Genomic DNA, 72,089 nt, shown 5'->3' on the forward strand with positions numbered 1-72,089 from the left:
TGAACAATTGAAGGTTAGAATACTAGGGCTTTTGAAAAGGAATGGCCGATGAGTGGAATGGCGGCAACGGCGTCGATTTTTTATGAGTGAATCGACCGCAAATTGCAAAACAATGTCACTGGAAAAAACCTTTTGTCGCCGACGATTGGGGAGACGAACGGGGGAGGGATGAGATGTATTTTGGTTAGGAGGCTGAGGAGAGTGTTTTCATGGTAATGGGGAGTGTTATTGTCACCGGAAATAGGCCCTATTTGACGATGTTGACTTTGGTGTTTGGGGTATTTTTACAAGATTTCAAACTTATGGGGACTTATATGTAATTTTGAGGGGTGTTTTGTTAGATTTTAAACATTTAAACACGGATTTGACCCACAGTTCACAGTGGTTAAATCGCTCGACCCATGACCCGGTGGCCTAACCAAGTCACTACACGAGTCGGGTTTCTAATCAATGATATATTTATCTCTGTCTTTATAAATTCTATGTATAAAAATAAGATTTATTTTTCCGTGTACCCTTAATGGTCCTTAAAAAATTAAAAAATATATATTTCATCATTCGCTACATTCTTCACTCATTCTGCAAATAAAATGTATTGTTTTACAAATTACAAATAAATGTAATGTTTATTGATTATTGGATCCTCACAGAAAAAATAATAATAAATAATAATACTTAATTTGCAGTCCAATGTTCACATATGGGACTATAATATAATAATAATAATTTCAAATATAAATTAGAAATAAATCATATACCTAAATCTAATATAAGAAGTACGATTCATTGATAAAATTAGTGAAAAATCATCATCTTAAAGATATGGTGGAGTTCCGAGTAAATTAGACGCCGCCAATAAAGTTAATTAAATTTAGCTTTTGACTGTTAATTACTGTTTAATCAACAGGTAAATGTGCTGCAATTTTATCAATTAACAAGCATTGATTTAACCTGTCCTCATTTGCCACCTTGATTTTACCTGTGACGTAACGTTAAATTCCTTTTTGATTAGTGAAGTAATAATCAAAACTTTCACAAAGAGGTTTTGTTTTCTTTGTGAAATAAAGTCATAAAGATCGCGTGAGTTTCTTCTTATTCGACAAGGTTGGATCTGGCTGCGAATAATAGTTTTCTTTTTTTTTTTTTTAATATTTTGGTAGACTAAAACATTTTATTAAGTTACATATGTACAAGATATCAAAAGATAGTAAGATATCTTTTCTACAGTAAATTCTAATTGTTAATTTTTTTTGCTTTAAGAAATTATTAGGATATTGTGGCCCACTTTCTTATTTGTTTGCATGTCAATTTGTAATTTTAAGGAAAAACTATATATAAAGAGTAATGCTATCCTTACTCACTCCCTTTACTCACTTCTCTTACTCACTTTGTAAATATACGCATAGTACGGGTATTATACGCATAGTACGGGTACCATTGTCATTTTAACAAAGTGAGTAGAGAAGTAAGTAAAGGGAGTGAGTAAGGATACATTTTTCATAATAAAATACAATTGTAAAGGAATAGAATTAAGAGTCTTATTAGGAATTGAAATATGAATCCTATAGAATAAAATTTTCATATCCAGTGGAGAGCGTCTTAGAATTGAGATCGTTTCCGCTCTGTTTTATGTATCAGGTTTATGGTCATGTGTACTCTTGTATATCATATTCATGAAACTATAGTGAATTTTCCTCATCCATGGATGTGAGCGGGTTATGTCAAACAACGTAATATCGTGTCTTTGTGTGATGTGATTTTATTCATATATTATTAATCTCGAATGTATGTTTCCATTGTACAATCTCCTACAGAAATTACTGCAACGACAAGCGTTATACAATGACACACCAATATTTTTGTGACATTGTTGCTAAGTTATAGTAGATACACATTTTCAGTTCGAACAACGCTCATATGCGTTGGAATAGGTCTTTTTTTGTTATGGTGATTGTCGACATTATTATTTAGAATGTAAATTTGTAAAATTAATTTTTTTATAATGTAATAAAATATACATGTATTGATAATGTTAAACTTTATTATTCATTTATGAAATTAAAGATAATTTCTATATTTACTGTTGATTATATGCATGTGTTTTACTAATTTAAACTTTATAATTACTTTAAACACGTGCAATCTTTGTCCGATGATCATTAAAAATCTTGGATCAATCTCCGATTCTTCATATAAACTCAACATGTAGACTAAAAGTAACAACGTTTAATTGGTGGCCCACGATGCAAAAGTTTAGGTCAATAGCATACCAATCTCGTTATTAGTTTTTTCTTGAAAAAAATAAATTATAGATATCTACACTGTCTTTAATTATTAAAGTTATTCAAATCATATGAATATCACCCTCGATAATATTCAATATGTATATGTTTGGAAATTTCTATAATTTAGTTTTCTAACTAGACCTGTTAAGATCATATTGTTCCTCCCCCATTCTGGTTATGAATTGTTAAAAATTTAATATCAAATTTCTTTGAGGATATTAATAAAAATTAACACTACTTCTAATCTGAGCCTCCTCATCTTTATTTTATTTTTTTTATAATCAGATATTGAGTCAGCCTACGCACATCTCAACTAATTATCGGAATCATTAACACATCTTACAAACCCAAAGAATCAAAAGCCACAATTATTACGATAGGTATCCCAAGGTTTGAACCTAAAAACTTAAGAAAGAAACAAACCTCTTTGACCATTACTAACCTCTTAGGTTTGGCGTAAGCTTTACTATTGTCTAAACTATTTGCAATCTGCCCAGTTGGGGGGTCTCTTTCAAATATTTTTTTTTTTTTTTTTTTGAAAAAAGAGAAATATATAGATACCAATAACGACTGCATTTTCCTAAAGGTGGCGCCAATAATTTTCTTCTTAGGGGATTGTGAATGACAAAGAAAGACATAAATTTAACCTAAGAATTGAACCTAAACAAATTGTGTAGCGGACCCCAATGGTGCTCCCCTTCTGATTGTACTAAATTCGATGTCCATATCAATATCTTTCATTGGCTATAAAAGTAACAACAAAAATTCTTAAAGATCAATATGTGTTGAATGAGTACAAGTCATTATCCTTACCAATTCAAGTCTTTTCTTGGTTATTTGTGGTTAGGTTTTTTTTTTTGGTCGTCTTTATCTAATTACTTAAGTTAAACATTCGGTATTTTTCTAAGAGTATTAGTTTGGGATTCTGGTTTGATTTAAGCCGAACATAAGGTAAAGGGGTCGCTTTGAGTTTACTACTATTGCTTGTGTTAAGCGTTTGTTTTCTGTTGTCTTACTGATAACTTAAGCTTTTAAGTCAGACATTTGGTTTTTTCAAGTGTATTATTTTGGGATTCCAGTTGGTTTTTAAACATAAAGGTAAAGGGTCAGTTCGAGTTTAATATTATTGCTGGAGTTGTGTTAAAATTCTGAACTAGGTCCACAAAATGATTCCACTGGGTTTAGATTCATCCCACCGATGAAGAGCTCATTGATATACTGAAAAAAAGTATGTGGACAAGAGATGCCTCTCCATGATCGTTTATTGTTAAAAAAACATATATGAGCTTGATCCTCAAGACTTTCATTGTGCGTTAAGCTACATTTTGTCTTTCTTCTCTCTTCATTTATTTGATTTCTTCTGTTTAACACTTATGATGTCCCTATGCTTGGGCTTTCTTTCACATTCTCACTGTGTGCTTGGATTTTTTTTTTTTTTTTTTTTTTTTTTTTTTTTTTTAATTCCTTTCAACTAGATTTTGCATTAGCATCATGGGATATTGTAAAGTAATTTTAATATATTTATTAAATGCTTCTAGTGTCGATTAGCAGTTAGGTGTCATCCTCAACTTCTTGTTTCTTTTCAAAACTTGTCTCTGCTACAATGAAGTCTTGACTTAACATTTGCCTATAGTTCTCTCATTCCAACCTTGCACAGAGACTTACATTTACATAAACTGAAAAACTTTCTTTTTCTTTTTTTGTTTTTGATTTTGTATAGTTTCTCAATTTGGATTGGGCATCATCTTTTCTACCAGGATGCTCAGACGATTTTCCGATGCATTGTATTGCGTCGGAGTAGAGTGACATCGACATAGGAAATAACTAGTCTGGCGTTGGTCCTACGCCAGTGTTGCCCTTTTTACTAGTGGTGTCATATCAGAGCTATACAGAAGCTTTAAGTGTGTGCAGATTAACATATATAATAGAGAATGATTCATATAATATAGTGTATGCAATTTCATTAAGAGATCATTATTAGACAAATGAGTCATATTTAATTTCTTGTGGGTTTAGTCAACATAGTAATGTTACCAATTAACAATGCAATGATATTTTTAAACTATATATATATTTTTTTTTTTTCTGATTTATCTATTTTCTATGTTGATATAGGGGATCACACCGTTGTCTTACCCAGTAATGAGAGATATTGTTACTATATGAGGGAGACTGATTCCAGAGAAGTACCAGAACGAGGATGGTGGAGAGCTACAGGTCACGTTAAGAAAATCAATGCCAACGACAAAAATGTGGTGGGTTACAAGAGACCCCTAACATTTATTAGGTTTAGAGATAGTGAAAGAAAGCGTAAAAATGCCTTCAAGACCAATTGGATTATGCATGAATACAGTCTCAACTCAAACACAACGGTTAGTCCTAATTTGTTTTTGTTTTCTTAATTTATATATCAATATCCATCCTTTTTTTTGCAAGTATATATTAGGAATCAATCTCTAGTTAGAATGTCCAAATATTTATTATGTCAGAGCTATACTTAATCAATCACTATTGGATTTTTATCTACAAAATATTATTTCAATCCAACAAGTGAATCCAATGGTATTTAAGTATAGTTCAGATGTAATTAATATCAGGACATCTTAGCTAGAGAATATCCGTGTATATAATGCTATATGAACCTATCCTAGTATGTTGTAAGTCATTACTGTTATGATTATTCATGGTATATCTTTCTTGTAAATCCTTAGGCTTAATTTCATTATATAATAATATATGTCGTGTTTCTTTTGAATCTCAATCATAAAGACTTCACAAAATCATATATGGGATTTTAAGTTAAATATGAAAGCCCAATTTAGAATAGTTTTATCTTTCACTTTCTTTTACAAAATCCTTTTCCAATATCTTTCTTATTAGATAATGGTAAAAAAATTTGTACTAATTCATGGTTCAGGCTGAGACCTTTATTAAGAAGAATAGAAAGGAATAAACGAATTGACTTTAGGGATTTAAAAAAACTAATAGGAAGAAGAAATAAGATAAAGTATATTTAACATGCATTAATACTCAAAAAAAGAACTTTTTTTTTAGTGGCTTTTTGACCAGAATTGATCGCTAGCATGCATGCTTCTAAAGTGACTAGAAATCACTACTATCAACTCTACTTTGTAATGTCCTTTTCATTTCTTCTTCTTTTCCCAGCAATTCCTTTTGGTGATCCTGAATATACTCAGTTTCTGTTGCGAACATCTAAATTTTCTTCTTTTTCTTTTTCTTTTTTTCAGGAATGGAGGCTTTGTAAGATCAAGTACAAGGGCAAGGCAAGTGTAAAAGAAGAGATGGAGAATATTAGAAAAGGTTACTTTAAATTAACGAATAGTTTTGAATCGAGCAGCCCTTCAATAATGGTGATGGAGCCTGATTTTGTTGACGAAGAACAACAACAACGACAACAACGACAGCTCTTAAACCTAGAAAATAATTTGCAGGAAACATATGATTCAATGGGCATGGAGCTTCATTTTTTTAGTGAAGCACAGGAGAAAATATTACAAGTGCCAGAGGCTTTACAACTTGATGATGAAGTGATGAATATGCAAATTATGGATCACCAACAACAAGATCAACAGCAATCAAATGCTTCATATGATCCAATTTTAACTCACATTTCGAATTCAGACTATTATTTTGATGATCAAATGGAGCAGCCGGATTCATCAGAGGAATTATTTCCCAGCCTTTGGTCTTGGTAAAATTAGAATAAGGTAGCTTTCATGAATGTTTGATTATATATATTTATTTCAGAGTTCTCCAGTTTTGTATGGTTAAGAATTATATTTTACATATATGTGTTCGTTTTGATTCATGCAATAGTTTCATTTACTTAATTTTTATATTTTTGAAGTGGTTTGAGAGAATGATTTGTTGACAGAATTATAAAAGAAAAGATCTTGGAGAGTATTTCAGTTTAAAAAATTAGATTTATTAACTATTAATAGAGATAAAAGAAAAAAAGAAAAAAAAAGTCAATCTCCTGGGCTCTTTAACTTTCATTTTTTAACGATGGCCAAAATGTAATTAGATTTTGATAATCTACAAAAAATTAATCAATCAAATTTACTATACAGGGGGATAAAATTTACTATACGAGGGGATAAGAGGCAAACCAAAAAAAAAAAAGGGATCAATCAAATGCAACATCTCTTTTGCTTAAAAGATGTTTATTTCTTAGGCAATATTACACTTACAACCCAATCTCAAAAATTTTCTCTCATAATCTCAATGCGATAGCTTGTAATTAGTCAGCTCATAATTGATCTCGTCTATCCAATTTTGTGCTGACTAATTATGAACTGTCACACCGAGGTAGTGAGAGAAAGTTCGTAAGATTAAGTTGTGAGTCAATCTTTATTATTATTTCCTTGCAATCGCTACAATACATTTCTCTTGTATAGTCGAATGTAGAGTTGTTGAAAATTTCATCCCGGGAGTTTGGAAAAAGTACTTACTTTGGGTCAATAAAATCTAAAAAAATTATTATAATCCCTATCAAATTACTGCGGTCAAAGAAAATTAAACGGTATAAGGGTATAATTGTCATTTTACACTTTTAAGAATTGTAAAATCAAATTAAAAAAGCAAAAAGAAACATTTTAATTATAAAAGTATAAAATTATCTTTATTAAGAAAAAGAAAAAAAATTAATACAATAAAATTACAAATAACATTTGACATGAGAATTTTTTTTTTTAATTTTTTAATTTTAAATCTTTAATTTTAGTTTTGAAAATGTTTTCAATTTTTTTATAAATTCTATTTATTTTTATTTTTATTTTTTATTTCATTTTAGTTTTATTATATTGATCTCTAAAGTCCTAATTTTTCATTCTTCCTAATAAGATAAATGGGTGTATAATATACATTTCAGTTTCACACTCAACAGTCAACAGGGACTATAATGATATTTTCAAATTTTACCGGATGAAAGGGTATTTTCTCCAAACCTCAGGATGAAAATGTTACGAACTCTCCTCTGCATGATAAGTGTCACCCAAACGTGGAACAAGAGTAATAAAGTAAACCTTATTTGTAAATGTACCCGAATAATTGATGATATCTCACTTCTTCCACCAAAAACTTGATATAGTAACAGTTGTGTATCACAAGTTAAAAGTTAAAGATCATCATTGATAAATCCTTGGATTCTTCTATATACGGCAACACTAACATGATCGAATCTTTGGGGACGACTTTTGAGAACCTTGTCAATCACTTTTTATCTTCGATAACATTTCCACTATATTTTTTATTTGATTCATGATTTCTTATGATATCATGTCACTTCTATTTTGAAACTTAAATTTTGTTCTTAGAGGCTTGTGTCACTTCGATCATCTTCTATCATATCCCACGGATCTCGAGAGATGAAGAGTTATGTTAACAACTAAAATATCTGAAAAATATATTAGAATTTAATAAAATGATGAATAGTTATTTAGTACATTTTTTAAAAAAAAAAATTTAAGATAGGATAATTATTTGATATATTTTCTGAAAATATTTAGATTATTTTTTTAATCTCCTATATTTGTTAATTTAGTTAAACACCTCCACAATGAGAGTTTAAAAATTAACTAAAGCACTTCAGTCACCCAAAAGGAAAGCCGGTCGTTAGCCACCACAGCCAGACGGCAATCGGTAGTCATCAGAACGCCACACGATCGGTTAGATCTGGCTGATCATGCATTGACATTGCCGTTTTCGACCAAATCTATGACCAGAATATAGCCGTTGATAGCCAGATTCTGGCTATTGCTAATAGCTAGAGATTTGGCTGTCATCAACGACCAAATCTCGACCAGAATTGTTAGTGCATGCCCTAGGAATCAATCGTGTTATCGGTTCCAGAACATTATATCTTGTAAATATTTATTATTAAAAGAAAGAATTCTGATTCCACATGTTGTTTACTGCTTCTTCTATATATTTAATATTGCATGTGAAGTATCCACATGACACGGATCTAAAAAAGGTCAAGTCATGGAAGCATTCCCAACGTAAGTACTGCTAATTAAATAATAACATTGCATAGTAGGTATATTGAATGTCTCCATTAAATATCATATAATGGTGAATATCATGTCTCTATTAAATATCATCTGATGTAAATGGTTGCATCCGAATTAATGTATTGGTGAGAAATAATTATCCATGAATAGCTAGCACTAATTAAAGGTAATAAGGATTTATTATATATTATTATTGAACCGTATTCAATAATGGGGGCAATAGTGCATTAGTTTTATTCTAAAGAGTTTTAATATTTAATGAGATTAAAATTTAGGCTAATTATGAATTGACCATAAAACCAAGGGCTTGAAATAAATGCTCTTTCCAAGATTAATTTTAAATTATTTGAGCCTTTCCCAAAACAATTTAAAATTGCACTTTGTGCCTAGGGTATATAAATAAAGTGTTATACCATTTTTTTCAAAATGAAAAACAAAAACACTCTCACTTTCTCTCTCACTCATATTCGGCTCTCTTTTCCTTGGCCTAGGTGGATCACATTTTGAGGTTCTTCAAGTTCATTTGAAGAATTAAGACTCCAAAAAAGAAGATTCAAGAGTTAAATAGCAAATGAGTAGGTAATATTTCATCCTTACCTTGTAATATTTTTGACTCATGTGTTATGTTTGTGTTCTACCTTGGATCCATCACTTTGGTCATCATTTTCACTCCATTTCCATGTCCTAAATGAATGAATCGCAATAGGAATCTGGCCCTCAACAGCCAGATCTCTGGCCATAAATTTGGTCGAAAATGACCAAGTCATGCACCGTTCCGGCCACGTCGACCTGCAGTGGCTGTCGGCGGTAGCCGCCAACGATGGTTGCTGGTAGGCGATGGTGATCTTGGGTGGATTAATTTTTAGATTGGAATAAGAGAAAATTGAGAGAGAGAAAGAGAGAGAACGGTAGAGGAAGGAAAGAAAGAAAAAAATTTTTAAGTTGAAAAGAGTTGGAAAAATGTTTTAAGTTGAATAGAGTTGGATAATCTGAAAACAAGTCCAACCCTCTTTTTATTTTTAGATAAAAAATCTTATTTGAGTTGAATTGATTTTCATATTGGATTGGCCCAATAAGTAAATAAACGCATATCCTATTTTTTATTCCAAATAGGTTAACAGAATAATGATCCAGGATAGTGTAACAAACAAAGGCTTAGTCTATGTATACTTTCTTGTAATCATTTTTATTGTAAATGCATGAGTCTTGATTAGAAATGCCATTTACTTATGAAAGCTCCAAGAAAACATGGTTTTTTTTTTTTTTTTTGTTTGGGACCAAAATATCACTTTTCAATATGTGGGGATTAAATAGATTTGTCAAGTTTTACATCTTTATAATTTAACCCATCCGGTCAATCAAATTACATATCTAGATTTTATTTAAATTTTAGGCTAAATTGGCATTTTTTTTTTTAAATGACGGAGGTTTTCGGGCCCCCACTTTCCTCAAGGTCCACTATAAGCCAAACCCAGGACATGCCAGGCTAAATTGGCGTATTTTAGAGTTTGAGGGTTAAATCTTGAACTTTGACCCATCCAGTCCACCGAATTTGCTTCTGAATTGGCCATAATCACTCTAAAAAAATGCTCTACCAAGTCGATCGACCGGTGTTGTTTTTGAGGGTTATAAAGGCCAGAGCCTCTTAGACAAATTTATTGTAGTGGTGGATGAATTTTAAGTAATTCAAGATTTATTCTCCATAAAATTATTATTTATTAGCAAGTTTAAAATTGATATTTTAACCATCAAAGTTGGTCAAATGCAAATTCATACCGACGGAGACTGAGGTTTTTATTACTGGCCCCCCTGAAGGGTTGTTAATTCCGGCGGCACAGCCCTAATTGGAAAGTATGAAAAACTCCCTTGCCGTTAAGACTGCATCCAAAAAAGTCAACCAAAGTCAAGGGATTTCCACCAAGATCAAGATTATAACATAAATTTGGGAAATTACTCACCATTGCTCTCATTCTCTTCTTGGCATTTCCACCAAGATCAAGATATGTTCTTATATTGTGTCCCAATTTCTTACAGTTGGAACATCTACAAGTGATTGTCTTAGATCATTTTTTTTTCTTCTCATCGAGCTCTTTTCTTCTATTGCGGCTTGGTCTACCATGCTTTCTCTTAACCTTTGGAGCTATGAGGATGTGAGCATCAGGAGTTTTTGGCCAGATGCTGACATATGGAATTCGCTAAATAAAGTGACTCTATGTCTGCACATACTGATCAGTCTTGTACATTTCATTGGTGTAGTTAGCAACCTTGAACCTTTCGTGATTCAGGTAGATAATGATCCATGTTTGCCAGGTATGCTACTTACCTGCTAAACCCCCACAGTCACAGTCCCACGTCTAAAGGTTTACAACATAATTCCTGGCATCAGTATCTCTTGTTTCATATTTAAGGTCTCCCCCCATTAAGATGTCAACATCCCTAGATGCCAATGTAGCTTCATCAATCAACTTACTAATTTTAGGAGGTACAGCTACTGTTCAGGTTAGTGAATCCTAGTGCCTTTCTTTCATTCCACCAAATACCTTATAAATAGTTTCAAGCGAAGTGACAATTGGTTTATTTTTGTCTACATCTATCCATGCATTGAAACTTTCGGACGTATTGTCTGCTATACTGTCACAACATACTTGCTGATGGAATGCATGTTCAGGCCAGTGCCCAGCCCTTATGCTTTCAAGGTAATGCCATGCCTCCTCATTTATAGCCCTCGATGCCTCCCAGAACATTCTTTTGTACTGAATTTCAGGCCAAGTGCACCTAAAGTTGGCATATATATGCCTGGCACAGAATCTAAGATGAGCTTTTGGCCAAACTGCATTCAGAGCTTGAATAAGGTCATTCTGCCTATTAAAAATAAATGTCATCTTCTTTTCTATAAATCCCATCATCAGGTACTACACCCTCATCCCTAACTTCTTCATCCTCATTGTCATCACTATCATCCCCACCTTCCACTACTACATTATCACCATCAGTAACCTCAGCCTGCCCATCCCAGATGTCATTTGTGGCACAATCTACATCAATTTTTTGTCTAGATGGGTGGCTTGTGTTTCAGATAGGTTTAATACAGGTTGGATTCGGCTAGGATGTGTTTCAGTTTCTGGTGGCTCATGTTCTATTTTACTTTGAGGGCTAATTTGTTGATCATCTATTGGCCTAACAGGATCTAAAGTTTGTCAACTGCTTTATTCAGGTCAATCCCACTGTTAGTTGAATTGGGTATATCAGGCAGTGCAAGAAAAGGTTCTTGTATCTCTATTGATTGAACCTCAGCATAACAATGTACCTCCTGGACATCATACATGTAAAACTCCCCAAACATTTCCTGCAACACTTCATCATTCTCTCTCCTATACATATCATCCAGCTAGAGCAACCACAACAACAATATCACCTCCTCTCTAGGTGTAATAGACTTCCCATAAGCCATCGTCACCGCCTCTTTCTTAAGAGATACCACACTAATATAATTATAATTTCTAAACCCAAGGTTGTAAGCATCCCCAAATATATGAACCCATTTATCAAAACAAGCCATTTTCACATCCTAATACCTTATAAGAAAACAACATAAAAAAAAAAACCCAAGGTTGTAAGCATCCCCAAATATATGAACCCATTTATCAAAACAAGCCATTTTCACATCCTGATACCTTATCAGAAAACAACATAAATCAGAAAAAAAAAAAAAAAAATCTCTTTTAACAGTAATCATACTCCTACAAACATGCAACCCTGCGTTCATATACAGTAACCACCACCAGTTCATGATTTTTACACTCAAACAAGCATCATAAGTGATAAAAGAGTGAACTTTTTAAGTAGAAAAATATCAGCTTCTTTCTAGGGTTTTCCACTGATTAAATGATCAAGCGACTAACGAAAATGAAATCAAACCAAACATGCATGATACATTACTGAAACAAAGACATAAAAACACAACTTTGCACCATTAGCCTTTTTGCTTTAAAAAAAAAAAAAAAAAAAGCGCCATTGAAAATAGAGAAGAAAACCAGAAGAAAGAATGAAAATTTAACACATATCATCACAATACTTAAGCAACGAGTAACGATAACCAAAATTTCTTAACTCTAATGTGTTTATTATGCAAAAACTTAAAAAAAAAAAATTATTAACTTTTAAAAAACCCATCAACTAACCTCTCCTTAACTCCTTCGTCTACTGTAACACAGTGCTTTCAGCTTCGAAACGGAGTCCACAGATCCTCTCAAACCTCCATCACTTCAAGGGAATGTCAAAAGTCGCCTTATTCAAAGGTGTTTAGGGTTGTTTTCCTGCGCAGCTGCAGTTTTTTTTTTTTTTTTTTTTGGTCCAAGGACCTTTTCTCTGTGTAAAACTGTAAATGCAGCCAAGTGTGCAAATTGGGTCCACATGTCTTTAAGGTTTGACAATGAAAAAGCAATAAGATATTTTAACCTACAAAATACTGTTTCTTCAAGCCTTGGTTGACTTTTTTGAATGTTGTCTCAACTTTGATGGCACTGGGGCAGGGGTTTTTTTCATACTTTCCAATGAGCCATTAGGGGTGTGCCGCTGTAATTAACAATTGTTTTGGGGGGTGGGGTAGTAAAAACCTCTAATATTAGGGCTACTGTTGTTAATTTCTGAACTGAAGGGACGAAAGATGATTGAGACAAAGATAGGAACCCGAAGTGTCAGTCGCACACTCACACTTTTAGTGTAGGCTATTAGCGACAGAATTTGCCTTGGCGCGTTTTCGCAAGACCAAAACACTCACACAAGTTACGTTGCATTCCATCATATTACTTCTCGCTTTCACGGTGAACTCAAGAGCGCTTTGAAGAAAAGTACTCAATTGGTAGACATTCACAATCACTCTCTTCCAATTTCCTTGTTAGCATTGTTGTAACACCCTAAAAACCCTGATTAAATTTATTATTCACAACCGATTTTTATCCTTTCTTTTTTTTTTTTGCTTGCATTTGTCTAGGGTTTCTGGGTTTTCTTGAATTGTATTGTGAAAACTTGCATTATAGTGTGTATTTTAGTTCATTTGATTTGATTTTTGGTTTTTCTGGATATGGTAAATTGAGACTTAAAGCTTATGTTTTTTAAGTTAATGTTAGTGAAGTAATTTGTTCTTGTGTGTTTGAACTGTATTATCAAATGTTGAATTTGTTATCCTCGATTTATTGTTGCTCATTTCATTTGTTTTATATTGTTTATGTGAATGTGGTGAATTGGGCAAGTTTATTTTTATTTTATGGGTTTTGTGTGAATATATTTTAAAGGAAAATAACTAAAAGGTTTGGTTTTTATGTGAGTTTAGCTGGCAGTATATGTAACATTTTAATTTGTTGTTTGAAAGTAAGAAATGTGAGGTTTACTTGGAAATAAAGTTAATGTTTTTGTTGTAAATGCTAGGAAAATTACCATCTATGTTAGTGTTGTAGTTTGTTCTTGAGTGTTATGTGAGTTTAATCATACAATCTTGAGTTTTCTTTATTATTAATAAGGATTGGTTTGAGACTGGATATGAGGTTTTGGCCCTAAGTTGGTTGCTTATAAAATTGAAGAAAAGGCAAGAAATTGGAGTTTGAGATTTCATATCTGACGTTATAACGGTTTTTGAAAAGGAAGAATGTAGAAACTAAAAACCATCATAATTAAGATTGGTGGTTTTTTCAATCTAGGCTGAGTATTTATTTATTTATTTACTTTGTTGGTGCAATAAAATGAGTATATGGTAGGAACTGATGTTGTAATTTGGGAAGCTATTTGCAACTTCGGGCTCTATGTGAATATCGCTGTTAGTGTAATATTCTTGTTGGACTATTTTTTACATGCATATTGGTAGTTTTAGGCTTATTTAATGAACCTATTAAGTCTTAACCTGAATCTTAATGTTTTCTTTATTTAGATATAATAATTTGGGACCAGTGTGCTTGAAAAGAACTGAAGCAATGGTTGCTTCAGATGTATATCCAACCGAAGATGCCGTGGATGTATGTTTAACTAAAGATGATATGGATGTATGTCCTACTGAAGATGCCATTCATGCATTCTTGGAATACTTGGTAGATCCAATGCTACCAGCAAAATCTTCAATGCGGGATACTTTATCACAATCTCAAAAACAATCAATGGCAAAACAGGTTTTCTTTTCTTACTTTCTTGAACGCACATTTGATATTCTCCCGTTCTAAATCCTTCACTGTGAGTTTCATCTTGACCTTTTGCTTGTTTAGTGCTGAACCAGAATGTTTTATTTGCTTATTTGTTGCATGCTATTCTTATATCAAGGATTTTATATTTCAAATATCTTAACTTTAATAATCTACATTTACAAACTACTTAAAAGAAGTAAAACTTCTCCATAAACTAGTAAAAGTATTTTTTTTTTTTTCCAGTTTTAATTTGCATTTTTGTGTAAATCATGTGATCTACATCTTGTTTGGTTATCTTGGGGCAAAGGATATGATAGCTGCAGTTTAGAATCTTTGATAGTTAGAATTTAATGGTTTTACTTGGATGTATGTCAAGTATTGTTATGTTGTGAGAGGCCCAAAACATATCTGTTGGTTTCCATATGAAACATTACAGATTTATGTGTGTTTGTTAATGGGAAAGACATTTATTTTTTCAGCTAATTTAGCTGTTGTGAATTCTGTGGCATTTTCTTTCTTTGGATTGCATCAAAAGAAAGAAAAGTAGGGAGGACATATGATTTTTTTTGCTTGAAGAAATTTTCCTCCAAGAAAGCTGTAATCAAAAGTTGGTTAGGCTGGTATTTGGTAACCTTATGCCTGGCCAGCTCGGTTAGGAAATCCGTAAAGGAATTTAAAAAGATTTATGTGAGGCAGCCTGACCAAATTGGTGGAACTCTGAGCAAAGTAGACACTTGGTATGATTAACTGTTATGTTATCAACTGTATCTATAATTTTACATTTACATGCTTGTGAGCTCTGGATAACTACAAACAGGATTACATGGATCTTTAACAACAACTCTGTTGATTACATTTCTATGTAGTGTTAACACCTTACATTATAAAATTACTTAAACGAATATTATCTAGTGAAAAATGAAAACATTTCACTTAGTTGTATAATCTTGGTTGTCATAGTTATACCTCTGTTTTATTGGATACTTGTTTTACTCTTTAAAGTTTTTCTTTAATTTTTGTTTTTGGGTGAATTCATATTGTTTAGGTTCATGCGGTGGTGTTACTGTACAACTACTACCATAGGAAACAACACCAGCATCTAACATTTGAAGGTTTTGAGTCATTTTGCAAGTTAGCTGTAGTTCTGAGACCAGCTTTACTAACACATTTGAAGCTCTTGCTAAGATCTGATGATTCTGAATTAGATGACCTGGAAAAACAGATTTCATTGACAGAGAAGGCAGTTATGGATGCATGTGATATAGCCAAGACTTTAGATGCATCAAAAGATGTTCCAATCATAGAAAAATGGCCAATTTCAAAAATTGTGATTTTTCTAATTGACATATGGAAGGAGAAATGTTTTCTGCAATTCAGTTCCATTACTCAAGGGGTTTGGTCAATGATTGAAAAAGATTTTAATCCCTCTAGTTGCATTTCAGAAAGTGTGATGGAGGGAAAAGGTAAAGCAAAGAAGATAAAATTAACTAAAAGACCTGTGAGAGGTGAATTGGGTGCTGATGAACTTTCCTTTCAGCAACTTGCATTTTCAGCTGTTAAGGAAGTAACTGGTATGTCATCTTCCCAATAAATCATCTAGTTCGATCTATATATCAATTTAGGTCGGGAAGTATAAGATCTTCTAATTTCTTTTATATTTGTTTATATGCTTTAAAACTAACTCTTTTTTTTCTTATAAGAAATGTTGAACAGATTTCATTTTTTTCTTTTTATAGGACTGAACTATTTTATTTACTCATTAATAAAAGAAAGTTTCAGGATATTATAAATAAGGCAGCTGTGAACCCAGCAGTGTGCTGTGCAGAACTGAAAACTAAGAATAAACTGAAGAAGCTGAACAAAAATATTAGACTAGAACTCTATACCAATTTCTAAAAATGAAGAAAAGGATTTTCTGAAATGGTTTAGCCATCGATACCCACAGAGAAGCTAAAGATCGAACTTTGTCCAGTGAAAGCCCTAATCTTGCCACTGCTAACATTCTCAAAAATCATTCTAATCCAGTCAAGCCAACAATAGTCTTGTAGCCAGTAGCTTTCCAATTTACAATGAATTAGAAAATTGAATATCTGGTAGCTGTTTCAGGTAAAGTCCCAATAAATCTCTATTTGGTACTGTTGAACCAATTTTTAATAATCTGATCTATGCTGCAAAACTCTAATATGGACTATGCTCCTGTGTTGAATTGAATTACTGACTTGGATATATCAATATAAACTATTTTTTATTTAGAAACTTCTTTTATTTCCCAGCATGACTTTTAAGCATCCGACATGAAACATTTGAACTGGCTTTACACTGTGACAGGTCCTTTCTACATCATACATGATAATTTGTCTTCCTAAAATGTTAAATTTTGTTGATCAAATGTTGGGAACAATTTTTTTAGGTTTTTTGTGTAATCCTTGTTTCCAAAGCAGCAACTTAAGGAGTATCATTGATAAAAAGAATTTCTATAGTAGCAAAAGGAAATGAATAACAGAAGAAAAACTTTATTGATCTCCTTGAGGTTTAGTTAAAATACAGGCACAACCTTTGGAGAAGTCCTTAAAGTTCTATAAAATCTGTCAGGAGCTTTACTTGCAAGAGCTGTCTATGCCTATTTTTTAACCTAAATAGGTCCGCATGTAATTAGGTTAAGATAAGATACCAAAAAGATACATGCTATGAAGCTTTAATCTGAATTGAGCCAATGAGTTCAGAGCTGCCAAGGTGGATCAAATTTCGGGTTTTTGATACATGTCAAAGCCAACAGAGCGTTACATCAAGCCAAAGAAAAGGCTAGCCCTTGTCAAAAGCTAGATTAATGGTTATTATGGAGCTTGCAACTCAACATGATATCTTAGACACATCTTAGATTTAGATATGCATCACTTTCTCTATACAGATTTGTATTTTTGTCATTTTTTGTTTACGTTATTAAGCTTATACACCAATGTTTAACTTACAAATTCATAGAATAATTTATCTTTAAAAGCTATCAGCTTTTTTTCATTTATTTCATGTGTGCTTGTATTCAACCAAGTGATCGATTTTTTAATATTATAAACTTAATGGCTGCTTCATGACCTCTGCATGCTTGTAATATCTTGCCCCATCTACCAAATAATGTGCACTTCCTGGATGAAGTATAGTTTCTAAGTAAATTATTATATCTTTTTGCCTTTAATTTGTTAAAGTTTTAAAGGACTTGATAATCTTTGTACATGGAACAGGATTTAATGAAAGTGATCTCACAATTTTGGGAAGTGATGTTGTATACTCTCTAAGTAAAGAAAAGACAGCTGCTCGTTTCTATATGATGCAATTCACCCAACCAAAGAAGGATGATAAAATCGAAATTCCTATTGAAGATGTTATTGACAGGTTTGGTCTAGTCTGACTTTTTCTAGCTAATCATGCAACAACTTGTTCCTGATTCTAGTCTATTTTGGTTCCATCTGGGAAATTTTCTGCAATTCTTAACCCAAAGAAATTCTATTTCTCTATTTACTTTTCTGTTTGATCTCTTGCTTATTCTTAAACATGTTAATACATTTTATAGGTACTTATTTTAGGCCCCCCCACCCCCAACCCTACAACCAAGGTTTATGAAATTATTCTGCACCCATGTTGTTCGGTAGACATTAACACTTTTTCATTAATCTAAACAGAGTAGGGTAAAAGAGTAAAGCAAGTAAAAGGAGACAAATTGATAGTATATTGGGTTTGTTACGTTAAACCCATGAGGTTTCCTAGAAATAAATGAACCCCATCAAGTTTTTGATATAACTCTGAAACACGATTACTATATTTAAATAATTGGAGAAACTTCCATTATTAAAGATTAAATGTTTGGATAATATAATTTTTTGTTTGTTTTGATTTAATTTGTTTGAATTGTTGAATGATATAATGATTTTCGATATATTCTTTGTTTGTTTCTTTTTCTTATTTAGGTTTCTTGATTTCTAGATTATATATTGTAAATTGGGTCAAGTTTTTTATGCATTTATGTATGGTTAATTTTGCATTTTATTGTTTAGTAAAATGATTGAATTATTTTTGTGTTGGATAAGGGTATATATGACATTTCTTTAGTTGGTTGACGTCAAATCTCTATTAGCAACTAACTACAAGGGGTGTAGGTAAATTCAAAAACCCAGGGGGTTTATATATTCAAGGATAGTTGGGGGCTTAAAGTGATTTTCCCTATATTTGATTGTGTTTCAGAGTTAGTTCAAAAACTTGAGTGGTCAGTTTTTTTCAAGGAAACCCCAAAGGGTTAATAGTTTAACATGATAACCAAAATACATTATCAATTTTGTCTTTTTTTTTTTTTAATTTGTTTTTACTCTTTTACCCCTGATCCATTGAAACTAATGAAAAAGTGTTAACGTTTGACTGATGATAGAGGGTGCAGTATAATTTCAAAAACCTCATTTAAAACTAATGATAGAGGGTGCACTATAATTTCAAAAACCTTAGTGGTTTATCATCCTCTTAAGGAAAACTCAGAGGGATAAAATGTTATTACCCCTACATTTATATTATCCTTTAGTGCTTATATATAACTCTGAAAAATGTTGTATGTTGGCTTTGACTTATTGTGTGCCAGCTTTAAATATGCTACTTCAAAATGGTAGTCAATTATGATGTAGTTACTTGGTACGGAAAAGTGCGCACTTGAAAATGACTGCATTTGACACCTTATAGTATGTATGTGTGCTTGCCATTTGTGGATGAACGATTGAGAGGGATGAAAACTAATTCAATTGTGGGCGTTTGGATTCACCTCATTGCTTTAAACAGTAAATCTTTCTGGCCATTAGTGCACCAGTTTTAAAATCTATAAACAACTACATATCTTTGGTAGTTCTTTGATGAGATTTTTAAACACTATTGATATCACTATGAAAAGTTGTGTTTGTCTCTTATTTGATAATAGTTGATAACATGGGAGAGCATAAATATTGATTTTCCCTACCTTGTGGACTATCTACTACATAGCTTTCAGGCGTAGTGATTTTTTTTACTGCCAAGCTTTTAAATTTTTCTAGTGCTCTTCAAATTTCATGAGAATGATTGATGTTATTGTTAATATAACTAAAAGAACATAGATGAGTTGATTATGGTCTTTGCGAGAATACTTTTGTGTTAGACCATGAGTGATTAATCCTCCCATTGCTAACTAATTATATTGGTTATTGCGTAGGCCCTCTAAATAGTTGTCTTATCTCATCGAGACTGTGTTTGCATTAATGCGTTACAAAACCCATTATCAAGGGTTTTGGATAGTTTTCCTAGGGGGTTTTTGATTATTAAATTGATCTGTTAGAGAGATTTGTAATCTAGAAACATTAGGTGTCTTTAAAATTAAGCAATCTCTTAAAGAGGTGTGATACCAACCCTTTGTTTTATAAATGACTTCTTAATAACAATTTTTTTTTTTTTTTAATTCTTAATTATTTGGACTATTGTTTTGTGTTAGACTGGTGATTTCTTTGTTCTGCTTTTACTGTTTTTCTAATGGGTTATGTGGTGGACTATTGGTTTACTTTCTGTTTCCTCTATTTGTTAAAATTGCTAAAGCTTATGTATTATTGTCGGACCATCATCGACTAACTTAAGCTTTTGGGTCGAGTAGTTACTTACAACAATATCGAAGACAAGTTGACCAAGTAGATTTCTTGTTATGGTTGTGTTTGTGTTTGTGCTTGTGCTTTTTGTTTTTCCATTTGTAAGTTCATGTGGTTGGATGTGTTAAGAGCTTAAATAATATTGTCGGACTCTTTTTTCTTAAGTGTTTGAGTCAAATGATTACTTAACGAAAAGTCTTTGCTATTTCTTATTTTTCTTCTTCATCGTCACTGCAATTTTTTTTTAGTAAATTTCCCAATGAAAGATTTTGTCCCTGCAATTTGATAGCCTGCAGGGCCCTTTAGTGACAACGAATTCGCAACAATGGAAAGTTACCCCAGTTGTCAAATATTTTCATCTGCTTCCTTATGCTGGGACTATGTCAGAATGGTTTTCTAGGTGTGTGAATCTTTTTTTTTTTTTTTTTTTTAGATTATCATCATCCCTGTGTTATTAATATAAAATGAATGAGTTATCTGCTTCAAGTGGATTTTCCAGAAAATTTTCCATTGAAATGCACATGTGCTTCAGTGTGCACAAGAAGACCACTTCTCAAGATTCAGTGCCATAGAGTTCTTAGTTTTCGGATTTTTGATTTAGAGATTATGCAGGATCTGATAAAGTGAAAATGCTATTGTCTTTCTCAGGGGAGTGCTTTCTAATGAATTATGAGATCGAAAGTCGGGATCGGAAGGCATAAAATTTTAGCAGTTCTGAGATGAAAGAACCTCATGAACCAGAAATTTGTAATAACCAAGATGGACCAACCTCCTACAGACATTGATGGAGTGAAGTCTCCCGGAAGCAGCTCAGATTTTGATACTTGAAACCACGACAGGCAGACAGGAATGGAAGTTCCAGGGATCATTTATCTGGTGATTGTGGTGAGCCCCATAGTATGAAAAGGAAACGAATTTAAGGAAATAATCATTAAGGGTTTATTTTGTTTTAATTTATTTTTCTCTGTGAGATCCTTTAAAATGATTTGTTATGGAAGTATTAATCCTTATCAGTGCGTTGGTTTTAATATTTCATACCCTATTCCCTATTCTATTCCTAAAATACTTGTTTGTTTAATCAATAATGCTTTGCTTACTCACGAACTTACTAATCGTCTTACTCACCTTTGTAAATATAAAGCATAGTATGGGTACCATAAGCATAGTATGGATACTATATGTTATTTTAACAAAGGTGAGTAAGACGGTTAGTAAGTTCATGAGTAAGCACAATATTATTGTTGTTTAACAAAGGTGAGTAAGACGGTTAGTAAGTTCATGAGTAAGCTCCAACTATTCAAGTTAAGCTAAGCTCGATCACACCCCTAGTATGTGAGTATTAGTTTGAGCAATCTCACGGGAGAAACAAAAAGACTCAGCAATCTAAGAAATAAACCAACTATATATTTCCCCTTTATATTTATTTTGTAACGAGCTTTATTATGATAAGAGTTATAATTAATATTTGATTCCAAAGTATCAATCAGTTGATTCATATTCTATTTAAGAAGAATTTAAAGGAAATGTTCTTTTATTAATTAGTTTTTTGTTCTTTGAATTATTGAAAATATGGAAAAATGGATCTTCATTTGATCTTTATAAGCCGTAAGGAGATGAAATGGAATGTTGTGTAGATCGAATGAAAAAATCATATGTGAGAGAGCCATCGAGGTTAAAGTTTTATGTAAATTTTGTTTAGAAAAGAGAAAATGTTTACTCAATTTCATAATTTTATGATAACAGAAAGAAAAACATAAAGAAATAAGTATTTTCCAAAAAACACATGATCTTGTATTTATATTTCTCATTCCAGAGCATATTATACCAAAGAGATATAAAAAATGCAAAAAATGAAAATATAAAAAATATGAAATTTATCACTTCCAAACCAATAAATTCTTTTCAAATTACTACTTATTTTATTCGTCTCAAAGTGTTAAAAGGAAATGTTTTTGTAGAAGACAGAGAAAAGAAAAAACATAATAAATTATTCAAATATTAATTTTATATAAAAAAAAAAAATATTGTGGGGCTTAAAATGTTTAAATGTTGATTTTATAAATTTAAAACACGCGGGAAATAGAATATATAATGAAAATACTCAAATATAATTTTATATAAAAAAGTGGGGCCTAAATTCAATTTCATTCCTTCACTTTTCAACGTTTCTACTTTTTACTGTCGGTAAAATGGGAAAATCATAAATGAACCGAGTTTTTTAACTCTTTTTTTACAACAAAATGAAAAAACGAAAAGGATTGGGGATAAAGGTAAACGAACAGACCCTCAGACACTCAGAGTTCCTTAGAATATAAGATGACATTTTTACCCTTTAATCAAATCCTAATAATCACCCAAAATTATTAATTTCACACTCATAAGTTTTTTGTTTTTGTTTTTTTATAGAATTTTAATTATTTACCGAACAAACTTTATAAGAATTTCACATTCACACCAAACAAAATTTCATCAACTTTTCTATGAATTACCCTTTTTTTGAATTTGTTTATAGTTTTGTGTATCATATTATAAAAAGGGTTCCAGATTTATTCTTTGTATAATAAATAACAAGATTAGAATTGTTTTTTTTTTTCAACGGTCAAAGTTAATCAAATGTAAAACAATAAAACTACACTTATAACTTTTTATACAATTTTAAGGTGATAGTTTATGATTGGTCAGTTTACACTTGGATAGAAAGAATTTACTGTGAGTTGATCAATCGCGAACTGCCGCATTAAAGTTATATAAAAAAGTTGTAAATGTAATACTATTCTTCCTAAAATAAAAGGTAAAAAAATGATTTAAGACAAAGATAGGGGCCCAAAATAATTCACACTTCTTGAGTAGAAAAGCAAAAATTACAGCCTGTAAATGTAATTTACAGGAATGCGATTGGGTGAAAGGTGATTTTAAATTTCACTTTTTTCCACCCAAGTTTGGCCGAATGACCCTTTCGCATCTATGATGTTTCAAAATACAACTTTACCCCCTATGTCAAAACCCATCCGTCAAGTTTATCTAAAAAAGGACATAATAGTAAATTCAAAAAGGGGTGATTACGTTAATTTATTCCCTGTATATTAACTTCAAAAAAAAAAGGGGCCCAAATTTTACTTTCTTCTACACACTACCGTCTTCGGTCGATTTGGCCGGAATTCGCCGTCGTTGGCTTTCCCCGTCACCACCACAAGTTTCCCCGATCTTCTCTGACCAAAACCCCCTTGATCCCCGCATATTTCAACCCACCGTTGCCGGCCACCGCAAGTTAGGTTTCGCTGTTTCTAAGCCGATTTCCCCCTGATTCCGGCGGCCAAAACCCAATCTTCTACCACCACTACAACCTCCGACCTCCACTCTACAAAAACTCTCAAACCCCAGGACCTGGTTACTCGCCGTTCGTGGCCGTGAACCGTCACCTTTCACCGCGGCTGGGTTTTGCGATTTGATTGTTTTGGAACTTTTTTGAAGCATTTTGATTGTTGTTCTGGTTGTTTTGGTCCTGTGGGTGTGTTGAGTTGCGTTTGTTGGCTTGATTTGGGTGTTTTTCCTGGTTTTTCCACCTTCCCCAGCCATTGCCACTTCTTCTCCTCTCGGGCGCACAGCAGGTGCTCGATGAAAAGCCCAACCAGCGAATGGGCCGGAATTGCAACCGGAACCAGAGGCGACGAAGAGAAGAATAAGAGAAAAGGTATTTTCGTCTTTACACCGTTTATACCATTTCAGTTAACGGATTTTCTTAACAGAACATAACGGTGGGTGGGAAAAGTGTCGTTTTAAAACTTGATGGGTGGGATAATGTTATTTTGAAACTTGACGGGTGGGAAATGTTATTCGGCCAAACCTTGGGTGGGAAAAAGTTGTTTACTCTTTAACAAAAACCAAAACACTGACAAATATTACATGGCATTGCACTATATAATGCTTCTCTTTTTCAAGAGAGCTTTGAAGAAAATTACTTAATCGGTAAAAATATACAATCAGTCTCTTTCAGTTTCCTTCTTTGCATTGGTGTAAAACCCTGATAAAATTTTATATTTACTGCTCATTTTGATCAATTTTTATTTTTTTATTTTTTTGGCTTTCATTTGTCTAGTGTGTCTGGATTTTGCTTGAATTTTATTATAAAATCTTCAATTAAATTGTATCGTTTGATTTGATTTTTGGTTTCTCTGAATGGGTAAATTGAGACTTAAAGCTTGGTGGTTAGTGAAGTANACCAAAACACTGACAAATATTACATGGCATTGCTCTATATAATGCTTCTCGTTTTCAAGAGAGCTTTGAAGAAAATTACTTAATCGGTAAAAATATACAATCAGTCTCTTTCAATTTCCTTCTTTGCATTAGTGTAAAACCCTGATAAAATTTTATATTTACTGCTCATTTTGATCAATTTTTATTTTTTATTTTTTTGGCTTTCATTTGTCTAGTGTGTCTGGATTTTGCTTGAATTTTATTATAAAATCTTCAATTAAAGTGTACTGTAGTTCGTTTGATTTGATTTTTGGTTTCTCTGAATGGGTAAATTGAGACTTAAAGCTTGGTGGTTAGTGAAGTAGTTTGCTTTGTGTGTTGGAATTGTGTTATCCAATGTTGAATGTGGTGAATTGGTTGAGCTTATGTTTGTTTTATGGGTTTTGTTTTAATATTCTTGAAAGGAGAATAACTAAAAGGTTTGATTTTTATGTGAGTTTAACTGGCAGCAAATGGAACATGTTTTTTGGTTGTTTGAAAAGTAAGAAATGTGAGGTTTATTTGGAAATAAAGTTAATGTTTTTGTTGTAAAGAAAATCCAACATTGCATGACTAAATAAAAACAACATTCAAAAACAAACTACAACACTGACAGTTGTAAGTAAGGATTGGTTTGAAAATGGATATGGGGTGTCAGCCTTGTCTTGGTTGCTTATAAAATTGAAGAAAAGGCAAGAAATTGGAGTTTGAGATTTCATATTTGATGTTATAACGGTTTTCGAAAAAGAAGAATATAGAAACTAAAGGCATCATAATTAAGCTTGGTGGTCTTTTCAATCTAGGCTGAGGATTTTTTTTTTTTTTTTGGGTGCAATATAATAGGTGTATGGGGTAGCAACTGATGTTGTAATTTGGGAAGGTATTTGCAACTTTGGGCTACTTGTAATTATGGCTGTTAGGCTTATTTAATGAACCTGTTAAGTCTTAACCTGAATCTCAGTGTATTCTTTGTATAGATATAATAATTTCGGGACAAGTTGTGCTTAACTGAAGCAATGGTTGGTTCTAATGTATGTCCAACTGAAGGTGCCATGGTTATATGTCCGACTGAAGAGGCCAAGGATGTGTGTCCAACTGAAGATGCCATTCATGCGTTCTTGGAATACTTGGTAGATCCAATGCTACCAGCAAAATCTTCTATGCGGGATACTTTATCACAATCTCAACAACAATCAGTTGCAAAACAGGTTTTCTTTTCTTACTTTCTTGAACGTACATTTGATGTTCTGACTTTTTAAATCCTTCACTGTGGCTTTCATCTTGACCTTTCACTTGTAATGCGGAGCTAGAATGTTTTATTTGCTTATTTGTTTCATACTCTTCTTATTTCAAAGAATTTATATCATCAATTATGTTAACTTTAACAATCTTCATCTACAAAGAACAAAATTTCTCAATAAACTACTAAAAGCATATTTCTTTGTTTTCCAGTTGTGATTTTCAATTTTGTTTAAGTCATTTGATCTGCCTCTTGTTTGGTTATCTGGGGGCAAAGGATATGATATCTGCAGTTAGAAACTTTGGTAGTTAGAATTTAATGGCATTACTTGGATGTATGTCAAGTATTGTTATGTTGTGAGAGGCTCCAAAAAATGTATGTTCCGTTTCCCCATGAAATATTATATATTTATGTGTGTTTGTTTATGGGAAAGAGATTTATTTGTTTTAGCTAATTTAGTTGTTGAGAACTCTGTGGCATGTTCTTTCTTTGAGTTGCATCAAAAGAAAGAAAAGTGGGAGGTCATTAATTTTTTTTTTTCTTCAAGAAATTTTCCTCCAAGAAAGCTTTAATCAAAACTTGGTTAGGCTTGTATACTAGTAACCTGAACCGTGGCCGGCTTGGTTATAGAATCTTTGAAAAAATATAAAAAGATTTATGTGAGGCAGCCTGACCAAATTGGGGGAACTCTGAGCAAAGTAGACATCTGGTATGATTAAATTGTTTTGTTATCAGCTGTATCTTCAATTTTCCATTTACATGCTTGTGAGATCTGGATAACTACAAACAGGATTACGTGTATCTTTAACAACCACTCTGTTGAATTGTATTTCTATGTAACTTTAACAAGTTACATTATAAAATTAATTTTAGTAATAATATCTAGTATAATCTTGGTTCTCATAGTTATAACTCTATAATATATTTGATACTTGTTCACTCTTTAAATTTTTTCTTTATTTCTTTATTTATTTTTTGTGTGAATTCATCTTATTTAGGTTCATGCTGTGGTGTTACTGTACAACTACTACCATAGGAAACAACAACAGCATCTAACATTTGAAGGTTTTGAGTCTTTTTGCAAGTTAGCTGTGGTTATGAGACCAGCTCTGCTAACACATTTGAAGCTCATGCAAAGATCTGATGATTCTGAATCGAATGACCTGGAAAAACAGATTTCATTGACAGAGAAGGCAGTTATGGATGCATGTGATATAGCCAAGACTTTAGATGCATCAAAAGATGTTCCAATCACAGAAGGATGGCCAATTTCAAAAATTGTGATTTTTCTAATTGATGCAAGGAAGGAGAACTGTTTTCTGCAATTCAGTTCCATTACTCAAGGGGTTTGGTCAATGATTGAAAAAGATGTTAATGCCTCTAGTTGCATTTCAGAAGGTGTGATGGGGGGAAAACATAAAGCAAAAAAGATAAAAGTAACTAAAAGACCTCTGAGAGGTGAATTGGGTGCTGATGAACTTTCCTTTCAGCAACTTGCGTTTTCAGCTGTTAAGGAAGTAACAGGTATGCCATCTTCCAAATGCACCACCTAGTTAGTTATATGTATTAATTAAGGCTTGGGAGTATAAGTTCTTCAAATTTCTTCTAAACTTGTTTATATGCTTTAAAAATAACTTCTTTTTTTTCATAAGAAATGTTGAACAGATTTCATTATGCTTGATAAGTATTTCCTTCTTCTAATTTCTTCTACACCGTGACAGGTATTTCCTTTCTACATCATCCACGATAAGTTGTCTTCCTAAATTGTTAAATTTTGTGGCTCAAATGTTGGGAACAAATTTTTTAGTTTTTTTATGTAATCCTCGTTCCAAAGGAGCAACTTAAGTAGTGTCATTGATAAAAGAATTACTAGAGTAGCAAATGCTAATGAAAAACTTAAGGAAAAACTCCATTGAGCTTATTGAGGTTTAGTTAAAATACAGGCACAACCTTTGGAAACATCCTTACAGTTTATAAAATCTATCAGGAACCTTTCTTGCAAGAGCGGTCTATGCCTATTTCTTAAGCTAAATAGGTCTGCATGTAATTAGGTCAAATCTTTGGGGTAATGAATTAAATTTTCCTATGGGCCATGACAGCAGATAAAATAAAGCCCCCAAAAGTGATAAAAGATCAAGAGAATACAAAATCCTAATAGGAATTAAAAATAACAATATTTTGGAATCCCTAACAAATGTTGAAGAAGTAATCTCTGAATCCTTAGGAGTTGTCAGCAGAAGAGTTTTAGATAGGTAATTGCCAGAAGAGTTTTAGATAGGTAATTGCCGTGTTTGCTAAGGCATGGGCTGCAAAGCTTCTTATATATGATATCAAAAAGATGCATGCAATGAAGCTTTAATTTGCATTCAGCCACTGAGTCCAGAGCTTCCAAGGTGGATCAAATGTGGGGTTTTGGATACATGTCAAAGCCAAAGAAATGGCTAGTTCCTGTCAAAAGCTAGTCAATGGTCATTAATGGAGCTTGCAACTCAACATGATATCTTAGAAACATCTTAGATTAAGTTATGCACTACTTTCTCTACACAAATTTGTATTTTTGTCATTATTTGTTTACGTTAATAAGCTATAAACCAATGTTTAACTTACAAATTGATATAACAATTTATCTTCAAACGCTATCAGCTTTTTTCCGTTTATTTCATGTGTGCTTGCATTCAACCAAGTGATCCATTTTTTAATATTATGAACTTAATTGCTGCCTCATGCCCACTGGATGCTTGCAATATCTGGCCCTATCTTCCAAAATCTAAATATTATGAACTTCATGCTTCTTCGATAAAGTGTAGTTTCTATGTAATTTATTATATCTTTTCGCCTTCTATTTGTTAAAATTTCAAGGACTTGATAATCTTTGCATATGATCTTTGTATATGGAACAGGATTTACTAAATGTGATCTTAAAATTTTGGGGAGTAATGTTGTGTACTCTCTAAGTAAAGAAAAGGCAGCTGCTCGTTTCTATATGATGCAATCGACCCAACCAAAAAAGGATGATAAAATCGAAATTCCTATTAAAGATGTTATTGACAGGTTTGATCTAGTCTTGCCTTTTCTAACTAAATCATGTAGTTTGATCTAGTCTGACTTTTTCTAACTAAATCATGTGGTAACTTGTTCCTGATTCTAGTTCTATTTTGGTCCCATGTTGGAAATATTTTACGATTCCAACCCCGAAAAAAAATTCTATTTCTTCTTTTAGTTTTTTGTTTGATTTATGGCTTATTCTTAAACATATTAATTCATTTTATGGGTAATTATTTTAAAACACACCAAGTTTTCCTTAGAATAATATACTTCCCGAGGTTTATGAAATTATTCTGCACCCGTGTTGTTAGTTAGACATAACTCTTTTTCATTAGTTTAAACAGAGTGCTGTAAAAGAGTAAAGCAAGTAAAAAGAGGCAAAATTGAAATATATTGGGTTTATTACGTTAAACCCCCTGGAGTTTCCTTGGATTAAATGAACGCTGTCAGGTTTTTTATATAACTCTAAAACACCGAATTGTTGAATGATTAAAAATGTTTGGGTAATTGATTTTTTTTTTTTTTTTTTTGTCTGTGTGTGTTGAATGATATAACAATTTTGGATATATTCTTTGTTTGTTTCTCTTTCTTATTTGGGTTTCTTGATTTGTAGATTATATATTGTAAATTGGCTTTCAAGTTATTAATTGCATTTTATTATTTGGTAAAATGATTGAATTAATTTTGCCTTAGATAAGGGTATATATGACATTTTGGCTGACATCAAATCTCTCTATGTATTAATGGAAACTACGTACAGGGGGTGTAGAATAATTTCAGAAACCTGGGGAGTTTATATATGAAGGATTGTTGGGGGGCTTAAAGTAATTTTCCTTCTAGTTAACTTTGTTTCAGAGTTAGTTCAAAACCTCGAGCAGTTAATTTTTTTTCAAGGAAATTAACAGTTTAGCGTAATAACCTATATTCATTATCAATTTGGTCTTTTCTTTTTCCTTTTTCCTTTTTTATAACTCTTTTACCCCCAATCTATTCAAACTAATGAAAATTGTGTTAACGGTTGAGTAATGATAGAGGGTATAGTATAATTTCAAAAACCTCAGTGGGTTATCATAGTCTGAGGAAACCTCAGAGGGCTGAAAGTAATTACCCTTATATTATATTATCCTTTAGTTATACATGGCTCTGAAAAAATTGTATGTTGGCTTTGACTTCATGTGTGCCAACTTTAAAGCTGCTACTCCAAAATGGTAATCAATTATGATGTAGTTTCTTGGTACAGAGAAGTGCATACTTGAAAATGACTGCATTTACACCTTATAGCATGTATTTGTTTGCCATCAAGTTGTGGATGGACTGAGATGGATGAAAGCTAATACAACTGTGGGCGTTTGGATTCACCTTATTGCTTTAAACAATAAATCTTTCTGGCCATTAGTGTACCGCATTTAGAATTGGGTTTATAACAAAAATCCCCTCAGGTATAATCAAATAACGCCCCTGTATTTGTAGTAATAACAGGAATCCCCCTACCGTCTAGTTTTTGGTGTTAAAATAAAAGGCAGAGGGGCAAATTCGTAAATATATTAATGACGCATTATGTTATAAATTCTAATGGCACATTAACAGCTCACTATCAATGGGGGGTTTCTGTTATTTCTGAAATCTCAGGGGACTTTGTTACTTGATTAAACCTTAGGGGGGCAAGAGAAGCTCTTTAAAATTTATGAACAACTGTATATCTTAGTTAGTTCTTTGATTAGACTGTTAAACACTATCGATGCCACTGTGACAAGTTGTCTGTTTGTCTTTTTTAATAATAGTTGATAACATTAGAGAACATAAATATTGATTTTCATACCTTGTGGACTATCTACTACATAGCTTTCAGGTGTAGTCACTTTTTCTACTTCCAAGCTTTAAAATTTTTCTAATGCTCTTCAGATTAATCATGCAATCTTCAGATTTAATATAACTAAAAGAACATAGATGGGTCTATTATGGTTTTTCCAAGAATACTTTGTGTTGAACCTTAATTAGGCACCATAAGTGATCAACCCTCACATTACTAACTAGTAATATTGGTTATTACATAGGCCCCATAAATAGTCGTCTAATTTAATCGAGACACAGTGTTTAGATAAAGCGTTACACACCTCATTATCAATGGTTTTTGATACTTTTCCCTGGGGGTTTTTCATAATTAAATTGATCTCTTTAGAGAGATTTGTAATACTTTCTTGAAACATTAGGTTTCGAAAAAATTAAGCAATCTCTTAAGGTGGTGTTATAACAATCCTTTGTTATGTAAATGGCTTCCGTGATGCAAAAGTTTCAGGAAATTATTATATTATATTATATTTTTAATTCTTAATTATTTGGACTATTGTTTTGTTTTAGCTTGGTGGTTTCATTGTTTTGCTTTACTGCTTTTCTAATGGGTTATGTGGTGGACTATTGGTTCACTTTCTTTTTCTTTTATTTGTTAAAATTGCTAAAGCTTTTGTATTATTGTCGGACCGTCATCTATTAGCTTAAGCCATCAGGTTGAGTAGTTACTTACAATAACATCAAAGACAAGTGACCAAGTAGATTGGTGGTTATCGTTATGGTTGTGCTTGTGCTTGTTGTGTTCCACGTGCAAATTCATATGATTGGATGTCTTTGTTATTTCTGCTCAATTATCACTGCAATTTTTATTTTTTATTATTTTTTTTTCTAATGAAACATTTTGTACCTGCAATTTGATAGCTTACAAGGCCCTTTATTGGTGAAGAATTCGCACCAATGGATGGTTACCCCGGTTGTCGAATACTTTCCTCTGCTTCCTTATGCTGGGATTGTGTCAGAATGGTTTTTTAGGTGTGTGAATCTTTTTTCAGATTATCAACATCCCTGTGTTCTAAAATAGAAAATGAATGTGTTATCTGCTTCAAGTGGGTCTTTCAGAAATTTTTCCATTGAGTTGCAAATATGCTTGACCACTTCTTAAGATTCAGTCCCTTAGAGTTTTTAATTTTTGGATTTTCAGTTTTACTGATTAACACATTGTGATATCATTCAGCTCATCCAAATTCAAAATGATTTATTCAAAAGTGATTTCGACTTTTTGATTAAGAGATGATGCATGATCTGACAAATTAAAATGCTATTGTCTTCCCTAGGGGAGTGCTTTGTAATGATTTGCGAGATCAAAAGATGGGATTGGAAAGCATAAATGTTAGCAGCTCTAAGATCAAAGAAGAACCTTATAAGCCAGAAATATGTAATAACCAAGATGGATCTCCTATAGACATTGATGGAGTGGAGTTTCTTGGAAGCAGCTCTGATTTTGATACTAAACCACAACAGACAGACAAGAATGGAAGTTGCACAGATAGTTTTGGTGATTGTGATGGGTCCCAGAGTATGAATTTGGATGCCTGTTGTTTGGTTAGCCTCCAAAATGAAGAAAATGGCAAGAATATTGATCCTAGAGTACAAATTGATGATCACCAAAGAAAGTTGAATTCCTGTTTGAAAACTGATTCAAATGACACAGCTGGTTTTAATATTGAGGCAAGATTTATTCATATACTTCGGCAATAGTATCTTTGTCAAAATTTTATCTGCTTTTGTCTTCTAGTTGTGGCATGTAACTCGTGTTAGTTAGTTATTGTAGTGTGTAGGATTGTGATTACTTAACATAGTCAATTTCAATTATCATAACAAAGAACTTTACCTTTTTCATTTTTAAATTTTTAAGTTCACTAAGAAGCTGCCTGAAGAACTCATCTGGTGCTGGAAACAAAAATCTCATTACAGAATCATGTTGAATGCTAAACACTTTCATGGTAGACTTTACTTTGATGTGTTAGTACCAAATCTGTACTTGAATATAAATGATTACTTCTAACTGTCAGTCAGTGTCTTAACTTTATTTTGGTCAATTTATTATTCTCCCATCAGTGTTTTTCTCATTAATTCTTCTTTCCCATCATGTGCATAACCATCACCACCTTATCACTGCCAACCTTGAGGAATTTTGATAGTTATGAGTCCATGGAGAGAGCCTGAAGTGTTGATAGAAAAAAAAAAAATGAGTCTCACCAGATGTTCGTTAACTTTCAAGGAGCTCTTGAAAAACCAAGACCTTTTTTTAGATTTTCTTTTCTTTCTTATTTCTATTTTAGTTATGCGACCATAATTCTGGGTATATGCAGGCTGAGATGATTGGCTCGATGAGGATGCTATTCGATACTGAAACAAGAGGTGAAAATAGTGTTGATCAGAAAGCTACCTCTGATACCATCTATTCTGATCCACATGAGATGCCTATTGATGATGGTGATCTGGTCTCTCATCAATCAAAGTCTAAAGATCTTGAAAACCCACCAAATACCGTAGCCTCCAATGAAAACATATTGTCACAAACTGCATTGAGAGTTCTATTTGGAAGAAGGAATAAATTGGTATGACGTTCTTCTTTTGAATTCTTCAAACAATGGTCAGGAAGAATTACTCCTTTTGAATTTCACATACACAGAGATTGTGGGATTTGTAATTTGTGTGGAGTCAACAATATGTTTTCTTTGGAAAGGTATTACGTGCAGCCCATGTGTAGTCTTTGCTTGAAATGGACCAATTAGGTGACCACAACACAGAAGTTGACTAATTCTATGTTGTGCTGTTTTATAACTCACTGAATTGAAAACATTGTTGATGGGACATTCTCAATCATCACTTCTAATGATTTCTGACTATTGATTTCCTAGTTGGATTATAAAATGGTGTCATTCTGCTATATGTTGTAGTTGCCCTCGACATAATTTGTTCATCTGTAGACATAATTTTTCTTCCAAAGTTTGAACTTTAAAAAGCATTATACTGTCTCTTTTTGCTTGTCTACAGATTCTTCAGCAACGCAATATAGAGGATGAGATTGCTTTGTATAATAAAAGAATCCAGACACTTTTGAATGGTATGTTTTTCTTTCAGTTTTGTAATTGTTACTTCATGTTTATTGCAGCAGAGGATACGGTGAGTTACAGGCTTTGTCATAGCATTGTTTGTGAAATAAATCTTCTTAGCTTTCATATTTTCTGTTTCTCAAACTTATAGGTGGCAAAGATGATTTGGTAGTAAAGATAGAATCCATTCTAGAAGGTTGTGACGATATGTGCCTAAGAAGTCTTTCACAGGAGAGGTCTCTGCATCTTGAAAACCACTGTTCACCTCAGTCTATCAAGATGATGCGATTGTCAGAGGCTGTTCTCAATAAGCAAAACTCATGTCAGGCAAGATGTGGTGTTGGTTTCTTTGTACTTTTTTTTTCCCCTCTTTGTTCATTTCATATATTCATGGGAGGATCTTAAAAATTTAACAATTTTGACAGTCGGTGTGACGAGAAAATGGGCTTAGAAGTGCAAATAGTCCTAGCTGCCATTAATGTCTGTTTGCTTTGTGAAAAATTTTTTGTTGGGTGATTTCTCAAAGTCTAATCTATGTTGATTCGGTCCTGTAGATTCTTAGACTCTGAGATAATGTTCTTCGCTATATGCACTTGCCGGTCTTGGAAAAATGGTTGTGAATTCATGCATTGATTGTTTTGCACAGATGCTTATTCTATTTTTGTTTGTGGAGCAGGAACTGGATGATATATCATATGAGAACAATTGGATATTACCAACATATCATATATCATCATCAGATGGTAAGAATCTTTAAATTCAATTGTTACCTGAAAATTTATGCTGTATAATAAAATACTAATATATTGACTAACACAGTTAATCTCAGAAGATCTAATCTTATTGTAGCAATTGTTTACATTATCTCAGTCATTCATGATATCTCTTATTTCTTCCCGTTTAAATATGGGAACTTTGTCAAAGCAAATGAGTTTTGAAACTTCAGGATGTTTGTAAGTGACCAAATACTATGCTTCAGCAGAGCAAGGTTACCATTGCTATCGGTTGTTAATCTTAATGTTGACCATGATGCATTGTTATGTTGAATGTGGAGGAATAAAATCCTTAATAAAGCAAAAGCCTTATGTGTATAAAAAACTTTGCTATTTCGGTCATGATTTGATGTGTGGTGTGCACAATTAAACTAATGTAAGGACTATGCCAGAATTGATGTAATGTAAGTCTGTTTTTTCCTTTTCAAGGTGGATTCCGTGCAGAAGTAACTGTGAAAGGAAAGGATTTTGAGTGTTCAAGTTCCGGTGACCTGTGTTTCAGTCCTCAGGAAGCAAGACAATCTACTGCAACACAGATATTGGCCAAACTGCGGCGTATGGCAAGTGAGTCCAAATGATTTCATGTTGTTCCCTTCTCTTGAATTTCATTAGCAAAAAACAAAAATTCTATATCCTGGTATATATTTTGGATAGCTTCATAGAAATCTGGTTATAGAATATATTAGAGAGTAAATATATCCGTTTTATCTCTGCTTTTGGAAACTGTGGAATGCAAAAATACATACTGTTAGGTGCATTCCACCAAAGGAAAAGTTCTAAAACCAACTGTTAAGGATGGTGAATTGATATATAAACATTTCTTTTTGAATATTTGTTTTATATGTTTGAATGGTTTGTTGGAGTAGATTTATGGTATACAAACTAATCAGTATGAGAGGATTAATGTCTGATTTCCGAGGATAATTTCGATCAATTTACCAATTAAAAGCATATAATTAGTATTTAGGAAATAATTGTGTTTTTAAGAAATATTCTTAAGAGGGATTTCGTGTACAATTTTATTTATATGTTCATCCAATAAAATCACGTTTGAGTGAATAATTTTATCTCTCATTAAATTCTTTCTCATGTTTTACTTTAACAATAGCCAAAATACTTTTTTTGGGTTTTTGATCCTCTCTAAATTAGGTAGATCTCAAAAGAAGTGTACTCTTTTATGAATTTGTTTTGTGTTTTCTAAAAATATTTAAAAAATTATAAAGGATTTATTTTGTGGACGAATACACGTTCTTTATGTTGGTCTCAAAGCAGTATTTTAAGATTAATTATCAATTAAAAACAATCAGTTAAATATATTTCTAAATAAAATAAAAAACTATATAAATATGAAGCTTAATTTCATAAATGAATAAATCACATTTAAGAGAAATTTGAGCTTGAAGTTTGAAAAGAGAAGGGCAAGAGATTAAAACAAGTTGGATTTTATTTTATTTACTTATTTTGTTATTATTATGCAATGGCCAAAATTTGGGCCAAATGTAATAGAAACATTTTGACAATTCAACTCAGAATAAGCTATAGTGCTGAGCTGCGATTAATTTAGCCAATATTTTGGGTTTGCAAAATAAAAAGGGAAGTGATTTTTAGCAATGTTTTAAAACCCAACCCGCGGCTTTGTTTTAAAAATTGGACCGACCTGGGACTTTGCAGCTTCTCTGGTCTAGTTCAGGTTTTAGGGGGTTTTTTGTAATATTTCATAATTATAAGGGTTAATTATAATTTTATAGGGGTGTTTTGGAGATATGCCAAAATTTTAGGGATTAATTGAATTTTTTGGGGTATTTTTGAAATAAATAAAAATTTTAGGGATTAATTTGAACTTTTTAGGGGAATTTTTGTAATATATTAACATTTAAGGGATTAATATGTAATTTTTTAAAATAAAATTGTCGCTGACGTCATCGGTCCAATCGGCTGGTCCAATTGGACCGGTTGACCTGTGACCCGGGTAGCAAAACGGGTTGCCCTCTGGTCCGAATTTTAAAACAATGACCCGAGGTGAAACTCGGCAAAGTTGCTAGATCTCGGGTTGATTGGTTTAATCGGTTTGACTAGTTGGTCAAATCGAGTGACAAAACTTTTAAAATTTAGTAAATACACCCCTAAAAATTTATTAAGTCCTTATAAATTTGAAATTTATCAAACACACTCTAAATACAAATCGGCTAGCGACTGGTTAGTGGTGGCAACACCCCAAATGCAACTTCAATTGTCCCTTGAGCTCATTTCCCTAAAAATCTACTCAAAATTTGGTCGAAATAGGTTCGAGTTCGACCAGATCTCACCGATGCCGGTGTCAGCATTTCCGGTGAGTGAATCAACTTCATCACCAAAGTGTTGGTGATGAAGTTGATTCACTCACTGGAAATCAACTTCATCACCGTCACTTTCTCTTCAAACACCCAACATCTCGACCTTCAATTGTTCGTCGATTATTATCCCAATTTCTAGGGTTTTAGGTGAATAGAAAAAATGTTAACATAGCTCAGTAAGGTTAAACCGGTCGGGCTAGGCTGGGTTTTAAAACAATGATTTTTAGCTCCCACCTCGTTGATTAGTTCCCCACCTTTAAATATATTTTTGTTTTGACAAATTTAGCCTTCATTAGAATTACTAGAAATGAAATTATAATTTCTAATTACACTCATAGTTTTTTTTTATATTTTTGTTTTAATTTTTAACTTTTAATCTTACATAACCTTGACCCTAACCCTAAATTATTATAATCATTGAAACCCTTTATTTTATTTCAAATATTTGTTTGTTTGATGAAAATATAATACTAAAAAGATTGAAAAAGGGTGTAAAATAAAAAAACTTAATTAAGTTTGAAATTGGGGGAAATAAATGTAATTAAGCTTGGAGGGCTATTTTTGATTTTAAATAGGGTTTAAAGAGATATTTTTGTTAATTATAGAAAAAAAATGTATTTTGCAACAGAGGATACTAATCAATTAGATGGGGAATAAAAATCACTTGCTAAATAAAAATTATAAATGAATAAAATTTTCGCAAATTTAGAGGCAGTGAATACAAAAATTAGAGAATAGATTGATAATTAAAAGTGACTAAAACAACTCTCGTATCCCTTCCTATTACTATTTTTTTTCTACAAAATCTAGATAGATGAATCGTATTACTTTTATATATAAGTTTTTTATAGAGTAAACAATTTTTCCCACCCAAGGTTTGCCTTAATGACACTTTCGCACCCAAAAAGTTTCAAAATACCTTTTTTCCCACCTAGAGTTTATATTTTGTTAATACCCAAAATGCACTTTCCTTTCTCAGCCAATGTTCAACGAGTTACCAAGAGCTAGAGTAACAGAGGTTTTGTAAAGTGGAAGTTGGTGGATCGAATGGTAGTGACCAATTGAATATTCGTCGTTGAAATAACCATAAATTAGTTAAAAATATGAAACTCTAGCTTTACGATAGACGACAATTGACGAGAAATTAAATGTTGGAGTGAGAGGGTTTTTGTAGAGAGGAGACCAGAGATTCAAATGGTGGTAACGAAGAGAATTTTTGCTACTAGAATTGGTCAGAATCGGCTTTAGGTAGTAATGGACTATTAACTTTGGTTGGGAAAATGGTCTTTTGAAACTTTTTAGGTGGGATAGTGTAATTAAGGCAAACCTTGGGTGGGAAAAAGTCGTTTACTCTTTTTTATATGATCAATTTCATTTACCCTAATTAAGAGATGGTTAAGTCTAAAGCGTGCCAACAATATTAAAAAATTATTTAAGTAACCTTATTTGGGGTTATGATATTCTTAGAAATTTTTTAATATTTTTTAGGTAGATTTTTTGGTAATCTCAGGGATATGTTTGATGTTTTAAAAAATTATTGATGAAATTAACCTTTTTTTAATAGGAGATTTGTGAGTTAAAACCAAATATTTAATAGACATATTTCCGGGTTAATTTAATGAGCATCAAAAATCTCATTTTTTTTTTTTTTTCTCAATTAATCTTTTCTAATGTTCCATTATTCACCCAAACCCATCACTGATCCATGATCATCATTCTACCAAACACATAAAATTTTATACAATAATTAAAACTCATAATCTAAACTGTTTTCATAAAACACTTAAATTTCAATCCAAACATAAAAAAGCAAATATTTCACATAAACAAACCACTCTTCAAAAGATAAATTCAATTAAACTCAATGCTAATTAATTAATTTTGCCAACTCCAAATACTAGGAAACACCAATTCCTCCAATGCATCACCATCTTGTTGCTCCAAATAGTCATGATTTGAGTAAAAATTTTCACTCAAAATTGGTTCGTAGACATTGTCTATTAGCTCATGAAAGCCGGCTTGTGGCTGCTGCTGTTCTTGTTCACTTACAGAATTTGGCTGCAAATTCGTTCTTGAACTACTACTGCTCCCACCTTCAAATTCGTTTCTTAATCTGTAAACATTTCTCATATTTTCCAACTCTTCTTGCACACTTGGTTTTCCTTTATATTTGATCTTACAAAGTCTCCATTCCTGCACAAATTCATTGATCAATTTCGGAAAACTTTCTTAAAACTCATAATGAAACATAAACCTAAGAGACATATAGATTGATGGATGGGTCAAGTTCAGAGACCGGGCGACGAGTGTATACAATGAGTTAAACATGAGATCATTAACTCTGGTACCATATTAATTAGTTATTTGATCAACGTCATTTATTGAGTTTAACATTCAATATCCTTAATATGCAAATTCTTGTGTTTATATGTGTAATTGATTATTTATCTTTTGTTCATTTTTTTTTTTTTTTACTTTCATAGGGATTTAAGATTTGCTAGCATCTGATTAAATCCCCACAACAAGGTCTAAGCAAACTTGATGAATTATTTCAAAATCACATAAAATATATCTAGATTTAATCTACTGCGGAACATGTTTTATCTTAATCGACCTATAAAACTCAAATATGAGAATTGAACTCTTATCTAATAACTTAAATTTACGAGTTAAAACTAAATATTAAACATAATATACAAATTCATATTTCAATTCTGGAGAACTTTCTTAAACTTAAACTTACAATGGCAACCTGAACCTGAGAGACAAATGGATAGATACATAAATAGATCGGTCAAACTCAAAGACTGAATTAAGTAGATAATTATACACTATATGAATGTTGGATGCATCAAATATCCTTAATCTTGGTCTTAATAATATCTTGTCGAACATGATTTATGAAACTCAAAATATGGATGTTGAACTCTTATCTAATAACTTAAATTTATAAGCTAAAACCGAATGTTAAAAGGTATATAAGAAGGAGACAAACCGTTGTGTAGGACTCGAGATTATACTCATGCATTATCCAATTGGTTTTGACAGCTTTGTCACGCCTTCTTTCATTATCAGTAAACCGGTAAAATGTTAGAGGCCTTTTGTAACCTTTCAAATTCATGCTCTTATCATAAATTTTCTTAACGTGGCTTGTAGCTTTCCACCATCCTTGACCTCCCACTTCTCGAGAATCGTTTTTCCTTGTACAATAGCAATATCTCTCGTTATCAGGCACAACCGAGCTGGGTTCCCCTGAAACAAGTTAACAACATTAAGTAATGAGTCGATCTCTGGTGCGTGCAGACGTTAGGAAGTTTTTATTGTGCAAACTGAACCATTAAGAAGGGTCAAGTCATAAATGAATCATGAGCCATGCATGAATTAATATTAAGGCACACTGAACCATAAATCAAACCAAAAAACAAAAAAAAAATGAATATTAAGGTAAAAAAAAAAAAAAAAAAAATATCGAAACACGAATTAAAGTTTGTTTGATATAGAATTTGAATATAATTCTTTGCTCGCTTTTAAAAATAAGAAATATAATTGACATAAAAGAGGAGAAATAGGAAGTGTAGAGAGAGAGAGAGAGAGAGAGGGATGAACAAACATTGAAGAAGTTGAGGTTCATGCTCATAGACATTTCTTTCAACTATAAAATTGAAATGAAGAGGCATTTGGTGACCAGAAGCTTTTGTTTCTAGTATTTGGAGAAGCTCTTCATCAGTTGGATTGAACCTGAACCCAGTCGGCACCATCTTCAATTAATTCTTTTTTATTTTCCTACTCTTGGGTACATCTTCAAGTAACCAGTATAATATATAATAAAAAGAAGCATTCATAGTCAACGCAAAGATTATATAAAATCTCTAAAATAAGACAAGCTAACTGATGACGTTTGCATATATAGACAAAGAGAACACAAATTATTAAAAAGATACATATATTTTATTGTTAAACATGAACCCCACCAGGGATTCGTTAATTTCATATCATTAATTATCATCCAGTAATATTCACCTATGACTTGTTTAAGGGGAAATTTTAGGTAAACCCCCATACATTTGGGAAATTTGAAGAAAGCGCTCGTTAGTTTGGGAACTGCCAAGAGCACCAAATCTGGTCTCTCTCAATGCGAAGAGGACAAATCTAGCCTCATTGGCATCATGAACCAAATTTGGCGTCTTGGTGCCATTAGAGGCTAGACCATGCCTCTATGGCACTAAAAAGGCTATATCGGGTCTTGACCGGTGCCAAGAGGCTAGAAAATGACCTTTATCGATGCCGACTAAAAGCCTCTAGGTCTTTTCATAGCTACTGGGAGGCTTCATGCCTTTCCAATGCCATGAGGCCTTTGGTGACCTTTGGAGGCTTTCACAAGGTCCTCACGGACTCTAGCAGCTATCCTAAGGTTGTGGAAAACGCTGTTGATGGTGGTAATAATGACAGTTGGTTTTTTGGGTTTGAGCAAGGGCCAAAGAGTCAATTTTCTGAGTAATAGGGTTGAGGTGGGGCTTGAAAAAGGACAAAATACAATCTTAAATCAATAAATCTTATAAAAATTCGTTTGGTAGATATTTTCGAAAACAATTTTCAAATACAATCTTAAAAATTACTTTAAAATAAGAAAACAACTCTAACAGTTTTCTACTATTTTTAGTTCAATAACAATTTCAGGTTCATAAAGTTAGGTGATAAAAAATGTAATAATCTCTTGTAAAACTTTTATGAACCCTTAATTATATATAATAATCGCCTGTATCACAACAAAACCCAAAGCTTTTTAACTCCTAGTGCCAATGAAGGATCCTAGAATCTCATATCTAGCATATCCAAATCATATTTCCCCAAGATCCTTTGTTATAGTACATTATTAATTTGTTGAAATCTGAAGAGGATTCTGGGGGCAGGATTAGATTGGATACCATGAATTTTATTTGTCTTCCAGTGGAAGGTGTCTGAAATTGGTGTGGAAAAGATAATTTTCTTTTGAATACTTCAGTATTCATTTGAATGACAAAACTAACTTCACTTTGACGTTTCACATGTTCACTAGTATTATCTTTGACTAAGAATTTTTTTATTAACTGTGCTTATTGATTGCTAACTCAATTACGTTTTCTGAAACTCATTTTTTCTTTTCAGAATCCAGAGATCATCATAGATAATACTATCCTAGTTAGTAAATTCGCGTTTTATACGCGAATTATACGGCTAGCTGTATAATTCCCGTATAAAACGCGAATTCAGTATGTTATGAGGGCTGCCGTATAATTCGCGAATTATTACCCTATCCGTATAATTCGCGAATTTACCCAATATTCCGAATTTTTTGCCGAATTTTTGCAGACAAAAAAAATAATTACATGATAAGGCAAAACGACGTCGTTTTGGTGGGGTTTGACTAAAATTAAAAAAATCTCCTTCTCCTCTTTCTGTCTCTCTTCCACAGCTTCATCTCTTCTTCAAATCTTCAACAATTCAACTCTTTTTTCTTCATCTCTTGACTCTGAGTCTTGATCTCTTCTTCTCTTCTCTTTTTATTTTAACTCTCTTCTCCAAGCTTTAAGTCCAAGACTTCAACTCTCACACTCAAGCACACACTTCTTCTCTTCTCTTTTAACTCTCTTTGAATCTGTATGTTGGTGATTTGTTTGTGTTTGTGTTAGTGTGTGAGTAGTAGTATAGGGGCTGGTGGATTGATGGATTTGTTATTTTGGTGGATTGATAGATTTGTTTGAAACATGTTTGATGAAATGCTTGTGGAGTTATATTTGGTATCTGTTTTAACATAATATTTCATTTAGTTCTGTTGTTTTGTGTTGTATGGGTCAAAATGAAAAGACTAAATCATCTATAAAGCAAAAGGTAAGGCAAAACACAAAAGAAAAGCATGAATCATAAAAAAATATTGTCGGCTTGGATTTGGAATTGGCATTACTTAAAGAAGAAGAAAAAAGCAACAAACCATCAGTTTACAACCAACGCCAACTGCAAATTGTAAACCCATGTGCACTTTGTCATGTTTTAGATTTCATAACACTATTATTATTTGACCTTTGATGTACTCCAATTAAATTCAGAAATAAAACAACTTACTAATTGGAATCCAAACTTTGTATGCGTAGCTATAAAATTAAGGATAAAAATACTAGTCTTAGTTATTGTTCAAATATACTTTAAATTAAAAGGAAAATAAATCGTAGAGTCGACCACAATGGATTATTTAAATGGGGATGTTTTGAAAAGTGCTAAAACCAAGATTGCTATTGCCGTATTTTTCAAAACGTATTATTGACAATGTGTCGTATTAAACCCGTATATATCCGAATCGTATTTTTTCCGTATCCGAATGTTATGACCGAATTTTTACAAACGTATTTTTCACCATTTGCCGTATTATACCCGTAAAATTCCCGTACCGTTTTTTTGCCGTACCCGTATTTACTAACTAGGAATACTATTCAGATAATACTATTCAATTAAGTGATTTTGTATATCTAGCTAGAAGAACTAGATCCAACTAACTACCACTAGATGATTTGATGGTAAAAGAGTAAAAGAGGATCTAAGTTTACATAGTCTTCCGAATTTGAATTCTCACATGCCACGACTGCTAATAGGGGTGGCCACTTGAGTTCGTACCCGGCTAATAGTTTCAAAGTCCCAAAGGAATACTCAAGGTGTATGTAAATTGGTTTGAACACTCTCAATTATAAAAAAAAAAAAAAAAAAAAAAAAAAACCTAGATTGAGCTTCAACCTAATAATATATTTCAGTAAAATAAGGTGTGTCTTTATGTTACGTTGCTGAGGGCCTCATTTTAAAAAACAAAAAACAAAAAACAAAAAACAAAAAAAAAGCAGCAAAAATTATGGCCATACAAAATGACAATTACTTAATCTTTTAAGAATAAGTCTATCCTTACAAAGAACTCTACAAAAAAACTTACAAAGTGAAGAAAAAAACAAAGGAAAAACGGAAAAAGAGAAAGAGAGAGAGAGAGAGAGAGAGAAATGATGAAGATGAAGGGTGGAGGTTAACTTTGGAAAATTATACAAATTTATTAAGTAATAAATCACGTTTTTTTAATCGGCTGCCTCAATAAATAAATACGTTATTTATATTATTGACTATAATTCCTTATTTAGTTGACCATCCCTATTTTTAAAGTTAATATGAAGCATATTTATTGATGAATTTCAAATTCCTATTACGAGCCCCTGAATTTAAATCCCCTCATACACTAATAGGAGTGATCATTAGAGTTTTTACTTAGTTGGCAGTTTCAAGGTCTTGAAGGGTTAGTTGAGGTATGCAAAAGCTGAGTTGAACAACCCGGGTGATAAAAAAATGTCATACCAATACCATTGCAGATTATTTATCCAGGCCTAAAACTAAACAAATTTGTTTCATGAACCTTAGGTCCAAACCACTTCTTTGTTTCATGTATCAACCACTAACTCACTCTAGTTTTGTTCATCCATTTCTTTATCAAACCACATGCCAGACACACCTCCTAAATTCGATGATTTTGTTCAAACTCGTACCATTAATGAAAATACCACCACTCTCATATTTTCTTATCAAATTCAATGCATTGAAAAATTCTATTAATATTTTAAAATATTAATAATTTAGCACATGCATACCAACTTGAATATTTTTTCTAAAGAAAAAAATATGATAAAGAAGAATACTTATTTCAGGTTTGAATCCTACGATATGATAAAGATAATAGATTCGTGAGCCTGACAGCACTTTTAAATAGCAAGATTGCATATTGAAAATCTTGGATTCAGGATCTTTAATATATCTTGTTCATATATACTAGGTCAATGAGTCAACCAACGAGTTAAAATCAAATAAAGATTTGGTTTCATCAGATAAAGAAACCAAGAAACATAGCCTATCAGTGTACCAAGATTTGTTTTGCGTTGATGCAACCTTTCATGGACAAAACAATTTTTCTCCTTAAATTTTCCATGCTATAGGGTCCCAAATAAGATTGACGGAAGTAGAGCTTATATACATAAAAACAAAAATCGTTAGAATTTTTGTTAGAAAAATTATAGCCTTAAATTAAAAAAAGAAAAAAAAAAGCTCAGTATACAAGAAAAGTCAAATTTACAAAGTATTAAAGGATATTTTTGAAATTTTACCAGCTCTGTCTGACATGTAGGGTCCTCATAGTTAATAAGGTATTATTGTATTAATGAGACACGTTTAGAAAGTATAAAGTCAAATTTATGAAGTAGTACGGGCAGAAGTCAATGTAACGTGTGTAGAAAAACACTTGAATAATGCTAATGGGAGTAGAACTTATCCGGGCAGAGTTTATTAGAATAAAGCTTTTGGTTAGAAACATATTCAAGAGAGTATTTTGAAAACACTTTTTATTATAAAGTCTGTTAGAAAAATAAGAGTTCAATACATATTTTACTTTTAAAATATAAATTAGGGAATTAGTTTAACTCTTCACATTTAGAGAGTCAAATTTCATTCTCTATAATTAAAAATTAAGTTTCTTTCTTAGAAATAAAGAGCATCTTTATTAAATTTAAAGAATTTATTGGATTTGAATAAAAATTATATTATTTATATTTAAAAATTAATAAAGATACTCTTTATTTATATAAAAGATACTCTTCAAAATAAAGAGCATAATTAGAGATGCTCTTAAATTAACAAAAAAACAGCTTTAGTAAGTAAGAAAAAAGCAACATTTACCCCCCTACAATTTCTGAAAGTCCATGTTGGACAACTATGACATTTTATCAAAGTCCCCCCAATAGTTTCAGAAATAAATCAGAGAAGGACAAAAATACAGACGACGTGTAATGTCCATAGAGGTATGAAGGGTACTATAGTCTTTTTTAATTTTTATACCCTAAAATTCGTTTTTTTTTTTAATTCCTTTCTACCTCTTCTCTTTCTTCTTCTCTTGCTCCTCCCTTTCTTCTTCTTCCCGGCAAGTGACGGTCTCCTCTAGCCACCAATCTACTCTTGCTGTGTTGAGTTGTTAAAAATGGGTTTGTTTTGTGATTATTGAATATGAGTTTTTTTTATGTCATATTTGAAGATATGGGCTTTGTTTGTGTAGTTTTTTAATATGGGTTTTGTGATAGATTTTGGGGTGGTTTAAGCTAGTTGATAATGGGTTTCTGTGGTGGTTGATGGTGGAAAATGGGGCTGGTTTTGTGGTGGGGGGATGAGTTTTGTTTGTGCCGTTATTGACTATGTGTTTTGTGATGGATTTTTGGGTGGTTTACCATGGATTTTATGGTGGTTGATGGAGGTTTTTGAGTTGGGCTTTGTGGTGGTAGAGAAAGAGGGGAAGAAGAAAGAAGATGGAGGAGAAATGAGAAAAATAAAAATAAAAAAAATTTTAGGTTTTCATTAATAAGGGGTATTTTAGTTTTTTTACACTATTTTAGGGTAAACTAGTATAAGCAAGTTGGACGGTGTTAGCGTTTTGGTTCTTTGATTTATTTATGAAATTATTGGGGGGAAGTGGATTGAAAAATGTCATACTTATCCAAAACTAAAACTTTTCAAATTAATCTATAAGGGGCAACTGATTTTTACTTTATAAGATTATATTATAAAGTCAAATTTATAAAATATTATAGAAATAATATGAAATTTCAATACTTTAAATTAGTTTGAAAAATGCTTATAATTAAATAAGATAACGAATATTAAAAGTCTTATATATTTATATAATAAATAATATTTAAAGTCAAAGACTAGACCCTCTTGAGCTATTATATAATAGATAAATTCCTTTGAAGTAACAAAAATTCTCTTACCGTTACAAAATAGTTAGTATACAATTAAAATTAAAATTGTTATAAGTTAATAAATATTATCAAATTGTTCTCCTACCATTTAAATTAACACCTAAAGTTTAGCAACAGGGGAATTGTTGTTATTTACAAAGCCTCAAAGATATATTTTTTATTTTATCATACCTCACAAGGATTAATGCTATTAATACTTCAAATCATAAAAGTCATAGGAAGACGCATTCTCACCCAAGGTTTAGCGAAATGTCAAGTTCCCACCCTTGTTTCATTTGTTTCAGATTCTCAACCTTAATTAAACATTTTTAGTGACTGTTCAACTAAGGGTGAGAATCTGGAAAACTTAGGCCTTTTATCGAGTAGGTGGAGGATGCATATTCAGGCTTTGATTTCCGACGAACAAAAATTCAAAATCGGCTAAAAAAATACCCACACAAACTGCAACACAAGGGGAGTCTATTGGTGTAGTTCGATGACGCCAGTTTCTCTCTGATTGAATAGAAAACAACCGAAAATATACCCAAAATCGCAAGGTGGCAAGTGTGAGAGTGGCCGGAAAAGTGAGTGATGATGATAAGTGGGGGTATGGGTTTAGTAGAGGAGGTCGTGGGAAGTCCAACCATGGCCTCGGAAGTTATTTTGAAGCTCGAGAACGGTCGGAAAAAGCCAAAATCTGGTGGTTTGGGCAATGCTAACATGAGCTACTTTTAACGCAAAGGAGCATTGGCGCACGTTAGTGTGCTAACGTGAGTTTCACTATAGTGAAAAGTTAAAATTAAGAAAACGGTGTTAATTTAAGGGTGAGAATATGAAATAAATGAAACCAGGAGTGGAAACTTGCGACTTCGCGATTTTGCTAAACCTTGGGTGGGAACAATAGTTTACTCATTATTGAATATTAAACTTCTCACCAAACTCACAAAAAATTATTGCTTAATCTTGGTTTTTATATATATATATATATATCATCATGATATTCCCTCTAATGCTAGTTCAACTTTGCTGAGAAAAAAGAACTCGTGGAGAAAACTAAAAATGTGGCTCTTTCTTCTCGCGAAAATTAAAATTATATTACTTTATGAAACAGTCAAAGAAGAGCTTTTCCTTATAATTCTTTGACTATAGTTTAAAAATTGGTTTAAATTTACACTTGATTAAATCAATTATACCTCAAAAGCATACATATCTTTTAATTAATTTACAAATTTCAAAATACCTTTTAACATTGTTTAAAAGAATATCCCATTAGTTCATAATTAATCGTCATTAACAACGTCATGTTTAGAGATACTGTAATTTATAATAATTTATGAAATTTATCTATTTATAATATTGATAAAAAATGCTTTTCAATATTGCAAAGAATATTGTTATAAATCAAGTCAAAAATATCTTTTAATGTTTGACGGAAACGAATTATCAAAAGTGCTTTAAAGAGTCTAAAAAATACTTTCAACTGCTCCTTGAAGAAGTGCTTTGATGAAAAACATGCAATTTATGTTCGTAAACCGAAAGGAATTTAATTTCAATATCTTACAAAAAAGAATAATTGTTGAAAAGATTTTGTAAATTAATCATAACTTTGTTGGTAGAATGTCGATATATTCTTCACATATCTTACTAAATCTCCATAAAAGCATAATTTAATTTGACTAATTTTTCCCTACTTTATGAATATTCAACGTTTAATGTTGAACAAAATATAATGAATGTGAATGGAAGGATTTTATTATGATTTATTTTGTTTTGAAAATTAACAATATGAAGGAATGTTTCTTCCTTTTTCAATGAATAAACTAGCTTGCTTATAATTATGTAATGCATGAAAAAAATGTTATAAGTGGTGAAAATTGATTGTAATAAATATATTTTTTTTAACTGGGGTGTTTGGGCCAGCTTACGAGCACCTCAACTAATCTCTAGGGTCTATTGAATACCTTACAAGCTCAAATGACCAAGTATGTCATAATGTTATTGTGGTAAGTGGCCTAAAGGTTTGAATTAAGAAATCCAAGAACCCAGAAATCATTTATGGCTTGAAGGTGATTTATATTGTCTCACTTCATCATCTTTTCTTCAATATCGGACTCTGCCTGATAGATGGTTTAGTTGTTTGCATCTCTTGAACAAAATCACCTTCCATCACTCACGTGTTTTAGAAAAGGTAACGGTGTTGCTAACAAGCTTGCAAATCTGGGTTTACAAGGTCAAGACTTTACATAGTGGTTCTATGCCCCTATTGACAGATCGCATGATTACACGATTACATAGCTCGCAAAATATTACAAGAATTTTTAACTGATCTAAATAACCCTAGCAGAAGCTCTATCGTGAAGAATCAAAGAAGAAGTAAATCTGCCCAATTTTGCTACTTAAATAGGTTGACCTATTTGGTTGATAAAGACCTCATATCAAGTTGAAAGCAATGGCCAGAATTGACTCTTGAGATGACTTGAAACGGCAGTGTTTGGATTAGTATCCAACGACATCGTTTTAGCTTCACTTCAACAATCTCCACCTTGAAGCTTAAACTCTCCCACTAGCTTTAAAGCTCCACAATTGCAGCAAGCACCCAAGAACCCTTCATAGCTCGGTTGCTGCTTTTACTTCACAAACAACAAGTTTAAGCAATGCTTGAACTTAGCAGTCGTGACCACCTTTGTGCCAGCATCAGCTGGGTTATCTTCACTGGCCACCTTCTTTAAGTTGATCACCCTTTCAGTAATCAATTATCTGACAAAATGAAATCGCACATCCATGTGTTTGGTCCTCTCATGGTAGATAGGATTCTTGCTAAGGTGAATATCACTTTAGCTGTCTGAATATACAGTCACCACCCCATCAAGTAACTCTACTTCTGACAAGATTCCTTGAAGCCAAAGAGCTTCCTTGAATGCATCAGCCATGGCAACATACTTTGCCTCAGTTGAGGAGACTACCACAATCGATTGAAGCTGGGATTTCCAACTTACAAAATTCCCACCCAACGTGAAAAAGTAGGAAGTGGTTGGCTTCCTAGTGTCCCTGTCACCTGCAAAATCAGAGTCTACAAATCCCACAAATCAAGTGAATTTCCTCTTTTACAATACTCCAAACCAACATGTGAAGTGCTATTGATATATCTTAATACCCATTTTAAAGCACACTGGTGTTCTATGCTAGGATTTGACATAAATCTACTATGGAGTGAAATGGCAAAGGATAAGTCAGATCTGGTACTGATCATTGCGTACATAACATACCCTATAGCATTGGCACAAGGTACATGTTCCATTTTAATTACTTCAGCATCAGATTTAGGGGCCTGGGATTTACTTAACACAAAATGACCAGCTAAGGGCATAGAAACTAACTTAGAACCAGACATACCAAATTTCAGGACCAATTTTTGTAAGTAAGAGGACTGGTGAATTTTCAGCTCAAAGTTGTTTCTATTTCTCTCTATTGTCATCCCTAGATTCTTTTAGTACATCCTAAGTCCTTTATATCAAACTCAGAATCAAGTCTTGCTTTTAGTTCATTAATCCTAGACTTAGATTTGCTAATTAACAACATATCATCCACATACAAGAGCAGATATATAGGCATGTCATTATCCAAGGCATAATAAAAACAACTATCATACTTACTTGTACTAAACCCAACACTTACAATAAAAGTATCAAATCTTTTATACCACTGTCTAGGGGACTGTTTAAGTCCGTATAAGGACTTATGCAACAAACAAACATGGTTGGGAAGGTTATGATTTATAAACCCAGCTGTTGTCTCATGAAAATTTTCTCCTCTAAATTACCATGCAAAAAGACAGTCTTAACATCAAGTTGCTCTAGTTCTAAATTTTGATGAGCTACCACATATAACATGAGCCTAATAGTTTTATACTTAACTGCAGGGGAAAATATTTCATTAAAATCTATACCTTCCCTTTAGGTGTAACTTTTGGCTACTAATCTCGCCTTATACCTAGGAGGGTCAGAGAGATTTATTCCCTCTTTTACCTTATAAAGTCATCTACGCTCCACCAGTTTCTGATCTTTAGGATTTGGAAGCAAGGACCAGGTCCTATTCAACTTCAGGGAGTGCATCTCTTCTTACATGGCAGCATGCCACTTCTCTATGTCCTTTGACCTGATTGCCTCCTCATAATTATCTGGTTTTGTTCTTTGGACTTCAGAACCAGCCTCTAGTGCAGCATATATCAGATCAGCATAAGAGTATTTGGTTGGAGGTCTGATTTCTCTTCTGGTTCTATCTCTGGTCAGTTGATACTAAGCTAGTTCTAGAGGGTTTTCTACTGGTTCAACTTCATAATCAGCTTCCAAGGCTACTGTACTAGTCTTTGTATCAGGGTTTTCTGCTTCAGATTGAGCTACGGAAGGCTCCACCTCAATTTTTGTACCAACTGATTGATCTTTACTCATAGGAGCATTGCTTGAGGTACTTGATACCTGCGTCATGGTTAGTTGACTTGCAAGGAAACAAATTTTCATTAAAGATAACATCTCTACTAATGATAATTTTTATTTCTAGTGTATTTCTCTCCCATAGCCTATACCCCTTTGTCCCCTCTTGATATCCTAGGAACACACATTTAATAGATCTTGGTTCTAATTTCCCTTCATTTGTTTGTGCATAGGCAGCACACCCAAAAATCCTAAGGTGACTTACGTTTGGCTTTCTATTAGACCATTTTTGTTCGGGACAAACAAAGGCTATGACACTAAAAGGACTCCTATTGATTAGGTATGCAGCAGTATTCAAGGCTTCCCTCAAAATGTTTTGGTAACCCTGATGTGAACAGTAGGCATCTAACCGTCTCTAGTAAGGTCCTGTTCATCCTCTCAGCAACCCCATTTTGCTGAGGGATTTTCCTAATAGTTCTATGCCTAAGAATCCTATGATTGCTACATAATTGATCAAACTCTGAATTGCAAAATTCTAACCCATTGTTAGTCCTAAGGCCCTTTACCTTTTTGTCTATTTGGTTCTCTATAAGTAACTTCCAGCTCTTAAACCTATCTAGGGCATCATCCTTTGTCTTAAGGGTGTATATCCACACTTTTCTACTAAAATCATCTACTATGGAAAGGAAGTAGCTACTTCCCCCATGTGATTTCACCTTTTTAGGACCCCACAAGTCAGCATGAAGGTATTCTAAACAGTTTGTAGCAAAGTGAGTTCCTGTTTGAAAACTCACCTTGTGTTGCTTACCCATAATGCATGTTTCATAGAAATTAAGAGTATCAATAGAATCCTTACCAAACAAACCTTGCTTGCTTAGGATATCTAATCCTTTCTGGCTCATGTGGCCCAACCTGAGATGCCACTTTTCTGTAACAGTAAAGTTAGTAGAAAGCATTGTAGAATTAAAGTAATCTGGGCAGTAGTTCCCACACAGGATATATAGACCATTACTCTTTACTCCTTTTAGAACAATGTTATTATTTTTATACACATTAAGGCAACCTTTTTTTGGCATGTAATAGCACCCAGACTCATCTAAAGTTCCTAGTGAAATTAGGTTCCTCTTCAGTTCTGGAATATACCTAACCCTGGTCAGTTTGACCAATTACCCATGAGTAAGCCTTAAAGTGATACTCCCAATGCCTTGGACCTTACAAGCATTATTGTTTCCCATGTACATAGTCTCAAGTTGATTAGTCTTAAAATCCTAGAACCACTCTTTGTTAGGGCTCATATGGAATGAACAGCCAGAATCTAGAACCCACTCCTGCACACTATTAGAAATAGACACAGCTAGAACTTTAGATTCCTCAATATTGTTTTTAGTGGTGGCCAAATTACTCTTTGTATTATTCTGTTTTTGTTTTTTAATCCACTAAAAATTGTTCTTTTTTAAGTGCCCTGTCTTGTTGCAATAGAAACACTTCATACTTTTTCCTTTTGGTTTGTATGTGCTTTTACCCATCTTTTTATTCTTAGGACCAGTGTTATAGTGAGTGCTATTACCCATTTGACTTAATTCTGCCTTTGCTTTTACAAACAAGTTATTCCCATTCCTTTTTTGAACCCTAAGTTCTAGTTCTCTAACTTTTAGACCCGAGACAATTAAATCGATCCTAGGGACTATACCAATGCATTGCAATGCATTTTTTACAACCTGATATTCTTCTGTAAGTGAGTTCAACGGGATCATTGCTACACTAGATTCACTGGGTTTTTGATCAATGCCCTTCAGAATTAGGGTCATTTTCAAGAACTCGTCTAGATTTTCCTCCACAGTCTTAAAGCTATCCATTCTATATGAAAATAACACACCTTTCAAATATGCTAAATTAGGTGTAGACTGTAAAGCATAAAGGGATTCGAGCTTACCCCAGAGAGCAATGGGTGTCTCAATACCATCTACCTTTCTCAAAACGCTATCGGAGAGATTCATCATGATAAGGTTGTAAGCTTCCTCATCAATCTCTGTCTTCTTCCTCAATTTCTCCTCAGACCATTTAGTCTCGTCTTTTTTCTAGTGCGAGTGCCACCTTATTGTGGGATAGCAGTGCCTTTATCTTCTTTTTCCAACTGTTAAAGTCGATCTTCCCATCGTATTAGGCGATCTCGTCTCGAGTAGTACTCATGGTGATTTAAAGTGTTTGAGTTCTTGATTAACCAAAAAAACCAAGAAGACTCACAAGAAATCAAGATTGATTTCTATATCTAAGAAATTGATACTACTAATTTGAGGATTTATTGTCCCTAGACTACCCAAAGGCTAATTAACAAGAAATCCCCAAAAATTGACAACCCTAGATTTGAAGAACAGAAACCCTAAGATTGACAAACCCCCAAACACTGGCTCTGATACCATTGTTATATAGAACCTGATATTATCGACTTCCTAAACCAACCAAATAAACCACACAACCACAGATCAAGAATCAAGAACGAAAAAGAGGCATAAACAACACACACCAACTTTTACTATAATTTACCTATCCAATGTTGGATAGACTACATCCACGTTGAGCTCCAGTAAACTTGGGGCTAGCTACACTAAAGATCAAGAGATTCAAGATGTACAACTTCTCCAAATTACACAATAATCACACACTTTGCTAACTCCCTCAAATCATAATTGTAACATCTTTTCTATGAGAAATCTAACCCTGTTTCTCAACCATTGAAGGACAACAAAACCCCCAATACATGATTACACATATCGCAAAAGATTACAAGAATTTTTAACTTATTTGAATAACCCTAGCAGAAGCTCTATTGTGAAGAATCGAAGAAGAAGTAAATCTACCCAATTTTGCTGCTTAAATAGGTTGACCCATTTGGTTGATAAAGACCATCAGATCAAGTTGAAAGCTATGGCTAGGATTGACTCTTGAGATGGCTTGAAATGGCAATGTTTGGATTAGTATCCAATGGCACCGTTTTAGCTTCACTTCAACATGCACTTTCTTTGTGGCTTAAATACTGGGCTTTTATGTTTTATGTCTTCTTCTTTTGAAGGGCAAGGTTCTTATAACTTTTTCTTTTGAGGGGTAAGGTTCTTATGTTACTTATTGTTAGGATTAGTGGAATGCACTAAGCTGTGAAAGTCCAATTTATAGAAGGATGTTAAGATTAGTTGAATGCACCTCCGTTAGTTTACCTCTATTGACTGTTATTAACTACTATTTGCTGTTGAAGAGTTGTTAAGTTTGTTGAGTCAGCTCTGTATATAAGCTTTCCAGCTTCAACTAATTCTTTTTAATGAAAAAGCAACTCATTCTTACTTCACCAAATTTTCTCTCGATTTTTCTGCTCTTCTTTACTGTTTTCTTTCATTTTCTTTCTTCACTTGGTATCAAAGCCTTTGACCAACATCAAAATGGCTGATTCTTCTTCAATTTCATCTCCATTAAACAAGTTTGACAAAAACCCAAGCTCCAAACCTACCTCTGAGTCAATCAATTTTGTTAGCTCATCTTCAATGTCGTTGTCAAAGCTAATAGTAATTTCACCCAAATTAACACGAGACAATCACATATTCTAGAAGTCTCAGGTTCTATTCGTTGTTGGAGCACACGATCTTGAAGAACACCTAACTGGATTGAATCCACGCCCCGCTCCATTCGTAAGAGTACAAGCTAATAATTCAAGCTTAGAGGTAACTAAAAAACCTAATCCTAAATATGTAATGTGGAAGGAAATTGATAAGCTTTTAGTTAGCTGGCTGTTATCCTCAATCTTAGAAAGTATGTTTACTGTCATAACTAAATGCCAATTTGCCACAGAGATTTGGCTTACTTTAGAGAAAGAATTTCTCACGGAGTCTAAACTAAGACTCTGCATGTTAAGAGTTTACTAGAAAATACAAAGAAGGAGAATATGAGCATGCATGAATAAATTCTTAAGATGAAGGGTTTTGCCGAAAGTTTGTCTGCAAGTGAAATTATTATAACTGATGAGGAATTGCTTAATTACATCCTAGATGGATTGGACTCTGAATACGATGTTGCGGTTGTTAACATAACTACCAGATTGGAGTCAAAACTTAACCCCATATCTGTGCAGGAAGCACAAATTGTTTTGCAGAAATTGGAGCTTAGGTTGGAAAAAGCCAATGCTGTTATGAATTCAATAGTGCACAATGAGTTTCATGGTGGTTTTGCTAATATTGCTGCTTTGTCAATTGATGCTGATATCAAGAAATCACAAGCTAATTTGAACTCCTATTTTTCCACTGACAACTCTCAATTTTGAGCTCCTTTGCTATAACAAGCCTCTACTAACAATCCCTCCCAATTTAGGCCTTCTTACTTTAATCAGAATCAAGCTCAATCCTATATCCTATGCCTCAAAATCAGTCTTCTAATCAATCCTTTTTCTAGAAATTATTCTGGTGGAAATTATGGAAGAGGTAGAGGCAGAGACGGTGGCAGAGGCAAGCTTATTTGTCAAGTGTGCGGGAAGTCAAGCCACCTAGCACTAAACTGCTATTACAGATTTGATGTGAGTTACATAAGGAATAATCAACAAGTTCGACACAACTTCAATTCTATAGAATTCATTAGACCACCAACATTTAATCTCGATAGTCAATATCCTTCAGCACCAACTCATCACTACACACAAAGGTCTCATCCAAGACCATTAATACAATCTCAAAATGCATTTGCCTCTCAGGTTACTTCAGCTCCTAGATCTACCAACGTTAACTCTGCAAGTGTTAATGCTGAAAATCTGTCCAATTTAGCTACTGCTAATCTGCACAATCAAGCTCTTCTGGCTCAATCTCAATTTCACAATCAAATCCCTACTACTATCAACTATATTGCTACTCCATCAACTGTCCAAGATGCGGCTTGGTACATGGATTCTGGAGCAACATACTATGTTACCTCAGACTTCTTCCAACTGACAAGCAGTACCAACTATGCAGGTAGTGAACAACTTCAGGTTGAAAATGGTGAACTTCTCTCTGTTACACACACTAGTTCTGTCAACTTATTTTGCCTTACTAGAGTCTTGCATCTTAGGAATGTTTTGCGTGTTTCCAACATTACAAAAAAACCTATTAAATATATCTATACTTACTAGAGATAACAATGTCACTGTTGAGTTTCTTACTGATTCTTGTTGATTAACGACTAGTCCTCCAAAGCAATTCTTCTTCAAGGAATGCTTAAAGAAAGGCTGTATCAACTCCAAGCTCTTGCTAGTTCATTTCTCAACTCTACTGAAGTTGTAGCTCCTTCTTGCAACTTCAAATCTAACAGCAGTTGTGTCCCTTCTTTTATCAATTCTCTTAATTAATCTATTAATACACATTGTTCTAAACATTTGTTATTACCTTCTGTTTACAATAATTGCACGTTAACATGTAATACATCAGTTGATCAATCTTGTATGCAAAATAATAGATTTCCTGTATTAGGTTTTGTATACTCTGTTGATGATGTTTCTGTTGTCAATAAACAAACATTTTTTCAAACTTTTCTTGCAAAAAAGACCAACATAATGTTATGGCACAAAAGACTAGGTCATTCTAATATGACAATACTCAAAAAGGTTCTCACTGACCTTGACATTTCCTATAATGTAAAAAATGATATCACCTTTTGTTTAGCTTGCCAATTCGGCAAACTGCATCAGTCTACTTATCCTAGACCTGCCTTTCATGCTTCTGCCCCTCTTGAATTAGTGTGCTCTGACCTTTGGGGACCTTCTCTTGTCATTTTCCCTGAAGGTTTTTGGTATTACATCCACTTTTTAGATGATCACAATAGATTCACTTGGCTTTTTCATTTAAAAACCAAATCTGAAACCTCTAATGTTTTCAAACAATTTCATGTTCTTGTTGAAAAACAGTTCAACACCTATTTAAAATGTGTCCAAACTGAATAGGGATGTGAATATAGGAGTCTTGTGCCTTACTTTCAAGAACATGGCATTCTCTTTAGACATCTTTGTCCCCATACTCACCAACAAAATGGTAGGGTTGAGAGAAAGCATAGACAAATTGTAGAACAAGGTCTCACTTTACTTGCTCAAGTCTGCATGCCACTTAAATTTTGGTGGTTTGCTTTCCAAACAGCTGCATACCCAACTAATAGACTCCCTACAACAGTTTTATCTAATACATCACCTTTTCAGGTCCTATTTCACATCTCCCTTAACTACTCAACTATAAAAAGTATTTGGCTGTGCAGTTCATCCCTTTCTCAGACCCTATAGCTCTCATAAGTGTAACTTTCCTACTAGAAAATGCACTTTTGTTGGCTACAGTTTTCATCACAAAGGATACAAGTGTCTTGATAATTCTGGTCGATTGTACATTTGTCAAAGTGTCATCTTTGATGAAACTGATTTTCCTTTCCAAACACATGCTACTCTTGTGTCAATCCCTTCCTCTGCTTTAGCTGATTCTAAGTTTGGTTCACATACTCCTATTTCTTCCCTATGGCATATTCCCCATAAAAGATTTAGTTCATCATTTACCTGTTAATTCTGAATTTGTAACTCCATCTTGTCCTAACACACTTAATCAGTTTAGTTCTCAAGACACTGTACTCTCGAATTCAGTTCCATTACCATCTATCACTCCCACTGCTTTAGATCAGTCCACACCTTCTAGTCACGCTATCCTACCCTCTTCTAAACTTACTACATTCGATCAGTCTATTCCCTTCAACAATTCAACCTTGAGCCCAACTTCAAACACATCTTTCTCAGCATCATCACCTAGAACCATAGCTTCAGATGAATCTTATAGCACTATTCCTCTCATTGTATCCTTACCATTATCAGCATCTACAATGCTAAACACTCCTCCCATGCTAACACGATCCAAAACCAAAGCACCAAACACCATTCTAATGGCTTCTCTAGACTCTAAGGAACCTGATACTACCTTAGAAGCTCTCTCTTATCCTTCCTAAAAGGCTGCAATGTAGGCTGAATATGATGCCTTGATGGTAGACCTGGCAAAACGAGTCCAGACCCGTGGTTCAGCCCATACCCGGGTAAAAAACATAGGGTATGGGTTTAATATTTGGACCCGTTTTCTTTCAACCCATACCTGGCCCAACCCGTATTATTAACAGGTTATATGGGTAAACCCGCGGGTGCCTGTTTTTTGCAAATCTGAACCCTAACCCGGTAACCTTAAGTCCCTAACTCTAAAACAAAATAACATTCTCTTCTCTCTCACCTTTGAATCTCTCATCAGTAGACTCATTCATTCTCTCAATCTCTCATCACTTTGTTCACTCATCACTCATCAGTTAAGTGTTAACCTCATCTAACTCGTTCATTCTCTCAACTCTCAATCTCTCATCCATGAACCGTGATCCCATTCCCAGACCCATTGTCGTCAATCGCCCTCAATCATCCTCTTGGGCTCGTCATCTCCTCTGTCTATCATCGTCGGGCGTCAGCTTGTCATCTCCTGTCTCTCTCCGTCACAAGACTCGCGGCTCTCCTCCCCACCATTGCAGTCGCAGATCACTGAGTTGGGTTCCCCTGATTTGTTTTTCTTAATGTTACCTTAAATATTTTGCGATTTGTTTGGTAATTTGTGCCTTAATTTCAAAGCAATTTCATCTAGTGTAAGTAAGGAATATTATTTGCATGTTGATAAAAGAGCACACATACTAGTTTGTGATATTCTTCCTTTTCTTTTGAGGTTTAATCTGAGTGGTTAATATTCTTGAATGGTGATGTAATTTAAATTAATTTGAATGCAGTTTGATAACTTACATATGGACGACGGTGCTCCCTCCTTGATAGGATAATAAGGGAAACGACAGTTGTTTGTGGATATGGAGATGTGGTCAAGGGCTATACCATTGCTCTCAAACGTTTTGTGCAGGTGCTTTAGTTGTGTTTACAGAGATTGATCCCCTTTTTACTCTCCAGGCCTTATATTTAGTGCATTCCTGTCTTAACATTTGATGATGTTGTCTCCTAAGCAAACATAACCATTGATTCCTCATGGAAAAGATGAAGAAAAATGCCATTGGTAGTAACATTAGCCATTTTGAAAATGAAATTATCATACAAGGTCTTGACAAGTACCCAGGCATTGAGAGGATCAATATTAAGCCCATGAAGAACAAATGGATCTTCCCAGAAGTAAACACTGGCCTCATTGTTCTTGCTGAGGGTCGCCCAGCTTATTAACTTGGGTTGTGTCACAAGCCACCATCCTAGATTTGTCATGTCAATGTCCTTGTGAATGTTTTCATGGAGCAGTGGAAGGAGAAGTACACAGACAAGTATGAGAAATTTTTTTATAATCATAAAATTAAGCTTGGCATATTCTAGGCTGTATGTATGCCTATATATGAAGTTAGCTCTTTTTCAGATATTATTAAGAGAATTCTATTTGTGGTTTGCTAGTTTTGGATTATGCTAGATTATTTTGCAATTTCTATTGACGTGATGGTATTTATCATTTATATAATGTTGTTTTCATGGTGTACAACTCTTTCCTAATGAAACCGTGACTAGAACTTTAAAATAGTAAGCAATGAGAGTGTCTTGTCAGTGTATGTTAGCGTATTTTTTCTATTGTTTTGTTGTTTTGATTTCAGAGAGTGCTGAGAAAGGGTAAGGGAACTTAATGTTCCTATTTGTTTGTATTCTAAATTGAATTGAATTTAAAGTAGTTGATTTAGGGGTGTAAATGTAAAAAATTAAAACTGTAGGAATTTTAGGGGTGTAACTATCATAATTGAAAACTTTTAGGGGTGAAACTGTAAAAACTAAAACTAGGAGAGAGAAAAAAAGGGGTACCCATGGGTCCACCCGTACCCGCATAGGGCAGGGTACAGGTCCAATATTTTGGACCCGTATACTTCAACTCGTATTGGACCCATACCCGTTTGGCCCGTACCTGTGAAGACCCAACCCGTACGCGGTCCACCCACCCGTTTTGCTAGGTCTACTTGATGGCCAATCAGACTTGGGAAATTTAACACCTAGATACATTAGCCCCTTTGAAGTGTTGCAACGAGTTGAAAAGGTAGCTTATAAGTTGGCGCTACCACCTAATATGGATAGGGTGCACAATGTGTTCCATGTCTCAATGCTCCGAAGATATGTCAATGATTCCTCGCATATACTAAAAGTAAAAGAAGTGGACTTATAAGAGAATCTCGTTTACGATGAGCAACCAGTACAGATCTTAGACATAAAGATTAAAGAGCTCCAAAACAAAAGTATTCCACTCGTAAAAGTCCTATGGAGGCATCATAAGGTAGAAGAAGCAACATGGGAGATAGAGCAAGATATGCAAAACCACCATCCTGATATGTTTGTTTGAATTTCGGGGATGAAATCCTTGCAAAAGAAAGGGGGGGGGGGGGGGGGGGGGGGGGGATGGGAGAATTGTAAAGCCCACATTAAGGTACATAGCTTTATTTATGCCCTAATACCTTTAGTTGAATTTTGTTAAAGTTATCTTGAACAGGCATAAAGAAAATACCTTAAAATTTCATTAGGGGTAAAATGGTTTTTTCTTAGTTGAAAATGTGAGGAGTGAAAAGTAGTAGAATTTCATGGAGAATGCAGTGGAGATGAGTGCATTATTGTAATTGACTAAAGGGTAAAGATGAAATTTCATAGAAAGTGCAAGGGTAAAATAGGAATCTACATATATTATTTTATGATATTAAGAGTTGAAGAAGAGAAACCCTAGCCACTCTACCCTCCATTCAAGCCATTCTCTACCCAAATTCTCTCAAATTTCTTCATTAAATTTCCAAGGAAACTCATAGGATTTTGGCTAACTTTTGATAGATTTTCAATCCTAAGCATCCAAAGGTAAGATTCTTGCACCAAGAATTGAGATTAAATTTAAAAATTTTGAATTCTTATGGTTGTATATTTAGGGTTTGAGGAGGAGGGAATTCTACCAAAGAGAGAGTATAGTGTTGGAGTTGCTCAAATTCAAAGTAAGTAAACCTAATTTGAACCTTAATTTGAGCAAAACTTGTGTTGAATGAATTTTTTGCATGATTGTATGTGATGGTATGAGAGAATTATGGGTTGTTTTTTATGTTTATTGATGTATAAATTCTAGCCATGAGAAGTAGTGTATGGTTATGTGATAATTTGGTGAAGTTGGGGAAGATTTTGTGTTGAAATTTTTGGAATGTAGAGAAGTGAGAAATTCGGCAGGTTTGATACTCAATTTAGTGAGTTTTTGGCTCACAATTTGGTTGAGTTAGAGAGTTGTGGAAGTGTAGCCAACATGATAGTTGCATGTGCATATGAATTGTTTGATGAAAAAAACCTAAGAGAAACATGTTACCATGGTTGCCCCATCAAATCTGTGATTTTCTAAGTGATTTTTGAGCATCTTACCCATTGAACTGGGTTGAGGCCTAAACACAAACATTGTAGCCCTTTCTCTAAGCTTTAAAATGAGACCAATATCATGGAAATCTGATGTGTATAGTTCGAGATATGCCTTCTTGAATATGACCTGCATAGAATGACTACCTCAAAAGTACCTCCAATTTATTAGTTATTTTTAGTGTAATAATCTATGATTGATTTCAAGCATGGGAATGTTGTTGGTAGAGAATACTAGTTCCATAATGATATCTTTATATGTCATAATGCATTCTCACATCTGAACATTTGCATTTAGAAAGAATAGCAAAGAATGAGCATATTTCCATGCACATACACATGTATAAGAACATTAAAGAACAAAGAGAAAAAGAGTTTGGATGAATTGTAGAGAATTTCTTTTATGCATGTATATGCTTATATATGAAGAATTGTTGATGGAATGAATATTGATTGGATGATGGTTAGAATTTATCCATGAGAAGTAGTGTTTGTGTACTTGATGTTTGATTAGAGTTTGAATGAATTATGGAAGAATTGGAGTAGAATTTATGGAGTGTGAATCGTGGACAGGTTTGACGTTAATCTTGTTGTGTTTTATTCCAAATTTTAGTGGCTTAGAAGAGAGATAGAAATGTAGCCAAATTAGAGTTGATGTGTGCATATAAATTGTTTGATGAAATGTCAAAGAGAAGTGCATATATGAGTATGATTATGTGTTATCTTGAGATGAGTTTGTAGATGGTAGAGAATGACATGTTTTCATTCCATATTGTATTATTGCATCTAAACATGTGAATTTAGAAAGAATTATAAGCATGAACCCATCTACATGCATACATACTCATAAGAGCATGAAAAAGCATTAAAGAACATTAAAGAGTAAATAGAAAGAAATGAGAATATTAAAGAAGTTCAAATCTAAATTTTTATTTAAAGAAGTGTAAAAAGATAAAAGAAGAGAAGGCTGTTGCAATGGATAACCCGTGAGTGACATAGCCCTGCATGCACGCTGCCTTTAGTGAGCGGCCTCAGAATTTAGAAAGAAGAATTATACAGCCCGTTAGAAGTGCATGTGGATGAGGACTATATCTAGAATTAGAGAACACATTCACATGGCCAGGGTTCCAAATCCATGCCTCAACCGAGTTTGATCAGCAAGAATGAAAGAAAGAATAGAAAGAAAGAATAGAAAGAAAGAAAGAAAGAAAGAATAGAAAGAACAGAAAGAAACAATAGAAAGAAAGAAAGGAAGCATATAAAGAAATATAGAGAAAAGAAATAGAATAAGAATAAGAAAATAGAAAAACAGAAAAGAAAGTGCACATCCTATGCATTTGTGCATTTGCATCATACCTATGCTGATACCATGCCTACTATCATGAGTAGTGAGAAATTAGAGATTGAGAGAAAATAGAGAAAGAACAGACGAAGAATAAAGGAGAATAGAGAGGTGTGATGTAAGAAAAGAAATTTAGAATTTAAGCAATAGAGAGAGAAGGGTAGTATAGTGGATTTACTTAGTAAGCAATTCATGCTCATCCCGTTGTTTTCAATGCTTTTGCAGGTTGTAGATGAGATTGCGGTCGCTTGGAACGTCAAGAAGTGGAAGGGTTTGGCGACACTGTTGAGTTGTTATTTTGTGACTATATTATATTATGTAAAGATTTTGTATACAAAGTAAAATTAGTTATGGGCCCATTATTTATACTCATTTATGTGTATATTTTCTTATATATATTTAGTGAGTTTTACTGTTATTTTTACGAGTATACTAGCTAGAGAAAGAGTATTACATTTTAAAATTTCAACAAACTCCAGGGATAGATTATCTTGAGACCTTTAGTCCTGTGGTGAAGTCTCCTACAATTCGAGTCATCCTAAGTTTGGCAGTGAATAATGGCTGGGATATCCAGCAAATAGACATCAATAATGCCTTCCTAAATGGGGATCTCTTTGAGAGAGTGTACATGACTCCACCAAAAGGTTTTGTTAATCACCAACACCCTCATCATGCGTGTAAACTGACCAAGGCTCTCTATGGTCTAAAACATGCTCCAAGAGCCTAGTTTGACAAGCTGAAAAAAGCATTTGTGGATTAGGGATTTGTTCATTCAATGGCTAATCCAAGTCTATTTGTTTATCATAATCACGAGAAAATTATGTATGTTTTAGTGTATGTTGATGAAAGACTCTTAATTGGAAATGACCCCCATTTAGTTTAAGACACAGTCCACCATCTCAACATAAAATTTTCCTTGAAAACTTTAGGATCTCTAAAGTATTTTCTCGGATTTGAAGTTACTAGAACATATTCTAGCCTTCACATGAGCCAAGAAAAGTATGCAAAAGATCTTCTAGTTAAGACTAATATGATGGATTGCAAGTATTGTTCAACTCCAATGGCTGTTGGCACTAAGCTTACTCTCAGTGACAGTGAACTCTATGATAATCCTTCTCTTGATAGGAGTACAATAGGGGCCCTGCAAGACTTGACACTATCCAGACCTGATATTACCTATAGTGTTAACAAATTAAGCCAATTTCTCAAAGCCCCAACACAATCTCACTAGCAGGCCTGCAAAAGATTACTTTGATATATCAAGGGCACTACTAACTATGGTTTACACTTCACTAAAAGCCATAGACTTAATTTGGAATGTTATACCGATGCTGATTGGGCTAGCAGCCTTGAGGATAGGAGATCAACCAGTGGGCAGTGTGTCTTCCTTGGCTCTAACTTGCTTCAATAGCACTCTAGAAAACAGAAATTTGTGGCCTTGTCATCCACTGAAGCTGAATACAGAGCTCTTGCTCAAGGCTCTACTGAATTGCCATGGTTCTGTAGTCTCTTTGTTGAAATAGGTGTCTTTTTATCTAAAGTTCCAATCCTTTGGTGTGACAACCAAAGTGCTGGTTCCCTAGCTAGCTTCCAGTCCTATTTTTCATGGAAGAACCAAACACATTGAGCTTGATGCTCATTATGTGAGAGAGCAAGTTACCTCCAATAAGCTGAAAGTTCAATACGTGCCCACTGAATATCAGAAGGTTAATATTTTCACCAAAGCTCTCTCTGCATCCAAGTTTGAAGTTCTAAGAACTAAACGTACTGTCACAGCTCCTCTGTCTACCTTAAACTGCACTTCCTCTACTTCTTCAACTCAGCAATCTCAGTAATCAGTACCATCATTCAAGCCCTTGTTATTGCAAGTTTTGCTTAAGCTCTGAGATGTTGTCTATTGATGCTCTAATGACTAATTTGCAACTCAACTTTGTTTCTTGTGTTTTCTACTGTGGAGGAAATTTCTTTCATGCTGCCACTTTACAATCACACATCACAATCAGGAAACTCTTGTTAAGTTTGATGTTGTTGAGAAGATTTTCACATCACAATCAGGAAACTCTTGTTAGGTTTGATGCTGTTGAGAAGATTTTCTTTATACTTAATACTAAGGACACGTCTTTACTGCTATTGTTTCTAATATTTAGCTGCAAAAGTGTTGCTATTTGCTTTCCAAATTTGGAAGTCTATAATCTGTTAAGAAGTCCAATTTACAGGTGGATGTTAGGATTAGTGGAATGCACTGAGTTGTGGAAGCCCAATTTACAGGAGGATGTTAGGATTAGTTGAATGCACCTTTGTTAGATGACCTCTGTTAATTGTTATTAACTACTATTTGATGTTAAAGAGTTGTTAAGTTTGTTGAATCAGCTCTGTATGTAAGCTCTCCAGCTTCAACTGATTCTTTTTAATGAAAAAGCAACTCGTTCTTACTTTACCAAATTTTCTCTGATTTTTCTGCTCTTCTTTATTGTTTTCTTTCTTCACTCTTATAAGGGATAGACACTAGAGGCTTACCTGACAGTTAACTTCAGGGCTTCGGGAGAATAGTCAAGGTGCACACAAGCTGATCTAGGCACCCTTGGATATCCAAAAAAAAAAAAGGGGCTCTTATGTTCCCCCTAATTAGATGTNTAGTTTTTAAATAATTTTTAAAAATTAAAATCAATTTTCAATTATATATTAATATTTGAAAATATATTTGATGTAATATTCAAGAATTATATTTAGATTAAAAGTTATAGAAGTTGCGATTATATTGCTCTAATTTTGAGGGCTATATTCAAAATTTGTTTTCTAAGATATTAATTCTAACTTTTTTTTTTTTGGTAAATAAGTAGTATCATTAAAAGAAATAAAAAATGTACAGAGAGGCCATGAAAAAAAAAAAATTGATCATCCTTCCTCAAAACAAACCCTGAAATAAGAACAAAAACCCAAACCTAATAGATTGAGAATCTAATATCTTTTTGTCACACGTGTTTTCTTAAGATAGCTTATATCCTTTGTATTTGTAAACAAATAATTGTATTTAAATACTACATAAAACATATCCTTAATGTTTTGATCAAATGATTCTTCAATATAGCATGACTATCTAATTAATTCAGATACCGTGATTTAAATTCTTAACTCAATTATCTAACACTCCTAATAAAGTATTCAATTTTATCAATCCATTATTATTGAGAGATGCTGATATTCTAGCATTGATGTAAATACTCTTTTAAGGGTATTAAAATATTAAATCAAAATTTAAACCCAACTTTTATCCAAATGTTTTATGTTAGAATCCTTCATCTATTAAAAATCTCGATAATTGATTTATGAAATCCTTAAATCTCTCAAATCAACCATAAGAAATTGGCTTGACAGTTAAAGAGGTTTGTTCACTTTTTTGAGTTCTTGTGTGCAAACTTTATGGTCACCTACCACAATAATATCGTGGTTTACCTGATCTTTTGGACTTGTATGATATTCAATAGACTTTGGAAATTAGCTGAGATACGCATAAGTTAGTCCGAATACCTCGATTACCAAAAAAAAAAAAAAAAAAAAAATCTTATTTTGGCTTTTCCAACTCAAACAATCACTTGGGATCCAATAGATTTTGAAACAATATGGTTTGTTACTTACTTTGTATATTCGATGAGCTCCTCATCGGTGGGATGAACCTGAACCCAGTTGGCACAATCATCACTACTTCTATTTCAATGCTCTTATTTGTGGTTGCTCAGCCCTTGACACAATAACTACTATAATTTATAGGAGCATCAATTCACGGTCAACAAAACATAAGAATATATAATTAATTGAAATTAGACACTTGAAAGACAAAACTTTGGTGTTTCCAAGAAAAAAGCAAAATCTAACTAAGATCTATTAGAATTTTTAGATCTAAATAACAATAAATTAGCAAGATAAAGACGACGGGAGAGGGAGAGGATTATTGTGAATGTTCTCATTTTTAATGTGTTGAAAAAGATGAGTAGATCAATTGAACTAAGATTGATAATGAATTATTTTTTTATGAAAAGGTGATAGGGATTTGTAGGAGTAATTGTATATTGAAGGTATAAGAGAATTATTGTATCTTTTAGACATAATTAATACTAAAATAGCAAACCCTAATATGATTTAAGAGAATTATTGTCTCTGTTATGACCCACACAATTTGCAATATGCAAGATATGTAGTGGCTTTGTGAGTTTAGTGTTTCACTTGCAAAACTCTCAAAGGGATCTTTTGCATATCTTTAGACTTCCAATTCTCTGAGAATGTAATTAGCTTAATTCTTGACTCTCAAATTATAACAAAATTTGTTTGCTTTTCACCTAACCTACAGGTGGATCTCACACGTATGGTAGGTAGTAGTCCTTCCCATGTCACCCTCTACGAGGGTCGTCTGCATAAACCTGTTTGATACCAATTTTTACGAACCTACTAGATAAAACCCACCTTTAAAACTGACTTTGTAAAGGGACGGAACCCAAGAGTTAATAACGTACATAGACATTTTTCACATCTACATTACTAATGCACAGAGTAAAACATATTTACATGAACAATAACGTACTAATCCATCAAAAGCGAAGAGTGCAACTTTTGTGAATCCAAAACAAACAATATTACTCTGTATTTAAGCATACTCTTCTACATTGTGATACTAATTCTTGAATGATAAAGGATAGTTATGGTTCAAAAATAAAACCATATGGGTGCGTTGGTTCAGGAATGTTGTATAGGAATATAAATGGAAAGATAATTACTTGAAAATTACTGAGAATGTTTAAGAAAATGTGTTTGGTTGATTGAATAAATTGGTGAGTATGTTATATTGATATGTTGGGTGGGAGAATAAATTGTGGGTATGTATACAGATTAATTGCCCTTTTTAAAATATTAATATAATATTATTTTTGAATATTTTTCTAACCCCCTACATTTGATATTTTTCCAAAACACTCCTAAATCCAAGGCCATCTGTGTTATGCATAATATGACCAAAAAGGCCTATCGGCACACGACCCCAGATCCGACCAGTTGTGCGCATTCGGTGACGTTGGACAATGTGGCCAACTGCAACAGTCTCATGGGGGGCTTGAAATTGTTTTAAGAAAGGGGCATTACTATCCAGAACTTTAATATTTAGGGGTAAAATTGTAAGGGAGAGTTCAGTAAATTATTTCAAAAAAGGGCTTATTGTCCAAATTTAATAGTGAAGGGTAAAATTGTAACAAAAATAAGGTACCAAGTAATCTTAAAATTGTAGAGGGGATTTAATTGAATACTAGTAAATTTAAATCCTGAAAGTGAAAATAATGCGAACAAAGGACACAAAATAACCACACACACAAACACAAAATTTATAGTGGTTCACTCTCCTTTAAGAGCTACGTCCACTTTGCTCTACAGAATTCACTATGAAAAGAAGAAATATTAAAAAATCTTTTAAGCCTCGCAAATTGCTCACTTACTAACATTTGTGGCTTCACTCTCTAATATGTTAATTTCTATCAATTGTGATATCTAACTCTAGACTAACTTTTTTATAGGTAATACATGGGACCCAATTCTAATAGATTCAAATCTATATCCTAATAGGAATTATTTTAATTCTAATACAATTACAATCATTCCAATGTATTCCTAAAAGAAAACTTCTACTTAAACACAAATTAGGAAAACCATGTCCTAACCAACTCAATTTGGATTGAATTTGGCTCCACAATCTCAAAAAAACCTAAGAAAATGAAGGTAATCAGATACCTCCTATATTACCAACAGTAACTCTATGGTATTGGAAATTATCGGAATCTTACATTACTTGACAACAAAAATGGTAATTAAGTAATATAAGATGCAATTACCTAGTAATCTAATAAACCCCAACCAAACACATCCTATGAGTGATGTCATAATAGTAATAGATGACAAGACAAATCCACAACTAGTTTGTTGTGTCGTGTTAATTATAAAAATAGTTGCATGAGTAGTTAATTTGTACTAGTATTTTCTTTTAACAATACATGTGGGACACAAGTTGAATATTGGTTTATTTTCGATTTTAAAAATTAAAAAAAATGCCACTGTCGTCAATATGTAGATATATATATTATTATAAGACTTAAACAAGGTTTATGGTATATAAATATGACTGTACATCAAAAACATTGTGTGGTTTTCAGTAATTTTAGAATGACACTTAAAACAATGTATGTTGTGAATCTAAAGGATGAATTTTGTATTTACTTTGATTTTTAACCTTAATTTCTTTTGATTTCTCCCTAATAGTCTTCATTTTTCATGCATATAAGGCTCATAGTCTAGGTTCACATTTTCTTTTCCATAATAAATCTTCCATTTGTATTTCCTAAGTTTAATTTTAATTACAAATACTTGTCATGATAAAATAAATACGTAATATATCGGTATATATACCGTAGCAAAAATTTTAAAGTTCTAATAAAAAATAAAATAAAAAAAAAAATTAAAAAATAAGCTAATAAATAAATAAAGAGAGAAAGAAAAAAAAGGTGAAATGAAATGAAGTTAGCTGTTTTATTCAATCGGATTATAATTAGTTGAAAGATTGTAGGATTTTGATCGTATTCAAGAATTAAAGTGTCTTTACAAACTAAGTTTCAAACATAATTATACATGCAATCTTGAATGTACAAAATGATTAATCATATCCATTTCTGGTCCATCATCTACTAAAGCTTAATCCGTCTTAGAAAACTAGAAGAAAAAAATACAAACAACTTTGAATTGTTAATACTTTTTTATAATTTTTAGAACAATGTTGGTTCAATTTTTAAAATGATTAAAACATTATGTAAGAATTACAATAAGCATAATGTAGGATCTCGAATTTCCTTCGCAGATTCAAGATTAATAATTTACTTTCTACAAGTTTCTACCATGTTGCAAATAAAGAAAACAAAGACTTAATCTAGTTTCAATATTATAAAATTAAATTGATTTATTTGAGTCAACATGAGAGTGGTGTTGATTACAATGTTTTGAGGAAAAAAAAGAAAAGAAGAAGAAAATTTTATGGTTTTAGGTATAGTTGCATTCGGTTTAGTTGGTACAATAAGTGTTAAGAGTCTTGGACTTTATATTCATAAGGACATTCATGGACTAATTAGCTTTTGGGTAAGTAATAACTTAGCCGAATAAAAAAACAAAATACAAGTTTTGTGAATATTTTTGGTAATTGATAAGAAAAAAAAAAGGCAAGAAGAAAAAAAATGAATTTAAGTTTTAGGCAAATTTCTATTTTAGGAATTTGTAATGATAAACATTTATTTCCTTTACTTGAGTTGTATTAGGAAAAAATAATTGTTTAGATTTTATTAAAGTTAAAATAGGAATGAATTAAATCAGAGGAGTTCTATTAGGATTTAAATAAATCTAGAAGAAAAAAAATTCATATTCTATTATAAATAGGTTAAACCAATTCAAGGTTATAAGAGAATGCAAGAGGGGGAGAATGTGAGAAACAAGTGTAGAAGGGGGATTAAATACCATAGGAATAAGTGTCTAATCTAAATAGAAGGGTTAAGGTTTATAGTCTAGCATTTGTGTTCTAAGATTATATGATATATTCATCGTGGATGTAGCAATTATGTCAAACCACGTAAAATATTGTGTTTTATGTGTGTGATATTATTGCATATTATGTGTTGTTTTATTTTAGTTTTTACCTCTCGATTTTTAACATGGTATTAAAGCAACTTGATTTAACATAGTTTCAGAGCAAATTCAATTTTAACAGGATCAGAGTTAGCAATCAGATTTAACATAGTATCAGAGCTTACAGATTCAGGTTTTTAACAGACCTTATCTATAAGCTTAATTTTTTGATCGACCTTTACCACTATTAAGTATGAACTCACCAATTAGCTTAATAACACAAATAGATTAAGGGATTTAATGGTGGTAATTCAACACAATATCATGGCCAAAATTTCAAAATTCATATTTCAATTGGTATTAAAAAATATATATTAAGTTTAACTCTTACAATTAACTTAAATTACTACACGAGGGATGATTATAAATAGATTAAATCTCATTATATGATTTATCAAGAAATCATTTTTATTTGAGTTCGTGTAAAAGGAAGAGTAAATTAGGGTTCATGGTTAAAAGAAAGAAAAAGGGATGCGCTTCAATACATGTAAAACATGACAGAACAATCAATGGGTACAAAGGTCAAAATTAAAGACTTATATGTGTGTATATAAAATAATGATAATAATATAAACACACATAAGGCATTTTGGAATTACATGGGGTTAAAAGAAGAAAGTAAGATCACTTTAAAATTTTTATAGGGAGCTAAGAGATTAAAGATGAGAATTGGATTTACTTTCCTAATAAATTTTTATAATTTATATGTTTAACCTTTGGAGATCAAGAGTTACTCAAATCGCATGAATCCTGCTTGTTTAGAACAAGTCCCAAGTGAAAAAGTAAAAAATTAGGAAAATATTTTTTAGTTGAAATTTTCTTTAAAAAAAATCGATTATTAAATAATTCAAGCGTGAAAGATATTGTAAAGTATGAAAACTAAATATTTTTCTGTTCTTTTTGCTTTGAAAACTTAAAAATAATTTATACATATATATATTGTTTTTTTTTTTTTTTTAACTAGATACCTCATGCCCTATTGCACAAAATACAAATTAAAAAATTAATCACTCAAATAAAACAAATTTCGATGTCTATCAATGCCATTGAATAAGATAAAATATAAGAATTTCTCACTATCTAAAAGATAGATTATTATCTTGGAATGAAATGGCAAAACCTGTGAAGTAGTCATTTTTATTTTTTGGTGATGGGGTCTGGCCAGCTTTGGATGTTTCACTAATTCTCAAGGTCCTAAAGTTAATGACCAATAAACCCTCCAGTGATCACCTATTATCACTCGAGGGTAAGTAGTCATTATAATATCAATTTGAACTTTCAATGTGGAAAATGTTACCATTATTTTGAGTAATAATGGAAAATTATGTTGCAAAATAGGGCCCTATCATAATAGTATAAGAGCGAAACATATCATGATTCCCAAATATAATTATATATTAGCGATTTAGAAACTTAAAATTGTCACATGGTTTAGATTTTCAAAATGGTACAGGCATATAATTTAACTTAATTCGTGTGTCGTATGATTAATATTAATTGAAAGAAACGAACTTTTTTTTTTTTGAAGTAATTGCATGGCTTTTATCTTTCACTCAAGCCTATATATATGATGTTTCTGTGGTGACCCATTTTTTAAGATCAAAAGTGAAAAGTTAACAATGTTATTGCATAAATCTTACGCAAACTTAAAAGACTAAACCTAATACCAAAGAAAGAAACATTATCATTGCAGCAGCTACCTAGTTTTACCAAAGACCATCAAATCTATTTAACAAATATATACTTCATGTGCTGAATCCCAACTCATA

The 72,089-nt window shown here is 32.8% G+C and overlaps 4 protein-coding genes across 4 annotated transcripts in view; 3 read left to right on the forward strand and 1 right to left on the reverse strand.

Annotated features, from left to right (window-relative positions):
- The window catches only part of LOC116142732 (NAC domain-containing protein 100-like), an 8,420-nt gene extending 2,419 nt beyond the window's left edge, over nucleotides 1-6,001 (forward strand). Inside the window, 4 exon segments of the mRNA XM_031428139.1 lie at nucleotides 3,471-3,552; nucleotides 3,555-3,593; nucleotides 4,401-4,657; nucleotides 5,534-6,001. Of these exon segments, the coding sequence (XP_031283999.1) occupies nucleotides 3,471-3,552; nucleotides 3,555-3,593; nucleotides 4,401-4,657; nucleotides 5,534-6,001 (846 nt within the window).
- A 6,930-nt stretch (nucleotides 6,002-12,931) lies between these two features.
- LOC116142770 lies at nucleotides 12,932-21,177 on the forward strand. Its single transcript, XM_031428175.1, has 6 exons — nucleotides 12,932-13,178; nucleotides 14,241-14,475; nucleotides 15,533-16,058; nucleotides 17,724-17,874; nucleotides 20,416-20,526; nucleotides 20,775-21,177. Exons 2-6 carry the CDS (start codon nucleotides 14,284-14,286, stop codon nucleotides 20,797-20,799), a joined length of 1,005 nt encoding a protein of 334 aa, XP_031284035.1. The 5' UTR covers nucleotides 12,932-13,178; nucleotides 14,241-14,283; the 3' UTR covers nucleotides 20,800-21,177.
- A 3,533-nt stretch (nucleotides 21,178-24,710) lies between these two features.
- LOC116142773 lies at nucleotides 24,711-35,158 on the forward strand. Its single transcript, XM_031428178.1, has 11 exons — nucleotides 24,711-25,242; nucleotides 25,340-25,570; nucleotides 26,601-27,126; nucleotides 28,503-28,653; nucleotides 31,357-31,467; nucleotides 31,770-32,163; nucleotides 32,808-33,056; nucleotides 33,496-33,565; nucleotides 33,706-33,881; nucleotides 34,231-34,297; nucleotides 34,757-35,158. The coding sequence occupies exons 2-11, from the start codon at nucleotides 25,379-25,381 to the stop codon at nucleotides 34,903-34,905; spliced, it is 2,085 nt and encodes a 694-aa protein (XP_031284038.1). The 5' UTR covers nucleotides 24,711-25,242; nucleotides 25,340-25,378; the 3' UTR covers nucleotides 34,906-35,158.
- A 3,355-nt stretch (nucleotides 35,159-38,513) lies between these two features.
- Nucleotides 38,514-40,418, reverse strand: LOC116142733 (NAC domain-containing protein 55-like). The gene is made up of 3 exons (XM_031428140.1): nucleotides 40,271-40,418; nucleotides 39,656-39,912; nucleotides 38,514-38,853 (listed from the first exon to the last, which is right to left on the reverse strand). Exons 1-3 carry the CDS (start codon nucleotides 40,416-40,418, stop codon nucleotides 38,536-38,538), a joined length of 723 nt encoding a protein of 240 aa, XP_031284000.1. The 3' UTR covers nucleotides 38,514-38,535.
- Between the last annotated feature and the right edge of the window lie 31,671 nt (nucleotides 40,419-72,089).

Source organism: Pistacia vera, unplaced genomic scaffold (genome assembly GCF_008641045.1).
Source record: "Pistacia vera cultivar Batoury unplaced genomic scaffold, PisVer_v2 Contig418, whole genome shotgun sequence".
In the NCBI taxonomy this organism is placed as follows: Eukaryota; Viridiplantae; Streptophyta; class Magnoliopsida; order Sapindales; family Anacardiaceae; genus Pistacia; species Pistacia vera.

Coding starts and splice junctions, on each gene's coding strand:
- LOC116142773 (XM_031428178.1), top strand. CDS start 25,379: ATGGTTGGTTCTAATGTATGTCCAACTGAAGGTGCCATGGTTATATGT. Junction 33,566..33,705: donor AATCCAGACACTTTTGAATG/GTATGTTTTTCT, acceptor TCAAACTTATAG/GTGGCAAAGATGATTTGGTA. Junction 33,882..34,230: donor ATAAGCAAAACTCATGTCAG/GCAAGATGTGGT, acceptor TTTGTGGAGCAG/GAACTGGATGATATATCATA.
- LOC116142733 (XM_031428140.1), bottom strand. CDS start 40,418: ATGGTGCCGACTGGGTTCAGGTTCAATCCAACTGATGAAGAGCTTCTC. Junction 39,913..40,270: donor TGAACCTCAACTTCTTCAAT/GTTTGTTCATCC, acceptor AACTTGTTTCAG/GGGAACCCAGCTCGGTTGTG. Junction 38,854..39,655: donor ATCTCGAGTCCTACACAACG/GTTTGTCTCCTT, acceptor GAATTTGTGCAG/GAATGGAGACTTTGTAAGAT.
- LOC116142770 (XM_031428175.1), top strand. CDS start 14,284: ATGGTTGCTTCAGATGTATATCCAACCGAAGATGCCGTGGATGTATGT. Junction 14,476..15,532: donor AACAATCAATGGCAAAACAG/GTTTTCTTTTCT, acceptor CATATTGTTTAG/GTTCATGCGGTGGTGTTACT. Junction 20,527..20,774: donor ATGTCAGAATGGTTTTCTAG/GTGTGTGAATCT, acceptor TGTCTTTCTCAG/GGGAGTGCTTTCTAATGAAT.